This window comes from Lactuca serriola, chromosome 3 (genome assembly GCF_051521515.1).
Source record: "Lactuca serriola cultivar US96UC23 chromosome 3, Lser_US96UC23_V15, whole genome shotgun sequence".
NCBI lineage: Eukaryota > Viridiplantae > Streptophyta > Magnoliopsida > Asterales > Asteraceae > Lactuca > Lactuca serriola.
Genome location: NC_136410.1, coordinates 236,798,221 through 236,870,309, shown reverse-complemented (window position 1 = coordinate 236,870,309; position 72,089 = coordinate 236,798,221). Strand labels below are relative to the sequence as shown.

At 38.1% G+C, this 72,089-nt stretch overlaps 1 protein-coding gene and 2 long non-coding RNA genes across 5 annotated transcripts; 2 read left to right on the top strand and 1 right to left on the bottom strand.

Annotated features, from left to right (window-relative positions):
* The first annotated feature begins 28,784 nt into the window (after positions 1-28,784).
* Positions 28,785-31,778, top strand: LOC145093741 (F-box protein AUF2-like). Of its 2 annotated transcripts, none has more exons than XM_079031982.1 (2): positions 28,785-29,924; positions 31,682-31,778. In XM_079031982.1, the coding sequence occupies exon 1, from the start codon at positions 28,958-28,960 to the stop codon at positions 29,885-29,887; it is 930 nt and encodes a 309-aa protein (XP_078888108.1). In that variant the 5' UTR covers positions 28,785-28,957; the 3' UTR covers positions 29,888-29,924; positions 31,682-31,778. The 2 variants fall into 2 exon arrangements, with proteins under 2 accessions (XP_078888108.1, XP_078888107.1); XM_079031981.1 differs by lacking the exon at positions 31,682-31,778 and adding an exon at positions 30,559-30,860.
* A 14,341-nt stretch (positions 31,779-46,119) lies between these two features.
* Positions 46,120-48,399, bottom strand: LOC145094839 (uncharacterized). Of its 2 annotated transcripts, XR_013703596.1 has the most exons (4): positions 48,231-48,399; positions 47,862-47,945; positions 47,208-47,267; positions 46,120-47,141 (listed from the first exon to the last, which is right to left on the bottom strand). It is a non-coding gene; the product is annotated as an uncharacterized LOC145094839 (long non-coding RNA). The 2 variants fall into 2 exon arrangements; XR_013703595.1 differs by having other exon boundaries at positions 46,120-47,267.
* A 2,843-nt stretch (positions 48,400-51,242) lies between these two features.
* LOC145094838 (uncharacterized) lies at positions 51,243-52,187 on the top strand. Its single transcript, XR_013703594.1, has 3 exons — positions 51,243-51,389; positions 51,517-51,913; positions 52,102-52,187. It is a non-coding gene; the product is annotated as an uncharacterized LOC145094838 (long non-coding RNA).
* The last annotated feature ends 19,902 nt before the right edge of the window (positions 52,188-72,089 follow it).

The following is a 72,089-nucleotide window of genomic DNA, read 5'->3' as shown; positions in this document are numbered from 1 at the left end:
TCGCTTTTATCCTGAAGGTAAAAGGAATGGATAAACTTCGACTCATATGGCTTGTTCTACTACTTGTTGAATCATACACAAAGTCACATTTTATAACACCGAGTTACCGAGTGCGTTTTCGTGCAATCAATGTACAACCAACTCATAGTAACAACTCATATCTATAGGTTTGAAGAATATAAGATATTATCATCTCATGATCACTCGTGATAAAATCCATGAAGTAATTCCAATGAGCGCGGGTTGAATCCAATACTCAGAACTTATGAGCACTCATGAGTGTTGTAGCCCTTTGTCCAACACCTTAGACCTCTACAAGCCAACCCATGATAGTCTTAATTCGTATCTACTTCCAACATATGACCGACTGTGGATGGTTTGAATAACTTAGTCATTCCGGAAGAACGACCTAGTTATTCTGGAAGTCAAAACATGCAAAATGAAACACAAGAATAATTGAATCCAATATGGTATCAAAACCTATGAACATAAATAAAACACCTTTTATTTATCACCATATGATTACACATTATTCATTGTATACTGTTTCAACTATCAACTTTATTCTTGAATTTAAAACAATAGTTGTCCCTTGCTCCAAGCATGTACACTATGTTTTCTAAACACTAGTCATGCCATACACCAAGTATGCATACTATGTTTGTCTATGATCTTTACTTTGTGAAATATATCAATTGAACATAACTCCAACAATCCTCTTTCACAGACCCAAATCCATACTGCAAATGCAAGAATTCCAAATTCATGCCATTTACTGAAATCGGTTAGATTCTAAACTTATATGCATTGAACCTCTTGTAATGATTATGCACAAACTCAAAAGGACTTGACACAACCATTACAGAGCATTCCAAAGGAGATCAGCTCCTTGGGAACATCCTTCTTGCATTAAGTTTCCTAATCTTACACAGATTGAATAATTTCTAACTTTGAAACATTTCCAGATTCCATTTTGACTATCACTTCTAAACAAGAGTTGCCTCCTTACAGATTATGTCAATATGGTCCTTCCAGAATTATCACTATACTTCCAACTGTCCTTGAGCAACCAATCTTTGGTAAACCTTAGATTGTCCTCAACAATTGTTTAATCCTTTTAGTCATATCCAATTCTAGATCTTTTTCCTTCTTAATGCCCCAGGCATTTGGAAAATTTTAGAAAGGATGAATATAGCACATGTAATCGATCCTATATCCGAAGCATATGGGACACGATTCATGATGTCTCACATAAAGACTAAACCAGTCTTTTGCTATAACATTTCCATTTCTATTTGCCAAGTTCTCATAATTCAGATTATGAAAAGGGATGTTGTAATCATAATCGAATTTTAGAACGCAAATAATGGACCCATATACAGAATTTCCTTATGTTGAGCCATTCCAACATTCAATTCATATATATCTCCTTTATCATAATTATCATGTTCCCACTAACATGATGATTATTAACATAACACTTATGCTCCCACTAGCTTTGACATGTACTCAGAAATTAGCTGACTTTTTTACCAAAGTTCAGATTTCTGGTACTAGATTGTTTTGATAAAACTTTATCATAATCATACACCTTATCTTAGATAGCTCACAGGTGTGTCTAAACAATTTTAAGAGCTATGAAAAGGGATTTCGTAATCATATTCTTGATTGTTTAGACCTTTGCCACTTCTCACAAGTCCAAGTTAGTGTGTCGGTAAACCACACACGCTCCACTAACGACTTTTAGAATGCAAATATCACAATTGCTATCTAACTAAAATCTACTTAGTGAAAGTGTTTCCTCACCATCATTTTCATGAATCGGAGAGACACCTTATGACACTTAGATTTAATGGTGTATGTGTTCTTATCACTACTAGAAAAACAACCTTTTACGACGCGCGAACCATGACACGCGCTCTTTTATGATACGCATTAGTGTGTGCCCTATAAATAATGTCTACTCTCGGAAAATTAGAAGGATTTAGGGCATGCATTTTCGCACGTGCTAAAATAAGTGTCACATTGAAAAAAAAAACACGGAGGGCACATAACTTAAAATGCGCGTCCTCTATGTATGTCGCTTTATATTTTTTTAATGAAACGCGGGGTCAGTTCTTTTGGGGGAAATGAAATTCCGAAAAGTTTGAATGGCCCGCCATGAAGGGACGATTCTACTTCTTTTTTCAAAAATCCTATTCAACATATGTTGACTCTCACATGCACAGACTTATCGCTATCTCTATCTCTATCTCTCTCTCTCTCAAACACACATCTCTATCTCTATCTCTCTCTCTCAAACACACACACACACACACAAAATTGAAGGGACGATTCTAGGGTTTTTTTCAAGAACCATTCAAAACGCAAAGGAGTCCTCTTTACAATAGGTTGGCGACGTCGTCTCGCCTCACCTCGTCGGCGACTGTGACTCCTCGAAGATTTAGGGTTGTGCTCGGTGTTGTGCTCGGTGATTCAGCAACTAACTGAGGTCTAAGGTTACGTGGTTGTGTTTGGTACTAATGGAAATAGAGAATATATTGTTTTTACAATCAGATAACCCTTCTTCTAACAGGTATGTCCCCTCTTCTCTTTTTAATTCAATCACAGCTCCGTCGTTACCCTTCTTCTTCTTATTATTTTTTGGCTGATGTTTTTCCTTGGGGAATATACTGTGGAGGCGATATCGGGGGCAAAGAAGGAATTTCAACAGTGGAACTTATTCCATTTGATGGAGGTGATGCCTGAGGAGGTGCATTTTGAGGGGCATTTTCGGAAATATGAAGTTTTTCCAATATATCAGAACAGTTAGTCTTCCAAAAATTCATAGAGGTACTTCCATCTGGCATTCTTTTTTATGAACTATTACCATTTATCAGGGTCCTCATTGATGTATATCGCATGGGCAATCTTGGTGCTGTTTTTGATGTGCCAAGACAATGGGACTTTTGACAGCAAAAAGCATTGGAAGATCTTGTGATGTCCCTCATTTTACCTATGTATGTGTTGTTATCCCCCTCATTTGAGCCCGACTACTTTGTAGGTTGGCTATTTGTTGTCTAAGCCTGACCAATTGGCGTGCTAAAATCTTTGTTGCTGCCTGATCAAACCACATGTTACTACTCATTAATAGTTAGACGTGATCAAAAAACTTAGGAATCCTAATTTAAGTAGATCTTTATTGCACACCAATTGTTTGATGATATGCCTTAGTGACAATGTGTATGTTTTTTTTCTTCTTATATGATAATCAGCAATCTTGCTGCTATAATAGAGATGATCTGATGGCTAAAGGTAATTAAGATACATGATTAATCATAGAATGTTGAAATAGGACAAGAAGAAGAAAATGTTCTACATTCCTAATGCTTTATGTATGTTCTAGTTGATTCTCAATTTGGGATCCCATTAATGGATCTCAACTATAATTTGATAGTGGTCATTGCAAAATGTTTTTAGAATAAGAGGAATCGGAAAGCTTGATAATTATTATTCTCATGTTTGTGTGTATGTATACTTCATCAATCATGATTTATTATTTTTCCTATATTTCTTATGCATTAATTAACAAGTCTGACTTGTCAACATCTATAGAATGCAAATGATCCCACAATAGGATTCTTGTTTGATGGAATGGACCACCTTTGCTAACTAGTATGAAAATACATTGCAGGTGAAGGTTTAAAGGTTTAATTACCTTTTTGCCCGTGACAATCGTTCGGTAATTATACTAAACAATCGTTGGGGAATTATAATCATCAATCGCCATGTGGTTAAACTAGGTAAGATGAGAGCTTTATTTTCTTATTCTTTTATTGGGTTTCAAAGATTTCTTATTCTTTTATTGGGTTTCAAAGATTCAGAGCAGAAGCTCTAAACTGGATGTTACTAAAACCCAGTTCTATTTGCTGTTAGCAACCCATTTATGAATGCCCTGTTCTCTCAAATATTGAACCCAAACAGATCAAAGTTTGGTTCCAAGATCAATGGTATGATTATAAATTTAGCAATTTTTTCTTCCAAATCTCTTTTCAAATGGTTGTGTAGGTTTAACTTTGAACCTTGTGGTTGTTAATGATCTTTACAGATGCAAGGAGAAAAAGGGGAAATAGGCTTCCCATCTTTAGTTTCTGAATCCAAAGTTTTTAATGGAGGAAAATTATAGCTTTTAATGGAGGAAAATGATAGGTTGCAGAAGCAAGTGTCACACCTATATACATTATGTTTGACAATTTTATTGATATTGTGGTAAGCAACAATGAATCAAAATTACACATGATGGATTGTACAAGGTAGACTAATAGACACTTTGGGATTTTTTTAGAATAAATAGGTAATAATTTTATATAAACATTAAAATTATACTTGTTTTTCTTTTTCAGGTTGTCAAATATTGGGCAGAAAAAAGGGTTTTCGGGTTTCTATGTTTACAAGTTTCGTCTCAAGCATATGGAAGGGCAGCCTTCTTTAGTGACTGACATGGCTAATTTGTTGTTTTTAATGTTAGGATGGTATGTGAAGACATCAGTGGAGGCCTTGAGAATATTCCCATTCCAGCAACAAATTTAGTTGATGATCCACCTGTTCCCCCAACTGGCATGTTACTTACACTGCCTCAATTTTTTTTATTAAATTAAACTACATCCATGATCCATGATCCATGATCTATGATTATGATGATGTGTTATTAATTTTTTTTATTGCAATGTGAATGTGATAACACGGCAAGTTACAAGTATATCAATTCTATTAAAGTTTCAAAGAATGTTGTGGTCCCTGGTAGTGCCTCTAGATGCACCTGCATTAAAGAAAGCAGATATATGAATTGCCATGGACTCAGGCACAACAGTTGCAAAGGTATATTTGATGACTTTTTGACTAGTCAACTCTTTCTTATGTTGACTTTATGGTTATAATATAGCAAATTAATAATCATTATTATCAGAGTGCTTCAGACGTGCTTTTGACTGATGACAATTTTGCTACAATAGTTTCAGTAATGAGACTTTTTAAAGGCCCATAACATATCATATTAGTTTAGTATATTTATACCTTTGTATGGTTGGGATATAGATTTAGTTGGATCAAATATAGTCATAATAATGTTTTATAGTGCACGAAGTCTTGAAATTGAGCACTTCAGTAACATTGAATCCATTAGACTTTACAACATATCTAGAAATGTACAAATGTTGTTTGCCATTGTAATGGCCCATAACATATCATATTAGTATAGTATATTTATGCAGTTATAAAATTATCATAGGCTAATCGACACTCTTGTTTCAATCGGTTGTTGTTCTGTTCCAATCCACGTGAAAATAATGTTATGTTAAATCTGTTTATTGTGTGAAATTAATGCTACAACATATTATGAATGACTTAAATAGCTAAATTCATAGCATACTTTCTGTTGTTTTTACAGTTGATGAATGTTGTGATATGGAGTAGGATGAAAAGTTGCTGGATAATCTCACCTCTCAGCCTTCTTTGAAGTCAAGGGGTCCAAATACAGGTTACAAATCTTCTACAATTACAGACAATGGTTTGAGCGTTTTTCTAGTAGTGTGTGCGCATGAATTAACCATGCTTTGTGCTAAACCTAATCGCTTGGTGTTAAGTATTTACAAAATTTTACTGTCTCTGTGGACGAATCAGCTAAAGACATGTTATGTTGTATACTTTTATTTTCCCTATCCTATAGATCTGATTTTCACTTTCTGGAATGTTTTCGGTTCTGTGTTGGAATTATTTTCCAAAAATACCCCATGGATTGGATCCTGTCTCTAGTATGCTTAAACAGGTTTGTGATTTAGGAGTTGGATTCTATTTTTTTTAAGTAGAATGCAGTTATTTGTATTTGTTGTCATCTGCTTTTATCTTTTTGACGCAATGTAGCATGTTGCTGCTGAAGGCACAACCTTGGTCAAACAGGCAGAAGATGCTGCAAGTAATAAGAATGCAGAAAAGAGATTGTAGGTTGATCCTGCTATGTGGCCAATAATGATCTTTAGGGTCTGCTAGAAGGATTGGAGATTGCAATTAAGCTTCTATCTAAGACTTCACGCCAAGGACTTGATTAATTTAAGATATCATATTTTGGCATGGCCAGAAGCTTTGGAGGAAACGAGACTCAAGCAAAAGTAAACACACAGAGATTTGTTGGCACATAGTAAGCTAGATAATGCAATTGTATATAAATGAGTTCATTTTTTTATAACATTTACTCACTATTGGAATAATAATTTGTATTTGACATATTAGTGAAACAAATTATATTTGTTATTTTTGGTATTTTATTTTGTATTTTGAGATTTTTAATGTATTATTTAATTTGAAAATTAGTAAATCTATAAATAATATTTTTTTTAAACACTTAAAATTAAGATACACAAAAATGTGTGTCATCTTCATCTATGACATGGCCTTTCTTGAAAGGGGCTTTCTTGATACGCATGACGTGTCATTAACACGCGCGTCGTAAGGTTACGACACGCGAATGTGTGTCGTCTTCCTTTATGACAGGGTCTTCCTTGATACGCATTGCATGTCGTAAACGCGCATCGTAATTGCGCGTCGTAAATGAGCGACGTAAATGTGCGTCGTCTCTCTTTATGACAGGGCCTTCCTTGACGCGCATTTGCGCGTCGTCTAAGCCTTTTACGACGCGCAATGAGCGTCGTAAAAGGCTGTTTTTCTAGTAGTGTATCCATGTGAATTGTCAAAACCATAGTCACAAGAAAAGGTTAATGACAAATCCAAACTCATATGGACTGAACTCAATCTTAATTTCTTGCCACCTGGCAGCTCAAGGGCCTGCCATTGCTTCCAAGTTGTTATGCATCCAATTGAGAACTCTAAGAACTCATATGCAAAGCCAACTTTAACTGGAATGGGCACAGAATATGTCAACACGATAGGTTATGAACCTCAAGTCGTGTGCTAGTGAGGAACTTCAGGTTTCATTCTTGATTAGTTCTTGAGACTTTCAAGACCTTTAAGACTCCCACTGTCCTCTTGACATATAAGACTCTCTTTTCAGATATTCAAGAGATAGTGTGGATTCTAATCACGACAAACACTTCACACAATTGGCCTTAGTTGGTCTTTATTTTATCCAAAACATCACAACTTACCAATTTCAAATGTACAAGAGTAGAAAACTTTTACTCTTACATTTGACAAGTGTTTTAAACCTTCTCTAAGACATGTCACTCAAGTTACAATCTTGGAGTATGACTCTAAGACTTATATTGGAACGAAGTATGACTCATCTTCTTGATTTAACCATTTCAAAAATTCAAGATTCCTCTTCTTAGTCATAAGAATGCACTAAGATTCCCTTAGAGAAATAATTGTGCTATGTTTTCTTAATCATTAAGATGATCACAAAACTAATACTAAAGTACTCTCCCATCTTTTCAGATTTGAGAAACTTTTATCTTTTTGCCTAAGTTGATTCTTCTTATTCGCTCTGCCTTACATTGGAACCTTTTCCAATGTCTCAGAGTTACACTTAATCTTGTAAGTATAATCATATTTACTGAGCTTTAGTAAACTATGACAAATAATCTTATCGATCTTTTGTGGTGGACCTGACCATTGCACAAGAATGTGTACTCAAGGTCTAATTATTAGTATCATTATTACTAGATTTTAGTCAAATATTTATTGCGACTAATTATTAGTGTAGATTTATCATTAACTCAAGGTCTACGTCATGATCTATCAAGCAAGGATCAACCAGATAGGACAGTTGGGAGGCAAGACCGTTTCGACATATAGCTTTTTTGAAATCCACAACCAAGCCCAAGGTGACCATTCTAGACACCTCTCTCGTAAGTAGTGCAATTAGTATAACGACTATGATTCACTGATAAATCTTCTTTATAGGTTCATAATAACGATAAGCAACTTAAACGTAAGTTACACTTAAGTAGGGTAAGCATAACTCACTTACAAGGGGGTTTAGCGAGGAAACAGGCTCTGCTCAGGCAGAACTTCAGAGCCGAAAGATCTTCTTCTCGGAGCCTTGTGGCGCTCTAGGACTCGCTACTAACTCCTAAGGAGGGCTAGAAAAAAGCCTTGAGGCTTTAGGGGGATTTGGGAGAGAAGAGTTAGAAAGGTGTGAAGAAAATGAGAGATTTGCGCCTCTATTTATAGGCTGGGAAACTGACCAACACGACGTGTTTCTGAGCCTTACACGACGTGTTGAGGTTCCAAGTGTCACCATCTGGTGGAAAGGCATGGGGAAGAAGCAGTGGCTCAGATCACACCATGTGTCACTCGTATATTACTCGAAAAACTAATTATCTTCTAAAATCCGTAACTTTCACATACGAGCTCCATTTTTGACGTTTTTTGTATTTACATGTAAGTAGCGACGTGGTCTACAACTTTTGTTTAGACTCTGTTGGCTAATTTTGAATTTATTTTCAAAGTTATATTTTAACAGGCTTAGATAGTTAAAGTGCATTAAAAATTCATAACTTTGTCATCTGACTTTCGTTTCCGACTGTGTTTATATCGTTGAGCTCCTATTAATGAGATCTTCAATTCTCATTTAGGTTGTGTCGGCTAAAAATTGAGCGATCTAAAGTTCGATTTCCGGGTTGTATACTACTATGCTAAATCATAGAAAAATCATGACTTCCTCAAACGAATTGAGATTTGGACGTTCTTTTTTATGTACATTCTTAGCTTAACGTATACTATGACTTTTGTTTAGATCTCTAAGGACAAAAAGTAGTTTATCAAAAATTCATTTTTTACGATACACGACGTTGTGCTGGTTTAGTCTTAAAACTTCAACGTGTCATAACTTCTTCGTTATAAGTTGGATTTTAGTGTTTTATATGTATGGAATCCTTGTCACATATACTATAACTTTGTTTATGATTATTTACTTTAAATAATCTTCTATCAAAAAGTCATTTTTAACGCTTATTGTCTCTAAATTGACTAACTCGAATATACTGGTGTTACATTAGGGCCCTGGACTTCAAATGGTTTGGGTTTTAGTCCAATTCTAGCAACCGGTGCATATGTTTCATCATAATCAACACCTTCAAGTTGACTATACCCCTTTGCTACTAAGCGTGCTTTGTTTCGTATTACCACACAAGATTCATCTAACTTGTTTTTGTAAACCCATCTTGTATCGAAAATAGTGTGACCTTTTGGCTTCGGTAGCAATTTCCAAACTTTATTATGTTCAATCTCCGCAAGTTCCTCTTACATTGCAACGATCCAATCGGGATCCATAAGTGCTTCTTTTGTGGTTTTGGGCTCGACGGATGACATGAATGATGCATAGTGACAATGGTTATTTAAATCATTAGAAGAACGAGTTTGAATCCCTGAAGACAAGTTGTCAATGATTTGAACCAGGGGGTGATCTTTCGTCCAAATGTGTAGACGAGATTGCTGATAGTCTGTGGCTGCGATTGAGGGAATATCCTCTACATCAGAGGACCCTTCGGGTCTACTTGAAGAAGGTAGTTCCCCCTCGATGTGTGAACAACCCGTAGATGAGTCTTGGACTGTTAGGACTGGTTATGTGGTAAGTAAAGTAAGTTCCCCCTGGATTGTAGATGGGAGTTCCCCCTGAACCAATGACGTCGGTTCCCCCTAGACTTATGAGTGAATAATAATCCATGGATCTGTTCTTGTATCAATGTTTTCAACTTCTTCATCCTTAGAGTCTTCAGACACGGTTGACTGCTTGGTTGGTCTGCGGGTGGGTGTTGGAGCATATCTTCAATTACTGGAACCTAGATGGTTGTAACTTCCAAAGGAACTGAACTTTCCCCCTCAACCGATGAGGTGGAAGTATTGAATGACGTTCCTTCATAAACGATTGGTCCAGATACTTATGCATGTTATTGTTGGGCTACCAGAGACACCAAAATTTCTGAGAGATTTGCGATCTCTATGGGATTGAAGAGTTCGTCATAGTTGACTTCAACTTTGTTTAATGGACCCGATGATGGTGGGATATCACTTTCCAAGATGAACTTTGTTTGTGTTGAAGGAGCAGTGTTGCGGACATAATAGTCATCGAATTTGACGTCAAAGCTTTCGACTATTAGTCTTGTACGCCGTATGAGAACCATGTATGCAACTTTGTTGGTTAAGTAACCCAGAAAAATGCCTTCATATGAATTCGGTGCAAACTTGTTAATATGATCCTTGTTTTTTATCACAAAACATCTGCAACCAAAAATATGAAAGAATCGGACATTGGGTTTTCGATTGTAGAGACCTTCATATGGAGTCTTGTTGAGGCGTTTGCAAATGATGCTTCGATTATGAACAAAGCATGCAGTTGCCACTGCTTCTGCCCATAAGTAGAGAGGTAAATTGGCAAAATTCAACATCGATCTAGCTGCTTCGACCAATGTTGTAACACTCTGAAAATTCCAACCAATTTAAACTTTTCAAAAACAACGCAATTTCATAAAGTTATTACAAAAAGGTTTTCAATACATTTATTATCAGAGTATTTCCCAGAAACCACATCGTAAACACATAAAAACTCAAGGCGCGGTACGATCATGCATTTGCCTTGCCACGGTCTCCTGAAGTACCTGAAACATTTAAACCACAACTGTAAGCCCGAAAGCTTAGTGAGATACCCCCAAATACCAACGCCATACCAACATAACCGTATCATATAATCGACATAGAACAGCCATGCACTTCGGGTCTACTGTGTGACTGGTCCGCCGCACCGGCCTACAGTCAACCTGGTCCACCCCCGAGTCTAGCCATATACATCGAGTCTACAGTGTGATTGGTTTGCTTGCACCGGGCCTTCAATCCACCTGGTCAACTCTCTGAGTCTACAGTATGACTGGTCCGCCCGCACCGGGCCTTCAGTCCACCTGGTCCACTCTCTGAGCCTCGGCACGTCTGGTCCGCCCTCGTGGGGCCTACAGCCTCTCCGGACCGCTCGTTGGGCCTGCGGGATAACCGGTCCGCCCTGGGTATGTTGGCCTACAGCACAAAGAAGGACCCGCCTCAACCCAACTCCAGCCCAACAACCATGTGCACATAAATATACAATCATATAACAATACGCATCCAACCAAACTGATCTAGCAGATCGCATATCATAACATCATCCTAACCAGGATACCGACCTAATTGGTCACTAGCATAGCATCATCCTATATACCAAGATACCGACCTTAACCAGGTCTCTAACATATACCGTCCTAACTACCAGTATGTAAACATAGCAAAACAATAACATAACAACAACACCCAGATTACAATCCGATAAAGGGCCGGCCTTGGTGCCTTAGACCCTGTTGATATAGTGAGGATAACTCACCTCGCAACTGCTGACTGAAAAGGGTAAGATCACGCTTCTCCAACCTCCGACACGAACTCCACCACTGATCAATACCAAAAGACTGAACTCAATAAATACCCATAATTACCAAAATACCCCTGGAAGTCAACTAGTCAACTCTTGGTCAAAGTCAAAGTCCTCAATCAAAGTCAACCTACCTGACTGACTCTAGTCGCCGAGTCAACCCAATGACTCATCGAGTCCCCATGCTTTGAAACTCCCATAACACGACTCAACTCACCGAGTCGCCCCAAGACTCGCCGAGTCCCACAACTCTGAGTCTAACCGTACTCAACTCACCGAGTCATCCCTTGACTCACTGATTCACAGCTTAACCAGAAAAGGTTAGGACCTCACGACCAGACTCGCCGAGTCCAAGACTATCTTCAACCAACTCGCCGAGTTGTTCTTCCAAATGTAGTGGATTTTGAAAAAAAAAATTGCAGGCTTTTCAAAATCCCTTTTGTTTGATAACTTGGTCGGGTTTTTGAAATTTTGTTCTTGGAATAAGCTTCTCACTTTTCATGTCGGCATCTGATCTCCATTTTCAGAGCCAATTTTGCTTCTACCTTTTATGGGACAACATCAAAAACATTTAATTAAGGTTTCTTGAAATTCTTTGTTTGAGGTAAAAATTGAGGACTTGAATCATCAGAACTAGAAAGTTCATGATCCTGAGAACACTGTCCAAATTCAAAATTCACACTGGCCGGTTCATGCAAGATAGGCCGAAGAGTAGTGTTTTAACTAGGGTCTACGATAGAGAGAACTGGACTACTGCATAGTAATTCTTTGGTGATTCTTTGTTAGGACATGTCTTGGAAGGCAAGGATGGACAATCTTTAACTAATTCAGGTCCTTTCAAAACAATTTCTACGTCCACATCTGAACTAAATTAAGAGCCGGGACAAATTGTGCCAATGATGGGCAAGAGATTATCTAGGTTACCTATGGATTCAGGAAGAATTTCCTCAATGACACAATTATTGCTAAGTTAATGAAGTCTACCGAAGTGAAATGTTATGTCTTTGGGAAAAGGCTTGTCATTGACTGGATAATGAAAGGTTTGGTATGGTGGGACATAGGGAAGATCGACATCTAACCAAGGAGGAGAGTTCTCATCGATAGAGTACCCATTGGACCATCCCCAGTTGTAAGTGTTGTCTATGGTCCCATTTTTAACTAATTTATTTATTGCTTCACTTTCATTAAACAACTTTTCGATTAAACGGTTCAAACGTACAATTTGTTTTCGGGCAAGATCCCGTTGATTCAAAGCAATATATAATTGAGTTTCACTTAACATTCTAGCATCTTTTTCTAACAACAAGTCTTTGTCTAATATAGTGATCTTAAGATTTTTGTCTTCTAGTCTACCTCTCACATGGTACAACTCTTTGGTCGCTACGTTCTTTTCATCTAGGGCTTTTTTGTAGTCTGTAAGGATGACAACACATGTGTTATTAAGTCTTTCTAAGTAAGGTTCACAATTATACATGCTGTAATCATTAGACTGAATCATAATTTTTACCTACTCGATGATGTTGAGAGTTCCATCTTTTGCCATGTAGCAGTATTTCTTTTGCATGTTCATTGAGCCGTCTTCCTCACTTGTTGCCACCATGCATATTTTCCCTTTCTTCTTGTTGTTGTCAATCTCTTCATCTCCTGAAGACCACACTTGATGATCCCTTCTCAGTTGAGAAACATAAGCTCTTGCCTTTTCTTTTTCCTCCATTTCTTGAGCCATTCTGAGGTAGAATGCCTTGTGTTTTACCATGTTTGCTTTGCAGTATTTGGAAAAATGATTTTCTTTGTGACACTTATGGCAGATAATGACTCCGTCTTTGTCTTCGGTAGTGGTACCAAAGTCTGAAGGTTTGTTGGTCTGAGGTGTTTCTTTTGAAGGAGGATTCTATTGATGTGATTGATGATGAGGTTTCATGGGATATCTTGGATGGTTACTCTGCGGGTTGAAGTTGCGATTGAAGGGTGGTTTGGTGAACTGTTGGTTTTTTTTTCGAAAGGATGGTGGTGGGAGTCTATTGAACTGTTGGTTAAACAGGGCAATAACATTTTAAAACTCTTCTTTTATCATCTAGTTCCACATCAGCTTCATACGACTATAGTGAGCTGTTATATGAGTGTTGGTATGATGATTCTGTGGGATATGGGTACTGGGGAGTTTTGAATTATGGAGTTTGATCCATCAAAGCAAGTGGTCCACCAAGGTCTACACACTCCTTTAACACCATCGATTCTTGAGCTTAAAGTTGATCGCATAGCTTGAACAGTGAAAGAGTTTGGATCTTTCTATCTCCATGGACTATCATCTTAGCCATAGTCCAATGTCTACCCATACCATTCAGAAACTGCAGATTTGTTTTGTGATTGCTTCTTATAGTGCCAGCGTTTGAAAGTTTTGTGATGATGAGGTTTAATCTATTAAAGGAGTCATCAAGGCTTTCACCAGGTAAGGCTTTAAAGTTGGTGAATTCATTGAGAGCTATTGTAAGCTTCTTGTCTTGAGCCTATTCAGACCCTTAATAGAGATTTTTTAGAACATCCCAGATCTCTTTAGCAAATTCACAATCGATAATGATGTCGAAGTTGTCAGGAACAACACCACACGAGATTTCGTAAAAGGCTATAGCATTTTTCTCCATCTTCTCTAAGTCGTCATTCGTAGGTCTGTTCATGGTTGCTTGACCTCCACCAAGTCTTGCTTGAGCACCGTCTTCTAGAACAGGAGTGAGAATAGGGACATGAGGTCCTTCTTCTACAGATCTGCACACATCTCTACCAAGCCTCTTTAGATCTCTTTCCATTCTTTGGGACCAATGATGCTATTTATTTGCAACAAGTATTGGGGATCTATTAGAACCACCAACACTGTTTGAAACGTTTAGAGAATAAGTTTGTGCCATTTTCCTTGTTTTTTTTTTAAAAAAAAATTTATGAGCTTTAGTGGTATAGAAGGCCTTTTAAATCAGAGTTTTGAGAACAAAAGCTTCGATTTGTGAAAGGAATTAAAAGGCAACCCATTTGGCCCTGATACCAATTGTTGAGAGAAAAACTTGAACAAACATTAGTACAAGATAATAAGTTGCGGAATTAAAGTTAATCTCAGTGGATCTTGTTAGCTTAACAATAATAATAGTTAAATTGCGGAAATGTAAGGAAAATAAATAGCATCAAGTTTATATCAATAAGCATTAAACAAGTAGACACGAGGTTGAATCGTAACAAGGTTTGCATGCAAACATAAGTTAGTATAAGATGAACAACACAAGTGAAGAGGGACTCGATTAAGTATCAATTAAGATAACTTAAGATATATAGATGAACAATTTGATATTGATAAACATTCAGTGACCGGTGGATTGGTAAATGGTGATTTGGTAAAGATTAAATGAAGTGGGATGCTCTATTTATAGCGTCCCAAAAGTTACATCAAAAGAGTAAAATAATCTAAAATAACTGACTATGGTGACCATGAATGGTTCACCGGATAATACAAGGAATACAAGCAATATCAGTTAAAGTAACTAAAATTATCTTCATGCATAGCTCCACTTTGCGGTTCACCTTCAACTCTGCGGGTCTTCAACGTACAAAACAGTCTCCGGTAGTAACTTCTCTATGGTATCATCAATTGCAAAAGTCTTCGGTTCCTTTTAGCTGAAGAGGGTCACTTTTTGTTTCAACATATACACTTTGATTCACCATGGTTTCTATGATGTTATTTTGGATAATGGTTTTATTAATTAAAAAATTGAAATTTTTAGTCTTAATTTTTGGGACGTTACAAGGGGACAAAAAACCAGTTTTGGAAACTCACTTCCGAGACCAGGTGCTTTGGACTAGAGATGACAAAAATTGTGTGTCATTCTTCCGTTATCTTCAAGAATATCAATCGAATTATGAGAAGCATCAATTTTCGCATTAAGACATTTGTTATCAGTAACCAATATATTTCTTTCACTAATTGAAATTTCACATTTGTCATTCAAGATAATACATTCATCTTTGGCCATTACAAGTTCTCTATCTAACGATTCAATCTTAAGCTTATGGTCTTCAAAACATAATCTAAGTCTAGTCAACTCACTATCCAACTTCTCACTAACTTCTATGACAGACTCATAGGCTCTATGGATAACTGTCATATTTGATTGAATTTGAGTTGGATAAGGTTTACAAAAAGATAAATCAAAGTTATTATCAGTAATCATAGATTTTACCTGCTGAATGATGCTTCGGCCATGTGGATCGTTTGTTGCCATGTAGTAGCAGTTTGGCTCAACATCGTCGTCATGAGCTTTTGAACCGGAAGACCAGTAACCTTCATCACACTCAATAGATTGTCTATCCATAAGACATAATTTTCTTCTAGATTTTCCTTCTTCCTCATCACCAAATGAATAGTACCCGTCAACATTTCTTGAAACAGTGGTGATAAAAGCCTTTCCACTTTCAACAAGTTCTTGTGCTCTATGAGTGTAACAACCCGTTATTTTAGGTCAATGTAAGTCTAAACTACAATCGTATACAAGTAAATCCATGTCATAACATTAATACAATAAGAACTTAAATGCCTTAAGGGCATGTTTATATAAGTTATTTTATTTGCATACCTTGATAATCATACTTATATATACGTTATAAACACTTATATATATTGAAAACTATGCATATATAACTTAATATAAAAGTCAATAAAAGTCAAAAAAGTCAAAAAAGTCAAACCAAAGTCAAATGATTAAAATTATTTGATTTAATATAATGGATATAACTTTATTATATTTTGTGTTTTAGAAATTTGAAATCTAAAACAATTAGACCAAAATCATCCTTTTTGGTGATTCTATGCGAGGACCGAAATCAGCTCCACCGAAATCACCACCAAAAACCTTAGCATGCCTCACTTTCCTCGGACCGAAAACAAGTTCTCGATCAAGACCGCAAACCCTCAGACCGAAAACCCCCTTGTGAGACCCCATCCTTCGGACCGCAATCCTCTTGACCGTAAACCCTCCTCGGTGGGAATCCTTTGGACCAAAATCATTTTTTGGGTCCCTTTATGGCCGAAATCTCCAAAATATCAAGATATTTAGCTTCAAACCACCTTATTTTTACCTCTCTCTCTCTCTCTCTCTATATATATATATATATATATATATATATATTCAACCGAATTCACATTCCCCATTTTCTCATTTCACTCCACAAAATCTCGAAATTTTCCTCTCAAAGGTGTTCTTAGCATAATCAAAACATATATCCAAACTTCCTAGGAGACTATTTTGTTTTCAAATACATACAAATTTTGGTAAGTTTTATTCATAAAATTTGTGTTATACAACACTTATATTACTTGTATAATTGTAACAGCCCGGAATTTCAGGTATTGTTATAATTATGTTTTTGGGTGTTTTAAGAGGGGACTCGGCGAGTTGGAGCCTAGACTCGCCGAGTAGGATCGCTGATCTGGTCGCGGGTTCGCGACTGGACTCGACGAGTCCGGATATGGACTCGGCGAGTTTGCGCTGTTTAGCGAAAACCCTAACCGTTCAGGTTTGGGACGTATATGAGGGACTTTATGGCCGTCATTGTTCACCCTAGCCTTCTGAGAGAAACCCTAAATTGATTGTGAGGATCTGGAGCAAGGTTGAAGGCCATTGTTGATTTTGGAAGAGTTGTTGTGCAAGGAAGAGAAGGCTTGGTTAAGGGAACAACAAGAGAAGTCACGTTCTAAGGATTGGGGACACAGAGAGCACATTATTCAGGTAAGAATTCGAGTTATACTCTGCTATGTTGATGTGTATATGGATTTAGGGTTTATTGAACCCTTTTGTGGCTAGATTGAAAGTTACCTTAGTCCCCCAAACGATTGGAACCCTGTATTGGGACCTTTGGAGGTCCAGAATGTCCCATGCCTGAGCATTTCGGGAATTAATGGAGGTTTTGGATTGGAATCCTTATGCCTTAGGTCAAAATGTAAATTATGAGTCATGGGGTGTATTATGAGCACCGAAATGAGGACCTTACGTGATGGATCAGTCTAGGAAGGCCAGACCTATGAATGGTCGGAGCAGTTCTGACCTTAGAAAGCAGTTTGAGCAGTTGCATGGCATGGACTCGCCGAGTCCGATGAACAGACTCGGCGAGTAGCTTGAAGATTAACTGGGACTCGTCGAGTTGTTCTTCAGACTCGGCGAGTTGAGTCGGGGTGGCCCCGCGATTCTTCCAGGAGTAACTCGTCGAGTCAAGGAGGATACTCGACGAGTAGAAGGGGAATCTTAGAGAATTGGTGAGGACGTCTAGACTCGCCGAGTCGCCCTAGCACTCGCCGAGTCCGGTCAAGTTGACCGTTGACCAGAGTTGACCTATGCCTGACTTCTTAGGGATAGTCAAACTTAGAAGATAAAAGTGTTAATAAGAGATATATGATGTTATAGGGAGATTGTAGCTCGGCGGATCGAGCACGAGTGATTTCGGGATTTGCTAGCTTTCGATATTCACGAGGTGAGTCTTCTCACTATACGGTACCCGGAAGGGTTTGACTGTGTGACCGGAAGGTCAGATATGATATGTGATATATGTGTTATATGTGGTAAGTTATTTGTTATACGTGCTATGTATGTTATGGGCCGGAAGGCGATTATATTATGGGCCGGAAGGCATTATGTTATGGGCCGGAAGGCGATTACGTTATGGGCCGGAAGGCATTGTGTTATGGACCGGAAGGTTGGCGTGGGTAGGACCGGAAGGTTTACCCAGCAGGGACGGAAGTCCCCTGAGACACATGGACCGGAAGGTCAGGGCCTGGAAAGGCGTATGTGCGTAAGTTGTATATTGGGGAACTCACTAAGCATTTATGCTTACAGTTGTTATGTATGTGTTTCAGGTACTAGCGAGGACCGTGGGAAGGCGCCGACGTGATCTGTACACACTGAAGGATGTTTTTATGATCTTGGGATTTAGACGATTTGTATTTTGACATGACACTTAAAATGTTTATGCCTTGTATTGAATGGAAATATTATATTTTGAAATGAAAATTTTGTTTGAAAATTTGCGTTGTTAGAATTGGTATCAGAGCCTTGGTTTGAGGGATTCGGGTGCACCTTCGGGCGTAACTGAACTCAAACCGAGGATTTGAGGAAAACTTTTTAAAATAAAGGCATAAACTTTTGTAAATGATTTTGTGGTAAGCAAGAAAGAAGCAGTGTGTACGATCAGTCAGCGCCCGAACGGTAAAGATCCCCAAAATACCTTAGAATATTATATGATATGAATTGTTATGCATGCTAGAAGACTAGGTATTCATGATAGGACTAGAGTGGCCTGATTTGTGATGCCTTAGTCTAGGGAAGTTTGCCGATATGAGATGCTTTGCTAGTGTGCGGGTAGATAGTGCATAACAGAAGTAGAGTACTCACTATCCGGGGTTTGGGGAGGAAGATTTGGGATGAATGCTGATGCGGTGTGGTCGGTAGTATTGGGCCCGTACTACCGAAGACACCGGGTCAGTGGGAGACCCAAGTAAGAATCCCTGGATATCGGAGACTGAGTAGGGTTACGTTATCGAGTGCGATTATACTCGATGGAGTCTCTGATAGTTTTATGTTGTATTTCAGAGACATCATGGTTAGACCACGCCACGGAGCGAGTTCGAGCGGTGTGAGTAACGAGGAGATTCGTCAAATGATTCATGAGGAGGTAGCTGCAGCGATCCGGGCTGAGATTCCGGAGATGTTTGGGTCTATTAAGACCACCCTGATGGAGACGTTTGAGGAGCGGTACGCCGCATTGACTGAAGCTACAGCCGCTGCAGCTACCACAGCTGTGGCCGCTGCCAGGCCACAGGGGGGTGACTCGTTGCTGTTCCGGGAGTTCAGCAACACGAAGCCACCTGAGTTCGATGGGACGCAGGATCCGATTGCTGCGATGAGGTGGATCGCTGATATTGAGGGGTGCTTCTACACTTGTTCATGCCCGGAGCACCTGAGGGTACGGTTCGCTTTGAACCAGCTCCGTCTGGGAGCGAAGGATTGGTGGAAGTTCGTGACGGCGAACTTCACTTTGGCATAGATTTCAGCAGTGACATGGGAGGGGTTTACTTCTATGTTCAGAGACGAGTACGTTCCCCCGGTGGAGAGGGAACGATTGGTTCAGGAGTTCTTAACCCTCAAGCAGGGTACTAATTCGGTTGCGGTGATCACGCGGAAGTTTCATGAGAGGGCGATGTTCTGCCCCGAGCTGGTGTCCATTGAGCAGGCTCGGATGAGCCGGTACTTGGGTGTTTTGAGTAGGGATATCCGGGAGTTTGTGTCAAACTCCACCTATCATACCTTTGCTGAGCTTCAGGCGAATGCCAGGAAGCGCGAGATCGAGTTGGAGACCCAGGCCAGGGAAGAGGCCGAGTCTCAGCGGGTGGACCGGCGGCCGGCTCAGTCTCACCCGGCAGCCAAGCGGACAAAGTCCGCCGATTCGAGGACAGGAGGTCCGAAGGGCCGCACTTGGGGAAAGTGCGGAAAGGGTCATGATGGGGCATGTCGATCTGGTGCTTGCTACAAGTGTGGCAAGGAGGGGCACATTGCTAGGGAGTGCCCCAAGGGGTTTACGGTTTGCTTTCATTGCAACCAGACAGGCCATCGGAAGGCCGAGTGCCCTCAGCTTCTTCAGGGATCTGCACCTGCTGCCAGAGCTACTGCGACTCGACCGGTGAAGGCCGAGGCCCCGAGGGCTCATGGGAGAGCCTTTCAGCTGACTGCGGAGGAGGTCCGCGCTGCGCCCGATGTTGTGGCAGGTATGCTGTAATTCATGTATTTATTTTAATGTCGAAATGTTATGCTTATGTTATTATATGCGTAGGTACTTTCCTTGTGAACTCTGTGCCTGCTCTAGTGTTATTTGACTCGGGTGTGAGTAGGTCCTTTGTATCTTTAGCTTTTAGTCAACATATCAGCGTTAGTCGTGAGTCGTTGAGTCGGCCTCTGAGAGTTTCTATAGCTGACGAGAGAGTGATTTGTGCCACGAATGTTCTCCAGGGATGCGTGCTAGAGATTTTCGGGGTTGAGTTTCCGATTGACCTGATTCCTATTGCGATGGGTGATGTCTGTGTCATTGTGGGCATGGACTGGTTGAGCCGATTCGGCGCTGTCATTGACTGTGAGCGTCAGCTGGTGACTATACGAGACCATAGTGGGGGAGTTCTTTCGGTGTACGGCGAGGGTACCCGTTCGGGATCAGCTTTTTGTTCGGCCGCTAGGGCGAGGCAGTGTCTACAGCAGGGCTGTAAAGGTTTTGTGGCGTATGTAATGGATACGCGGGAGGTTTCCGAGAGACCGAGATCAGTTGAGGAGGTCCCAGTAGTGCGTGAGTTTCCAGATGTTTTCCCCGAGGAACTACTGGGAGTACCTCCTGTGAGGCAAGTATAGTTTGGTATCGATCTGGTTCCGGGGGCCGCGCCTATTGCTAAGGTGCCTTATCGTCTTGCACCTCCAGAGATGCAAGAGTTGTCCTCGCAGCTTCAGGAGTTGCTGGGGAAGGGATTCATTCGGCCGAGCAGCTCGCCGTGGGGAGCGCCTATTCTGTTCGTCAAGAAGAAGGATGGTTCACACCGGATGTGCATTGATTACCGGGAGTTGAACAAGTTGACGGTCAAGAACCGTTACCCGTTACCGAGGATCGATGATTTATTCGATCAGTTGCAGGGAGCATCCTGGTTTTCCAAGATCGATCTGAGGTCAGGGTATCATCAGGTGAGAGTGCGGGATGAGGACGTCCAGAAGACAGCGTTTAGGACGCGATATGGGCATTATGAGTTTGTGGTGATGCCTTTTGGGCTCACCAATGCCCCGGTTGTGTTCATGGATCTCATGAACAGGGTATGCAGGCCGATGTTGGATCGGTCAGTGATTGTATTTATCAACGACATTTTAGTGTATTCGAGATCTAGAGAGCAGCATGAGGAGCATTTGAGGGAGGTCCTTGAGGTATTGAGGTCGGAGAAGCTTTATGCAAAGTTCTCCAAATGTGACTTCTGGTTGCGGGAGGTCCAATTTCTAGGACATGTCGTTAATCAGGAAGGGATATTGGTCGATCCGGCCAAGGCGGTGATGAGTTGGGAGGTGCCGAAGTCACCCTCTGAGATCAGGAGCTTCCTTGGGTTGGCAGGGTATTATCGGAGATTTATTAAGGATTTCTCCAAGATCGCAGTGCCGCTCACCAGATTGACCCGGAAGGGTGTTGCATTCTCATGGGGACCCGAGCAGCAGACCTCCTTTGAGACACTTCGCCAAAGGTTGTGCGAAGCCCCGGTATTAGCTCTCCCGGAAGGGATGGAGGATTTTGTAGTATATTGCGATGCATCGATTTCGGGACTGGGTGCAGTGTTGATGCAGAGGGGTCATGTGATAGCTTATGCGTCGAGGCAGCTGAAGCCTCATGAGGCGAGATATCCCAGGCATGATTTAGAGCTGGGGGCAGTAGTGTTCGCTCTCAAGATTTGGCGTCACTACTTGTATGGGGTTCGATGTACGATATACACAGACCATAAGAGCTTGAAGTATTTGATGGATCAGCCCAACCTAAATATGCGTCAGAGGAGGTGGTTGGATGTGGTCAAGGATTATGACTGTGAGATCCTGTACCACCCAGGCAAGGCTAATGTGGTAGTCGATGCATTGAGCCGCAGGGCGGAGAGCACTCCACTGCGAGATGTATGTTTGAGATTGACTGTGATGGCTCCAGTATTGGATGCTATTCGTGGGGCACAGGCCGAGGCTATGCGACCAGAGATGCAGAAGAGAGAGCGGGTCGTTGGGTTGATTTCAGAGTTTGTTAAGGATGGACGAGGGCTTCTGACGTTTCAGGGTCGGATCTGGGTACCGTTCGTGGGCGGTACGCGTATTACTTTGATGGAAGAGGCTCATAGATCGAAATTCTCGATCCATCTCGGGGCTACGAAGATGTATTTGGATTTGAGGAAAGAGTATTGGTGGCCCTGTATGAAGAGGGACGTCGCATGGTTCGTTGAGAGGTGCTTGACCTGCCGTAGGGTTAAGGCCGAGCACCAGAGACCGCATGGCAAGTTACAGCCATTGGAGGTTCCCGAGTGGAAGTGGGAACAGATCACTATGGATTTCATCACCAAATTTCCGAGGACTGCCAGAGGAGTCGATGCAATTTGGGTGATTGTGGACAGGTTGACGAAGAGTGCACACTTCCTTGCCATCAGTGAGAGTTCTTCAGCGGAGAAGTTGGCGGAGATATATGTGAGAGAAGTGGTATCTCGGCATGGGGTGCCAATCTCGATTGTTTCAGACCGTGATGTGCGCTTCACTTCCAGATTCTGGAAGAAATTCCATGAGGAGCTGGGTACTAAATTACATTTTAGTACCGCATACCATCCCCAGACAGACGGTCAGAGCGAGCGAACGATTCAGACGCTGGAGGACATGCTTCGAGCGTGTGTGTTAGATTTCGGGGGTAGTTGGGATGCGTATTTACCCTTGGCAGAGTTTTCCTACAACAACAGCCATCATTCGAGCATTGGTATGCCACCTTTTGAGCTGTTGTATGGTAGGAGGTGTCGGACCCCCATTTGCTTGGGAGAGGTGGGACAGAGAGTGATGGGCAGTACAGAGATCGTGCTTCAGACGACAGAGCAGATTCAGCAGGTTAGACAGAGGTTATTGACCGCCCAGAGCCGACAGAAGAGTTATGCAGACAGACGCCGATCCGAGCTTGAGTTTCAAGTTGGCGACTTAGTTCTCCTGAAGGTCTCTCCTTGGAAAGGAGTGATTCGATTCAGAAAGAGGGGCAAGTTGGGACCCCGGTATATTGGGCCATTTCGGGTGATTGCAAGGATAGGCCAGGTAGCCTATCGTTTGGAGTTGCCAGCAGAGTTGGGGCAGATCCACAACACTTTTCATGTGTCGCAACTGAGGAAGTGTATAGCCGATGAGTCGGCAGTGGTTCCATTAGAGGATATTCAGGTGGATGCGAGCCTGAATTATGCTGAGAGACCAGTGGCCATCAGGGATCGGAAGATCAAGGTTCTGAGGAACAAGGAGGTACCTCTGGTGTTGGTTCAGTGGCAACACCGGAAGGGATCGGAAATGACTAGGGAGCCAGAGCGTGAGATGCGGGAGCAGCATCCAGAGCTATTTTCAGAGTGAGACTTCGAGGGCGAAGTCTAGTCCTAGTGGGGGAGAGTTGTAACAGCCCGGAATTTCAGGTATTGTTATAATTATGTTTTTGGGTGTTTTAAGAGGGGACTCGGCGAGTTGGAGCCTAGACTCGCCGAGTAGGATCGCTGATCTGGTCGCGGGTTTGCGACTGGACTCGACGAGTCCGGATATGGACTCGGCGAGTCTGCGCTGTTTAGCGAAAACCCTAACCGTTCAGGTTTGGGACGTATATGAGGGACTTTATGGCCTTCATTGTTCACCCTAGCCTTCTGAGAGAAACCCTAAATTGATTGTGAGGATCTGGAGCAAGGTTGAAGGCCATTGTTGATTTTGGAAGAGTTGTTGTGCAAGGAAGAGAAGGCTTGGTTAAGGGAACAACAAGAGAAGTCACGTTCTGAGGATTGGGGACACAGAGAGCACATTATTCAGGTAAGAATTCGAGTTATACTCTGCTATGTTGATGTGTATATGGATTTAGGGTTTATTGAACCCTTTTGTGGCTAGATTGAAAGTTACCTTAGTCCCCCAAATGATTGGAACCCTGTATTGGGACCTTTGGAGGTCCAGAATGTCCCATGCCTGAGCATTTCGGGAATTAATGGAGGTTTTGGATTGGAATCCTTATGCCTTAGGTCAAAATGTAAATTATGAGTCATGGGGTGTATTATGAGCACCGAAATGAGGACCTTACGTGATGGATCAGTCTAGGAAGGCCAGACCTATGAATGGTCGGAGCAGTTCTGACCTTAGAAAGCAGTTTGAGCAGTTGCATGGCATGGACTCGCCGAGTCCGATGAACAGACTCGGCGAGTAGCTTGAAGATTAACTGGGACTCGTCGAGTTGTTCTTCAGACTCGGCGAGTTGAGTCGGGGTGGCCCCGCGATTCTTCCAGGAGTAACTCGTCGAGTCAAGGAGGATACTCGACGAGTAGAAGGGGAATCTTAGAGAATTGGTGAGGACGTCTAGACTCGCTGAGTCGCCCTAGCACTCGCCGAGTCCGGTCAAGTTGACCGTTGACCAGAGTTGACCTATGCCTGACTTCTTAGGGATAGTCAAACTTAGAAGATAAAAGTGTTAATAAGAGATATATGATGTTATAGGGAGATTGTAGCTCGGCGGATCGAGCACGAGTGATTTCGGGATTTGCTAGCTTTCGATATTCACGAGGTGAGTCTTCTCACTATACTGTACCCGGAAGGGTTTGACTGTGTGACCGGAAGGTCAGATATGATATGTGATATATGTGCTATATGTGGTAAGTTATTTGTTATACGTGCTATGTATGTTATGGGCCGGAAGGCGATTATATTATGGGCCGGAAGGCATTATGTTATGGGCCGGAAGGCGATTACGTTATGGGCCGGAAGGCATTGTGTTATGGACCGGAAGGTCGGCGTGGGTAGGACCGGAAGGTTTACCCAGCAGGGACGGAGGTCCCCTGAGACACATGGACCGGAAGGTCAGGGCCTGGAAAGGCATATGTGCGTAAGTTGTATATTGGGGAACTCACTAAGCATTTATGCTTACAGTTGTTATGTATGTGTTTCAGGTACTAGCGAGGACCGTGGGAAGGCGCCGGCGTGATCTGTACACACTGAAGGATGTTTTTATGATCTTGGGATTTAGACAATTTGTATTTTGACATGACACTTAAAATGTTTATGTCTTGTTTTGAATGGAAATATTATATTTTGAAATGAAAATTTTTTTTGAAAATTTGCGTTGTTACAATCATCTTAATCACATATTATTATATGTTTAAAATAATTACAACGTGATTAACTTCCCGTGTTCTAGCCCCAAGTCACCGTTGCTATCATATTAACTAATTGCGATTACATACAAAGTGAGTTCATACCCCTACGTTTTCATGATTTTTTACTTTGATTACTATTATGCAATTGTTATGATATTGTACACGACGTCATCCGCCCCCGTACGTTTTCGCCGTTCCGGTTTGGGGGTGTGACAACGAGCATAGTAGGTTGAGTCTTTCACCGTTGCTTTTTGAGGAACTTCAGCCAAACAATCCTTATCATAGTGGTTTCTGAGACCATATTTGTGACATACAATCTTGGGCTTGGCTAAGTTTAGAACTTCGTGAGGTTCCGAGGAGAGATTCGGAAGGTCGATATGCTAGTCGATTTTCAGTAGGTTTAGGGTAAGGTTGTGGATTGCTTTGGTGAGGAGCTTGAAAGTTGTTTTGTGAAAGTTTTTGATTGAGATTCCAAGGCAGTTTGTACTTCATAGATAAAACTGGAAACTCTTGCTGGAAACGAAGTTCGGAATCAATAGATTTTGGATATATGTTTTCTTCGAACAGATTGTTTAGAATTAAAGAAGTAGGCGTGATAGTTGTTGTGAGTTGAATAGGTGGGATGACTCCAAATGGATCCGAAACAGATGGGTTTGGAATCAGTGGATTTACCGAGCTGACTAAACCAAGATGACCTCCTAAAAGTTCTCTCAGTGTTTGAGCAACATTGGATTCATGACCTTCCAGTTCGTCAAACAACAGATAGAGCTTCAGTTTCTTCATAGACCCATTACTATGAAGATAGGACTTAACATTTCCCCATCCCTTTCCAAGGCTATTGATGAAGTTTAGGTTGTAATCTAGTGGAGATCGGACTACTCCATGTATTGTCATGTTGTTTACCACAATCCTATACCGATTTGATGTAGAGGCTACAGATTCACCAGGATTTATAGTGAAGGTGTTGAAGTAATTTACAACGGATGTCAAAAACTTATCCTTCATGTTCTATAATCCTTCTAACAAGTTTTGAAGTGTATCCCAAATCTCTTTGGCAGATTTCTACAACTTAATGTGCACAAAGAGAGAAAGAGGAACACCAAATATCATTTCAGAGAAATCGATTTGATTAGCATGAAGTTTCTCAATATCGGTTGCAGTTAGTGGTCCTGGTCGAGACTCTTCTTGATCCATGAGAGTGGAAACATCTCTAACCACTTGTATTAAAGGAACACGAGGACCTTCTTTCACTGACCTCTATATTCGATATTGCAGTTAGTGGTGCTGGTCGAGACTTTTCTTGAACCATGAGAGCGGAAACATCTCTAACCACTTGTATTACAGGAACATGAGGACCTTCTTTCACTGACCTCCATATTTCTTCACCTTTTTCTTTACCAAACAAAAATCTCTCCATTCTAACTTTCAGGTAATCATATTGGAAAACAACTAGCAATGAGGAATGTGTTGGGTAACCCACGCTATTTGTTATTTGCATTGAATACATTTGTTGAGATTAATTAGAAAGAACCATTGAAGTTAAGATATTAGAGTTGAAGTGGTATATAGAAGACTTTTTATCCTGAACACAAAAATCATTGAGATACCATGGTAATCTACAACCAACTATAATTTTTTCTTATGGATTCAAAGGACAACCACTTAGGCTTTGATACCAATTGTGAAAGCAAAGAACTGTGTGGACAAGGTTTCAGAACTCAAACCTTGAATTAACTTAAGATCAATGTTTGCTAATAATAAAAATGCAGTTAATTCTGGTAAACCAGTCTTGCCTCGGAATTAAGATAATCAACAAAGTGCTCAAAGTATAAATAATTAATAAGTATGAACAATGTAAAGCGATTCAAGAAAAAGAAGAATATAAAAGAGAATACTGACTGAATGGTTCTTGATATAAGTGAAAAGGTGCATGTTCTACACTTTGATATAAAGGATGACTACTCCTTAAAATAGTCAAGGAGTAACTATAAGACAAAACTGACAAAGTGCGCATGGACTGAGAGACACCTGAAGATCAACAAATTGGCATATTTTTTGTTGTTGATCTTATCTCTTGTACTATACTATAAGACAATAAGAACAATACAAAATAGTACTTGTAATAACAAATGCACATTACAGACACAAAATACTTCAACACAAAGATGCATCTCAGACTGATCTTGACTTCGGAATGGACTTCACTTCGAAATACGTTCACATAAGATTGCTTAAGGATCACTTTTCATATTCTAATTGTATTTCTATGATTCAATCATTCGGTAAAGTGCTTTTCATATTTTATCTATCTATCACAACTGAAATTATGCATTTATGTTTTCTTATTTGTCGGAACTTTTTATTTATCGAAGATTACTTGCAATTTTGGGTAATAGCTTTTAACTCGTCTAATAATTACAATATACTTTTTGATAAAACATGTTTTAGTGTACAAATTATTGAGCAGCCAATTTGAACATTAAAATATTCTAGACTTTCTTAATGAATATTAGTAAGTTATTTCTTTTGTTTTGATATACAAATAATGTTTGGCCTTATGAAATAACTAATTTAATGTCTTTAATTGCAGGTATCGGTTATAAACGGATAAACAAAGATAAAATATACATATATAATCTAGAGAAAATTGTAAATTTTGTCAAATATATTAATTACTTTGTGAAAAATAGTAAAAAAATTACATTTTAGCCACCAAAATCGCAGATGGATTAAGTCCATATGCGATTTTGACAACCCATCTGCGAACGTAGAAGTTGCTAAAGCATATACATGTTTTAGCAAATTATACGTTCGCAGATGGACTAGTCCTCCTGTGACCATAGGAATTCATCTGTGAACATAGTTGTGGCTAGTATAAAACGAAAAAAAATTTGCTTTATTTTTCACTTTTTTTTTATTGGAAAACTCTTTCTAAAAAGTTTGATTATGTTTAAAACTTCAACTTTATACTTGTTTAGTTGTTATAAGGATTGAAGTTTCTAATTACTTAACATTAATCTGTAGTCTTTAATTATTCGTAGTCAAAATAAATAAATTAAAAAAACCCCAAAATCGCAGTTAAAATGGAGTGGAAATCGCAAATGGGCTTAGTTCATATGTGATTTTAAGGGGTGGAAGGATGTATTTATATAACAAAAATAAAAAGCTATCTGTGAAAATCACATAGGCTTAATCCATCTGTGATTTTGATGGCTAAAAATACTATTTAAGTTTTTTTTTTTTTTTTTTCTATTTTCTACAAAATAATTTACATGTTTGGCAAAATTTACAATTTTGTCCATTATTTAATTATTTCATATTAATGGTTTTCTGATAAAAACAAATTTTATAGTGATGGTCGGTATTTAATGGTTTAAATGTAGAGATTGGATGAAACCATTAAAATTTGAAGTAATGATGCCACGTGCTGAGCAGATCTAATATGATGCCAAGTGGATTTTTTTTTTCAAACACCTCCAAGTGTCCTCGATTATAATGCTCTAGCGTAAATGGAGTTACAAAAATGACGAACTCTTGAGACAGAATTCTCGTTTGTTTTGAAAAAAGGTCAGAGAGGGGATGATTAGGGTTTCAGACAGTATCCCGATGTAAGAAACCATTGGTTACTATTCTGAAGAATGAAGAACAGCGTGGAATCTCGCGAAGAAGATGCAAATGTTTCTTCTTCATTTAGTCGTTTACCAGATGAAATCATCCTCCAAATATTCAACAAATTAATCGATTTGAAAACCCTATGCTTTTGCTATCTCGTTTCCAAACATTTGTCCTCGATTTTACTTCAAATCGAAGCCATTTCCTTCACTGCTCCTTTATTAAACCCTCGCAATTCCGATAAGAACACCGTCAGTGACGTCTCCCCAAGTCAGCCGTTTCTATCCGCGCATACGTTTTTGAGCAAGTTTAAAGAAGTGAAGTTCTTATGGATCGAACTTCCTTCATCCAGTCATAGAGATATTGATGATCGTCTTTTGTTCAGGTGGAAAGCTAAGTTCTGTAGCAGAATGAAATCGTTCATATTTCTGTCACCACATTCAATTTTTCACAAGGATGGATTCTGTATTAATGGAAATGGGGAAGAAGAAGAAGAAGAAGACAACGAGTTACGCAATGATATGTTTAATCAGAAATTAGTCATTTCGTTTCAGTGTTTTAGGGATGCGATGGTCTGGCATTCGATATTGTTGTACTTGGTTAAGGATCTACCAAAGTTAGAAAAGGTTTCCATTACTGAGTCAGGGAGAAGAGGGAAGCTTTCTCTGAGTGGGGAAAAGCTCATTGAGGTGAAGGAATGGGTACAACATTCAGCTTCTGAAGCTGTAATGACTCATTTAGAGCTTCCTACTAAAATAAGTAATGGTTACATTCCCGTTTTGAAATTACCAGTTTCAGGTTATGTGATGAAGGGGATATTTTTTTGTGTAATGAAGATGAAAGATCTTGAGGGTGGAAATGATGGTGTTATGAACAATGAGGATGCTTCTGCAGATAAAGAAGAAGCTGCGTATACTGAAGCTGTGATGGAAATTTTGGAGAAGCATACGACATGATGCTTAAGATGGCCGATGGTGTTTTAGTATGAATCAGGTGTGTACTCAATTAGGTTTTCATATTAAGGCTTTTCTCCTTTGCAATTGAATATCTATAAAGTTAGAACTTGTTCTTTATGTCTGGTTAATTAAACACCCACACACAGGTCCTCAGTTCTGAAATTAATCAGGAAAACATAAAGCTATTAATATGACGCTTTTAATCGATGTCTCTGAATCCATCTAGATGATGTTCTCATAAACAGAAATCTGGTATCTGTTAAGCCTATAAAAAGAAATAGGGGAAAGAAAAGATAAAGTTGAAGAAAGTTTTTGTTAGAAATAAGCTGTAATGAAAAAAAATATACAAGGGTAAAAAGGTCATTTTAACAAAGCTAGTGCTAAAGAACAGTTTTTGCAAAAATGAAACCACAGGTAAGGTAGCGTTCTTGTAATGAAATTGGAAGTTGGACCAAACATGCAATTTCCAATATACCACAAGGACCATTTCTGTAATTTTGTCTAAAATGATGTGTTATATGGTAATGATTAGAACTACTTTTGCAAGAAAACCATGGTATTTATCGTAATTCATGTTATGTGTATAATCTTTATAACTTATGTTTTATGTATGTATGACTTGTATTTTTAGGTAATGATATGTTTTATGTATGTATGACTTGTATTTTTAGGTAATGAAGCTAGTTCAAGTAACAACTAACAAAGGAAGGGAAAATATTTGGTAGATTGGTAGATATTAATTGATAGAAGATAGAAGAAATGTTTAAAACAAGTATTGAGATGTGGTTATTTTTGAGGCGGATTTATCTTTAGAAACTAGAAAGGTAGCAACATGTTGGTATGGAAAACATGTTATGTAAGTGACATATAATAATACTAAAGTACTAAGTAGCATGTATATATTTTATAACATATTTTTATTGTTAATGGACCATTTAAAAATTTATAAATGGGTCTCATTTATTTTGTTTAACCTAATCTATACTTTTTTTTATATTAAATCATGAGACAAACAAAAAATTATAATTTCTTTTATCAAATAAAGAAGATTGTTTAATAAAAGTTTTAAAAGCATTTTTTTAATCTTTTTATAAAATTTAAAATAAATATGTTATAGTAATGTTCAATTTTAGTGTTATTTTGATCATATGTTTTGTGGTGTAATATGTTTTTCTTTTATTATGTATAATTAATTAATTAGATTAAAAGATAGGGATATTCAACCGTGGGATAAAACTTTTAAAAAAAATTGGCATTAATAGTTTTTAAAAAATTTGTAGAAAAAGTAAATTTCTTTAAAAAAAACAACCAAACAAGTAAATTTCTTTTTTATCATGTTTGTAACAAAATTTATGGTTTGTAGTATTCATAACAAGTTTGAGACCAAAAGTAAATATTTTTATGTAATAATTTGAGAAAATTACAAAAATGGTACCTGTGGTATGGTATAATAGGCATATATAGTCCAACTTCAATAAAATGGACAAACTTGGTCATTGTGCTCTGTTGATATTACATAGATGGTCGCTGCAATACATTGTGTTAAAAGAATGCTTAAATTTAAGTAAAAATAACTATTTTACTCTTCTTTTTTTCTTTTTTCATATATCTTTATTCTTTATGATTATTTTCTAAACTGTAGTGACTATTTATGAAACTTGATGTATTACGTTGGGCACAAGGCACAAAATCATCATTACATGCTCCTTTGCCTTTCAAAATGGTCTTTGTCGTTTACCACCATCCCCATCTTCTCCGATATTGTAACTTAATGTATTACAATTTCTTTGTCAGATCTAAGAAAAGACCACAAAAACTGTGCCGATGGTATCCCATCTTCTCCGATATTGTAACTTAATGTATTACCATTTCTCTATCAGATCCAAGAAAAGACCACGAAAACTGTGTCGATGGTATCCCATCTTCTCCGATATTGTAACTTAATGTATTACACGAATGGTCCTTATGGTTTAGGATAATTTACGTGTTTGCTCACTAACTTATTTTTTTAACTCTGATGGTTATACTGTTTGTTTTTGTTATGCGTTTGGTCCATGTCTTATCTAAAAATACTATTTTGTAATTGATTTTTTAATTTATTTAAATAAACACACCCCAACCTCATCCCCTCACCTTACCTAACCCACCATTTTTCCTATTTAAATAGTAGACTTTTTAGATAAGAAAGAGACCAAGCGCGTAACAAAAACAAACAGTAGGGACCAAGCACGTAACAAAAACAAACAATAATGACTTTTCGAGTTAAAAAAATAAGTTAGGGACCAAACGCACAAATTACCCAAAACCATAGGAATTATTCGTGTAATTTACTCAAATCAAAATGAAACTAATAAGGGTATGTTCTAACTTAATGATGTCAATGACTCATTTTAGTTTTGTGATTATCTTGGTGGATATCATTTATTAACTTAAGTTTCACGTGTCGACTTCTTTCAGTTTAGGTTTTCAGCTTGAATTCATTTAATTGTGCTTTAACGCATTGGACCCATTATGTACATCTTAAGAACTACGCTCGCATTAGAAGAAATACAAATCCAAAATGCTTAGAATCTAATTGGAGGAAATTGATCGTAATTACAGAATCATGGATATCAAAGGTCTTACCTTGGTATCTGTTACTTGAGTATGACGGAGGATGTTACGGTTGTTGCTGAAAATTCATTTTTTCAATGTATATAAGGTACTTCAGTTTTTCACTAATTACACGTTCTTACTTGGATAACATGTTAATTTCATTATTTTTTTTTAGAAAGACACTGAATGATGATCTGCATTTTTGTAATTTTTTTCCTTATATAGAACCAACTCAATTGCCCTTTCAACATTCACATTGTTCTTTGAAGACATTCACCATCCATAGTTACATACCAATAGATATGGTTAGTTGGCTTTCCCGCACAATCTCCCTTTCAAAATGCTACCTACACATCGAAAATGAATCCTTGCATGGCTCAATGTCACCAGCAAGCGATTTGCTTCTCCTTCATGAAGTCGAATGTATACGACCCCCAACATGTCATTTAGATTTCGTGCATGGATTTCAATTTTCAAGGTTTCATCTTCCAAGTAGCCACCAACTAAGATCTTTCATTGAATTTTTTTTTTGTTTTGTATATATATTCCATTGTGGTTTGGCTATATCTATTTGTATTTTGGGATGAACTATTTTTTTGTTTCGATATATGTAATTCCTTCGGCTTTACTTTGATAAAACCATCAACAAAATTTTAACGGACATCAAACACACATAAAAGGAACTTATAAAACAACTATTTAAATAAACAATATTTATAAAATTATTCATAAAATAAAGCACATATATATACAACACATTTCGTCACAAAACTACACAATTCATATAAAATAATAGCATATATAATTCATTGATCTTCTCTTTTATTGTGCTCTCTTGATTTGACATCACTGAAGATGAATTTACCGTTTTCAAGAACACATTTTTGGGTCAAAAACTCCTAAAATAAGACCAATCCAGAAAGTGTCACCTTACATGTTAAGGCATGTTATCACACAAAAATGATGTCACCTCCCATGTCATGTCACCCATGATCTTATAACACCAATTGAGAAAGTGGTCAACATGATATAACACCCATTAATTTCCATGTCATCATTTCTTATTTATTTTTTTTTACTTATTTTTGAGTAATTATAAAAAATCAAATCTTAATGTGTGCAAATTATACATATCTAGTTTTGAATTTTAACCAAACGAACTTAACTAGCTAGAATGCACTTAGGCAGTGTACCTAGTCGAATTATAGAATAGTTTAGGTAAGTTAGGTGTCGATCACAGAGAACGATATTTAATTATAAAATAACTGCTAAAAGTTAAACTAAGAATAATAAAATAACTACTAAAAGCTAAACTAAGAAAAACAATTGAAATGGGGGGTTTTATCTGATTTTACAAGTTCTAAAAAACTTAAATTAAAATAACAAACTAGTTACTAAAGTAAACAAGTAGAAAGATGATTTCAAATCAAGAATAATGGATACTTTTGTTTAGCTTCGAATCCCTCCTGTTTCCTATGGTTGATTTCAAGACAATGAATTAATTCCACTAGCTACCAAATAATAGTTACTAGTTATCATGGTCAGACTAACTACCATAAGTCAATTTAACAACTTTAACCCCAATGATCATGCAAGTTAAGGACACTAAATTGATTTTAAAGGTAATTTGGACTCTGAATGATATAATTTACAGACTATTATTCTTTGGTCAAGTCTAGTAATCAAACAAATATTATGATCAAATACTGTTCTCTAACACAGTTAAGCAACTAACTTATTACCAATACTAGGATATGGTCAATCTCTAGCTCTAGCAATTTAACGGTCATAAACAACTAGGTAAACCAAGTCCATGCAACTAATTGTAGTTTAACTACACAAAACTCGAGATAAGTCAATAAAGATAGAAACTTTAACAAGCTAGGTTTAGATTTATCAAATAATATTTAAAGCAAAAACCAACTTTATCAATCCATAAAAACAAGAAATCAACACATAGTATTCAGGAGTTCATCTAATCTAAACGACAGAAAAGGTTTTAGCCCATAATCACAATTGATGAACACATAAACAAAAGGTAAACTAAGCCAAACATCATTAAACTAAGCAAATCGAATGTGTAGATGCAAATCCTTGCTCCAATCGACCTCCTAGCTTCAAAATCGACCCCAAAGGGTTCTTAGAAGGGTTTTTATCGCAATACCTCTCCAGAAAGTCACCTCCAAGTCTACCAATTTGTCATAATGTTTACATATATACAATTGCTTAAAATCTACCCACCACATCGTGGTCCTCGTGTTTATCCCGTATTCCCCAAGCCAGCGTCAAGAATCTCGAAGATTCCATTCACCACGTCGTGGTAGATCACCACGTCATGGTGGTTGGAAATCCGACTTTTCTCAAAACACGAATGTCGTCCGAAATTGTGTCTAGTTTTCAGATCATTTTGAATTGCCTTAATCGAAGTTACGAGTCATGAGATATGTTCAAAATACTGATGAGGGGTCAATCTGTCCAACAACATCCTTCTTGTGTCTTCTTCTTGCCTAAGCTCTTCATTCCTGCTTCCAGCTTCCATCTTGCTTCCGAGAATTTCTTTTACGCTACATAACAAATGTTAAACATAATAAGTACCTTTTGTTCTATAATAAGCATACATATAGTTGATAATATTAAGATATGTTGTAAAATATATATGTAGATATGCACATATCGAAATACCCCACACTTATCTTTTGCTTGCCCTCAAGCAAAAGTAAATTTCTAAGTCTAACTTTCATCTCGAATATCACATAAGACAATCCATTTTGAAATCAACCGTTATACCAAGACCTCAATGCGCATATTTGTGTCTAAGGTTCCTAAAAACTTCCCCAATCCAAGATACTCACAATCCTTATGATCCTTCACCCTGTAGCTTATACGACACTCATTTCTGCCACCCTCCGAATCAATCCTCAGAAATCTTTCTTAACCTCAAGGTATTTTTGGTTAAGCTACCCAAGCATACATAATCTAGAAAAATTACAACTTTAGATACCACATTGGAGCTCTCGAAATTCTCCACTTCTTTGATATTTGATCTTTGATTTTTTTGAATTCACCACCTTTTTGTTTGATTTTTGGTATCTTCAACTTTTTTGAATTTCTTCAGAATTTTGATGTTTGATCTTCATACTTTGATTGCTACAAAATTCTTACAACTTTTGGTAATTTCTCTCTCTTTTTTTTTTTATATATATATAACTCACTTTTTTCACTCAAATCCTACGTGCTTAAACACGGAAGCTTAAATTTAAACTTTATTGGTTAGAGGTATTAGTCCAAGTGCAATGACTACATAAGCTCTCCTGGGTACAGGCTGCAGAACATATTATGCCATATAAACTACCAAATTACCTTTCATATCTCATGGCTTTTCACTAGGAATGGGATGCCATGTCACACCCCCGAACCAGACTGTCACACCCCGAAAACCGAAGGCGGAAACATTTCCGGGGCGGACTCCACGTTGAATATCAAATCCAATGCACATAGTAAGCGAAGTAAAACACAAAACATTACATTTCATTACATAGATTTCATTACATCAGTTGAAAAGTAAAGTAGTACAAGTTTCATAGATACATAGTTTAAACAAACGAAAGACATGACTTCCATTCGCTCCGTCTTCTGCAAAAGAACGCAGGGTACCTGTCTAAGAAGAACCTGAGAATACAAGCAGTTTGAAAATCAGCAAAAAGCTAGTGAGTTCATAAGCGGTTTGTTTTTATGAAAATGTGCAAGATTCCTTTTAAATTCTAAAAATGTTACGACCCAAGAAAATCCCATATTTTCTTAAAAGTAGTTTTTAGTTTAAGATCACATTGTAAAGTTTAACTCATAAAACTATTCACTGAAAATTCATGGGATTACTATCCCGTACCAAATATAAGACAGTTTGATATACACAAAACTATAGATAGATGTAGATTTAGAGCTATAGGACTATCACCCTATACTAATTATAGATTCAAAACCATAGGATTATTATCCCGTACCAATATAGATTTAAAACCATGGGATTATCATCCCGTACCGAATATAGATTTAAAACCATGGGATTATCATCCCGTACCAAATATAGATTTAAAACCATGGGATTATCATCCCGTACCAAATATAGATTTAAAACCATGGGATTATCATCCCGTACCAAATATAGATTTAAAACCATGAGATTATCATCCCGTACCAAATATAGATTTAAAACCATGGGATTATCATCCCGTACCAAATATAAGAATTATAGATAGAAGATAGATATAAAGTTCAATTCCGTGAATAAACTTATATTAATACGTATTGTGAGTCGGGTAACCATGCTGATACGACAACGAGACCTCCTTGATGCTTGTCAGACGTCGGACGATATCCAGAATTTGTCACCCCAGGCGTGCCTGCCTAAATGTAGCTAGCAGTTAAGGTGTGGGATTGTAAGTCCCGAATAGATCTATTCACAAATTCCTCGCTTTCCCTCCAGGAGACTCTGGTTACACTTCCAGGGAGGATTTACTGATCATCCATAAAGGGTAGTGACTAACTCATAAACTAGTACTAAACTATTCACAGTGTTCTCATACGATATCAAACATACAAAAGATTATGAAACATAATACAGTGAATATAGATACATACAATGAAACTATCTGGCAATACATTCAAATGATATGGAGATAAACTGAATCAGACATAGTTTATCTAATATCTTTATATACATATTAGTACATGATAAAACAAACACTAAAGAACCTCAAATTATTCCCATAATAATTTAATTAGTTTGGATATTTTCTTAACTAAAATCCATTTAGTTGTAGTTGATAAATCATCCCTTATGCTCATCATAATACATAAGGGGTAAAAGTATTTATAAATTTGCCAGATATTATTTGAAACACATCAATGTTATGTTTTGAAAACAGTTATAGTTTGCTTGTATTCCCCCCTGAAAACATTGAAAAACACAGAAAAAGCGTAGGGGTATGAACTCACCGGACGAGAAATGTGACGATTTCGGATGTTAAACGTTGGTTCGGGGCTTGCAAACGTACGAGATTCCTATGTAAAATGAAAAGATACATATTTGTATCTAATTAGGACTTAGATTACTTAATTGTTAGGGACAAACACTTTTAGTCGTGGAAACACCCCATTTCAAGTGTTTGGAAGGACCCGGGTGGCGTTTAAGGACGTGTAATGATGCGAGGGACTAGGAAAATGAGTTTACTCCCCAAGAGTAAACTCCCTAATGGAGTTTTCGGCCATAACACCCATTCCCCATGAGTTTACGGCCGTAAACTCATGGTGGGGTGGTTTATGGTGCAAATTGGCTTGAAACATTTAGCGGAAAATTTCTAGGGTTTGATTTAAGGCTTGGAATTGATTAAATTCATCAAATAAGACCATTTAAGGGAGTTTACGGCCTTAGCATGGAGCTTACGGCCGTAAACTCCTATGCACCCTTGAATAAGTGTTTTAATGCTTCCAAATCAATCACATGTGATTCCTAAAATTGTTCCAAGGCCTTTCATGAATTTTTAAGGGACTTTTGATGTGTTTTTGGAGTTTACGGCCCATGAGACCCCCCTCATGGCCGTGAACTCTCCTAGAGTGAGTTTGGTTGAGTTTAAAGCCCCTAAACTATTTTTGGTTGGTTCTATGATTTATTCCAAGGCTTTTGGTGGTGTTGGATGGCTTTCTAACACCTTGAAAATGAGTTTACACCCATGGTTGAGGAGTTTACGGCCCAAGCACATGCCTTGGCCGTAAACTCATATAAATCCCCCAAAATTTATGTTTAAAGTGTTCTAAGTCCATTACCAAATTTCTAAAAGTCATATCTAGGTCTAGTTTGAGTCATGGAAGGGTTTAAGGGCTTAAAAACCCTTTAAATATGTGTTTACGGCCTAGGCACCTTCCAGGGCCGTAAACTCATATACAAGGCTCTAAATCATGGTTTAAAGCATTCTAGGTTGATTCCATAAAGTCATCTAGCCATATCTAAGGTCCAATTGTGGTTTGGAAGGGTTTTGTTGCTCCAAAAACCCCATTTAGATGAACAACAACCCCACATGTGATCTCAAGCTCGCCCGTGTATCAACCAACAGCAAGGGCAAAACCATCCTTAAGGAAAATAGATGAAAAAGAAAACATTTTTTTTAATGTTTGTTTATAAATCTATCAACAGGGACCCAGGCGTACACATTGATTTGTTATTAAAAGTAGCTTTTTTGGCATTCCGATTCATATGTTGCAGCAAAATAAGAAGAGTGGTACCTCATTCAGCAGTTGAAACAAACACAGACGAGTTAAAACGTTGAGATAGGAAAACAATTCACAAAATATCGATCGTATGATACAAAAAGGACTTTTTGGCTTTCAATAGAGTAAATGCCATCTTTTTGAAAAGTCAGGAAATCCTGACTTTTCCATCTTTTACAAAAAGGACTTTTTGGCTTTCAAAAGCTAAGCCAAACACCCCTCTGAGAGGGAAAAGAGGGACACGGTGGTCGGAAATAGGTGTCTATGAGCGAGGCGCTGGTGTGAACACGGATGAGAAGAATAAGCGGTGATGATGATCTGAATCGACGTTGATGTCAAGGCGTCGTTCAGAGGTACTTGATGTGGCGTTCATTAAAATGCGTAAACTGGATTTTGGCGGAAGGAGAATAAAAGGGCTTTTGTATATAATAAGTTGCGAGACCGTATGTTATACGGGTTGGATAAAATAAAAAAAATTAAATATGAAGGTTTAAACAAAAATTTATTTAAATTTAAAATTTGAATTTAAAATGAAACATATTCAATAATATAAGTTGTAATATTTTAATTTAATTATTATTTTCAAATAAGGCAATTAATAATTGAGGTTTAAATATGATGTGTTAATTAAAAAAAGATAAACAATGAGAAAATGACACATGGAAAAAACATTTATTCAAAAATAGCAAAAAATGACATGTGTCCAAGTTAATGAGAGAATGACATATGACAAAATTATTTTCATTTATTAGGGAGGATAATGACTAGAAAACTTTGAGGTCCGTGCTAAGCACGACCCAAAAAAAAGATAATTTGTGTATATTTTTTAAGGTGTCTAAAGTATGTTATGCTAAAAACGAAAAAGGTTTAAGTACCATGCTACAATATATTGCTTGAATCATCTAGAGTCTAGACCAGCCATCTGAGCAGAAAAGATGAACTCTAGGTTTGTTAACTTTGAGCATCTTCGCATGTTAAGAATCATGAGAAAATGAATTAAATTGGAAAATATGTTTTGCTCGATTTATAGATATGCAAGCTATAATACAAAGTTTATTCATTGCAAAATTAGTATGCATTTTGTTATAGAAAAACAAACACCAACCATTCTCTTCATTGCATTAACACAAATATGTTGCGTAAAAAACATAATAGAAAACTTTGGCATCAAAGAACTTATAAAATATCTTAAAGTATATTAGAGCTAACAATATACATATACTTTTATGGTGTTTTATAAGGTATGTAATGTCGATTTTTTCTCAAATGATTGTTTAAGAGCATCATTGAGTTTGACATTAATTTTGCCTTTTTTGTAAGAAAATAAACTAGTTTTCTTTTGTGGTGAAAGGAACACGGAAACAGGAGAAGAATGTAGTGGAAGAAAACTTGCTCTTAAAGTTAAAACAAAAAAGAACAGGTAATTGTATTAAAACAAATGACGCCTACTTTTATACTCATTAATTAGATACCTTATGAACCTCTAAAACCAAAAAAAAGACTTCGACTCTTATTCTAACACTAGGAAACAAAACTAATAAAAAGAAACTTTCCTATTGCTTTTCAAATAACCGATTAACCCAACAATCACCCCCTTAATCGGTTTTGTCATACGAGCCACTCGTCGTTCAAAACAATGTTGGTTCCTCTTCGATTAGACCCGCTTCTTCCTTTTCCCATTTTGGACACTCGTTTTTATAGTGACCAAGCTCACCACATTTGTAACATCTAACATGACTTTTATCCCGGACACGTTCATTACCATCTCGACTTCTCCCGGACCCCCGACCTCTTCCCCGGCCATGTCCAAAGTCATCCCGATTTGAACGTCCATTGCCACAATGCTTACAAACATGTGACTTTTCGTCACTAGCCAACAACAACCCACCTTGAGTGTCCTCCACTTTCTCAGCTCCTCTTATACGCTCCTCGTACGCCTTCAATCTACCAACCGCTTCATCGAATAACATTGAATCCAACTCGAAACATTGCTCTATTGAAGCCACGATTTGGAGAAACGACTTAGGCATCGAATTTAGTAACCTTTTTACCAAATCACCTTCTTCAAGATCATATCCAAGACTCCTTACTTTTGATGCTAAACCGGATAATTTCGTCACAAAATCATCAACCGTTTCATCCTCTTTCATGCGTAAACTTTCAAGCTCCCTTTTTAAGGTTGCAAGTCGAGCCGTTCTTACCCGATCCACTCCCAAATACCGTGTTTTTAGCCCATCCCACACTTGCTTTGGGTCGGTGTAACTCGCCATTTGCAACACCATGTCTTCGGGTATCGCTTGAAACAAAAAAGCAAGAGCTTGTTTTGACTTCTTTTGATCTGGTTCTTTATCTGACGTCTTCGGTTCGACCGTCTCCCATATGCCATGTGCATCCATAATTGACTTGACTTTAACCGCCCACACCGGATAATTCGTTGAAGTCAAAACCGGAACTTGATATGTCAACGAACCTCCTTCTTTAACCAACGCCATCCTTTTATCCTTAACCCCGACTTCTTTAATCAAGCTTGTTCCGAGAGCACTCTTCCACCGGACAACAAGACAAGGTCACGACCACCTTTACCGTCTTCCGTCACCCGCAAAACGAACCGAATCAAAGCCACCTACTTTGACGTCTTCCCGTTCGTTTACTCCGCGCCTCCGGTTAGTCTCTCACAAGCCCGATTAAAAGAAACCGGGGTTGCTACTAATCAACCTCGAATCACACCCCCTTCAACGAAACCGCGCTCTGATACCAAGTGTAAGAAAATAAACTAGTTTTCTTTTGTGGTGCAAGGAACACGGAAACAGGAGAAGAATGTAATGGAAGAAAACTTGCTCTTAAAGTTAAAACAAAAAAGAACTGGTAATTGTATTAAAACAAATGACGCCTACTTTTATACTAATTAATTAGATACCTTATGAACCTCTAAAACCAAAAAAAAGACTTCGACTCTTATTCTAACACTAGGAAACAAAACTAATAAAAAGAAACTTTCCTATTGCTTTTCAAATAACCGATTAACCCAACATTTTTATCACAAAAAACATGCATAATATATCATTTTGCATTGAATACAGTAAGATTGAGTTTCATGGGAAATAATATTTTTCTTAAAAAACCAAAAGTACTATCAGTTGCATCAATCCAATTAACATGACCCTCTATACTAAACACGTTCTGTAGATCAGTTACATGTGAAAGAAAGAATGAAACAGTAATTATTAAGTGAATAATCAAGAAAATGGCAAACTTTAACCAAACTTAAGCAAGAAATCCCTATCTTCTACTGATATCCAGTGGCGAGTCTAGAACGTAAAATCATGTGGTTCACTATTTAAGTGAAACCAAAAAAATGGTAAAAAAAATACTAGTTGCAAGTTCGGGTCGGGTTGTATAACCAAAAAAGAAATTTCAAGTATTTATAATTGTATTAAATGAGGTCTTGTATCTTGATATTAGTTGTGGGGTCAGGGCCGACGGACGGCGATGAATTTTCGATTTGTGTAATTGTGTATCACGGTATTAACGTATACCTTGAAGCAGGAGAAGAACAACGTGTTGAGAACAAATTTTTTTTATTGTTTGTTTTTTTCTTTTTTCTTGTATTTATCTTATTATCTTTAACTTGTATTGGAATATTTTTTTTATTGGATTATACCTTAAATGATTTCGGTGCCTATTAAAACATAAAATGTGAGCTTTTGAAATTTTGATTTATATATATTTTGTTGCCAAAAACATTTAGGTGGTTCACTCCAAGTTTTTAAGATAAGTCACAATTTATAATTATTTATAATCTCTTATAAAAGATGGGAAAAAAGGTGGGTCAAGTGACCCACCTTCTATACACATAGACTCGCCAATGATATCTACAAGCTTCTTATTTTTTGTTTTTTGACATTAACATACAGATATCAGTTTTTGAAAAGTAGAAATCATATCATTTACATGAATGGGTGGTTTTTCATAATTATGGAAATATAAATACAAATAGTTTCCAAATTTGATCATTTTTTAAAAGAAAAGGGCATAAACTGTAAATAGATTGAATTTTCCCCTTGAATCTCATATAAAGAATGTTTCCCTTTTCAACCTCTACGGACAAAAAATTGTCATTCTTCAAAATAACGGTGTAAAATTTCCCATATTGGTAAAGGAGTCAAAGTGGTGGCCATTAGTCCATTATAGACAATTTGTAACCTGAAAACAAACAAATAACAACACATTTACCTGTTTATACTTATACAGATACCAACTCACATTCTTTACCAATATGGACAACTTGCAATCTGAAACCAATAAAAATAGCAACATATTTACTTGTTTTAACCAATATAGGCAACCTAACTCACTATCTAATCACAATAGCAGCCAATTTACATTTTCTTTTACTGATGTGGACAGCTTGTAACCTAGAAAGTAGAAAGATACAAAATAATGGTGTGGCATCGTCTGTGGTTCCCATATGGGAGATCCTGTGAAGGACCATAAATGTTGGGATAAGCCTGAATCATTTTAAAAAAAAAGATAGATTTTTGCCTTTATGGTCCAACATCACAACATGTCCCAATTATGTTTATTGTATCATGTTCAGAATTTTGTAAAAATCAAATACAGAAAGTTCATGAAACTAATGAGAATTAGGTCACACAGGAAAAATAAAAGGAAACAAACCAACGATAACAAACAACCTTCCTTGAAGCCTGTGAAATCAGTAAAAATGTTATTATGACATTAATGCTTAAAATTTTCAATATAAACTTGTCCACTTAGTACTTGCAAAGGAGAAAGATTTCCAGAATTGCAGTAGCATGTTTATGTTCCCTTATTTGTAGGAATCTTTTCTTGGTAGTGCAACCAAGGATGCTTGCTTGGTGTTAACGGTAGAAAGTCAGTAAGCCTAAATGAGAGTTCTCTACATTGGTATTCACAATTTGATATCCATCGGATAATTTAGGGTTTTAACATCCAATCTTGGATTAATCCTAAACAACAATAACAAAAGTCGAAATTAAAATTAAAATCAAATTAGGGTTCTGTAGATATTAATGTGTAATTATACATACCCGAATCGAACATAAGCACCATAAGGAACGACTTTGAAAGTCTTCATCGCTGTAAATTGATTCAACGATATACTCAAAGCCACTGATCGACACCACTGACGCTTGTTGTTCTCTTCCACCAGAAATTCAAATAAAATAGGCATAGATATTGGTGTTGGCGATTGAAATTGAGAAGAAGAAACTTAAGCATTTAGATCGATTTGACGAATTATGATGCTAACGATGATTAATCGGGAAATGGGTCGTGGTGATGGTATCGATGGAATAAAAAGGATTCAGACGATCGATGGGGATTAAATAGAGAAAACGTGGACCAGTCCCCGAAAAATAAACTGGTTGACCAGGCTTCACTCTCTGTAGCTCTCGATTTTCACCCTCCATGGGTTAGAATAAAGGTTTGGGATTTATTAGACGGGGATGATGGTTTTCGGCGGAGGGAAACAGTGGAATGGGGCGGTTTCAAATGGCTGAAACATCAAGGTAACGATTCTCCAAAGTGTTGAACATGTGTGTCGGATAGTTTCGAAGAGGGAGAAAGAAGAGTGTTAATCGAAATTATGGAACATTGCGTCTGTCCAAAAATAGATGACGTGGAGTCTATAGAAGGGTGCGATTTTGATTTAGAAGGCACCAGAAAATTAAGGTTTATATATATATATATATATATATATATATATATATATATATATATATATAGGATTGAGTTCTATGGAAAACAAATAACTAGGACAACATATGCTGGAACCAATGATCAAGTGACACGTGTCCATTTCTTTATTCATAAGCAATGTACTATGGAAGTTATTTATGTAGTTATTCCAAAGTGATGTGTTGTCATGCTTTCATTGGTTCCAACATGTGTTGCCCTAATTGTTTATTTTCCATATAACCCTTCCCTATATATATATATATATATATATATATATATATATATATATATATATATATATATATATATATATATATAAGGTTCTAAATGGCGTGAGGCGTGGCGTGGCGGCAAGGCCAAGCCTCAAGCTTAACGAGCCATGACGAGCGACGGCGTTTTTCAAGGCGTGATGTAAGGCGGCGATTTTGTATTAATTTAAAGTTATATTACCACATAAATATAAATTTATATTAAATATAACTACTTATTAGAAGTGTTAGATCAATAACTAATAACAAAAAGTTAACAAAAACCACAATACTTGTATCTCCGATTTGAAAAAACATAACGAAGAGAAAAAAACTGTGTCTCAAACGAAAAAACACGCGCCATAACACGCCATATCACGCCTTGCCACGCGTTACGCCTAACAGCAACGTTATGAAGCTTTTCGTAATGGCGAAGCCACGCCTCACGCCATAGCACGCCTTTTAGAACACTATATATATATATATATATATATATATATATATATATATATATATATATATACCCGCGCAAAGCAGCGGTGGATAATAGTTTCTCTCAAATAATCACTTTTTTTTTGGGAAAGACATCAATCAACCAAATCCAATTTACTGCAGTTAACTAATACAAGATAAATAAGTTGAACATTTGATGAATAAATTTTAGCCGATGGATATTTAATATTAATCATCCATATATTTTTTATTGGACCAATACATAATCTATGGATGAGCAAAGGAACCGACCCGGTTGGAACCGGCCCGGAAACCGAACTTGATTGAAAATAGGAACCGAACGGACCGCCGGTTCTACTGGTTCCCGGTTCCTACCGGATCTTGTCGTGTCTTCAAATATTGGAACCGGTCCTCGAAAAATAGCATCATACAGTTCTGGTTTTTGCCGGTTCTAACGGTTCGGTTTCAAAAATCCACAAAAATAACCTCCCGATCCCGGCCCGACCGGTTCCATCGGGTTCCGGTACCGATTCCCCGATCCATATGCTCATCCCTAACATGGTCCATTTGATTACGAACAACCAAAACACTATAAATAAACTAAAAAGAAGAAACATTTAAATTAACTTATATGCTAAGGCTCTTTCAAAAAAAAAAACTTATATGCTATGAATTTTTATTTTTCGAGGAATATAAACAAAATAAACAATAAAGCACAATAAAAATCAAATTGAACCACCATTTAATAATTCATTTTCTTTAAAAATAGTATTAAATTTACTTTCGGATTTTACACATCAATTATATATATTGATAAATATAAAGATCCAAAATTAAATTAAAATGCGTGTAAACACTAATACAATAAATGCATGAAATAATTAATCTCTCATGCATATTTATACATTAAAGTATCCCTAAATTGCACAACAGAAAAAAAATAATGGCAAATTATATATCAAAGGCATACATACATCAAGAAGTTAATCCTGTAAATTTAAAATATTGGATTAAGTTTTTATAGTCTACAGAATAATCTTTTTCGTCACTTAAAGTTGGGAGCTTTGGATTTAACTATGGAAACATTGTCGTGTAGGAGTAGCAAATAACACACCATTCGACTAAATCAGGGTTAAAGCAATGTCATTTCTCTAAATTTCATTTTCTAAAATTCAACAACATACTACCTACTTCTGATGTTTTGATGAAAGAAAATATTATTCATTATCTTAGCAGAGCATATACCTCTCTAAATGATTTCTTCTAAAACTTTTCTTAACTATTCTTGAACCTTAAAAACCTACAAAAAATCTCAAGATCAGAAACTCATTCCGACAAAAAACCATAAAAAATGTTTTACAATCTGAACTCTATTTAATAACCGAAAGAACATATGTCCACACTACACATGCTTTATTGATTTGTACAGAGTGTTTTAATAGGAAGAACCACACATCCAAAAATGCATTCTTTACTTCTATGAACATCGGTCATCACATTTTGGTTCTTAAAGTGGCACCAGCAAACTCGACCATGTGTATTACTAATTGTCGTCAAAAGCATTGATAGTTAAATTATTTTTAGACATTTGTTTTCAAATAAGTTTAATCTGTGCCCAGTAATGAATTCCATGATGCAAGAGAATAAAAAACAAACAACAAATAACTTAATACCTAATAATCCTTCCAATACAAACTTTTAGGACAAAAAGAGACTTGACAGATCATCCCTTATTCCTAGTTGTTACATTCTTAGAAAACTCAAATAGAAGAGAAATGAAAATTGAATGTAGAGTAGTGAAAACATCTGACATGGATGTAGAATGCATCCCACGTGCACCGGTCAAGTAATCAAGTTAAGTATAATACGAATCAAAAGAGGTCACGATAATGAGATGTAATCCTCATCTTACTCTTAGGGTTTTATTGGGACATGGCTTTCTCAACAACTGTGTTCCACATCATACCATAGCTCACCTATTTAAAGAATGTTTAAAGAAAGATAACATATGGAAGGTTGTGAAAAGAGCGAGATGAACATACCCACTCAGCAAAACTACCATCAAAATGTTTTCAGGCAACACCATTTATTTGCAAGAACATCTAAATCAGAAAATAAGGTAATAATTATCATTCTCTTGTTTCCATGTTTCAAAGGAAAGTTGTGATTAATTGAAAAAGAAAATAAACTACTACCATCGTCTAGCTACATGTGTTGATATGAGCAGAATAATCAAAACCCAGGAAATCAAACATAAAACTAACATTTGCTAAATGTTTAGGGCACTCAAAAAACTTCGAGCCTTCCATTTTGAATCCTTTATACTCAAACCTAGACATTGTTTCTCATACATGAAACAATCCTACCACGAAAAAAAACTCAACTACAAATTAACAAATGTTACAAGTAAGACCATTAGGGAGCGAACTATTTTATTCTTAATTTAAAATGGAAAACTAAAAACTTACAATCCCAATGTCTTGAATCTTAATCATAATATACCTCCTACAAGAATCAGTAACAATGAAATCAAAGTAAATGTAAACAGAGAGTTTCAAAGCCATCATTTAGCAATAGAAAGTGAGCAAAGAAATTATAGATTTGAATATCTCATTTTTGTAACAAATAGAGAGCATTGGAGAAAGTGAATTAGTGATAATTTCAATACCAACATGAATGAGAGACAATTTCAATACCATAGCTTTTGCAACAAAGAAAGAGTGAGTAGTCGAAGGATAATCAAAGGCTTGAAGAGAAACTCCAGGAGATACTCCATTGACCTAGAAAGAAAAAAAAATAGCAATCGATCACAAAGAAAAAAGAACTAATACTAAATTTTGTATAATTTAAAACCCTAAAACCCATCTATAGGAAACGAAACAGGGGGAAGGGCCGAGATATGCTCCGAGATTTGGAAGATCAAAAAGGAATCTTAATTTTAACGGATCAATCGCTGAATAATATCGTTTGAATAACATATGCATTTGATAGTTGTATATTGTGTTTATAAATTTATACCTCTTAAATTTCAATAAATGATCAATATGTTTTATATAAGAACCTACCATGAAGCATATTGACAATCGTAATGAGGTGGGCGACTGCGGTAAGCCGTGATGGTGGTGGCAGATGAGGTGATCGATGTTGGTAGTGGTGACAATTAGGGTTTGTAGAGAGAAGAAAAGGAGAGTGAAAGTCAGGGTGGGAGGAAGTTGAATATACCGGAGAAAGGCGTTAAGAGGTAGAGCTCAAAATCTGGAGATCATTAACAATGTGAGACCAAGTAAAAACCCCATTTAAATTATAATATTATTTTATTCACGATTAGTTGTACTTTACGCTTAGAGATTTGAACGTCTTAAAAAAATATTATTATTTTATTGGATCTATTTATAGAAATAATAGAATTTCTTTTATAAGTTAATATATATATATATATATATATATATATATATATATATATATATATATATATATGGTTAAGTTCAAATGAGAACACTATTTAATGTGAGAACGTGAGAACAGTACTTTATGTTACTATTCTACTATGAATTTTGTATATACAACGATATGACATTATTCATCAACAAATATACGAACAATCAAACATTAATATTCACATTAAAATTTTGTATGTACAACTTTATAACATTATTCATCACCGAATATATGAACAATCATATATTTAACATTCACATTAGAATTTACTAAATTACTACACATATATATCAATTTTATAGTAGAATAGCATTATAAAATTGAATATATTCATATTGTAATTACTACAATACTATACATATTAAATTCATAGTAGAATAGTAACATAAAGTAGTGTTCTCACATTCTCACATTAAATAGTGTTCTCATTTGAACTTAACCCTATATATATATATATATATATATATATATATATATATATATATATATATATATATATATATATATATATATATATATTGTTTCTACTAACTATTGTGTGTCAGAATGCACATATCTGGACCATCGGATGAATAGAATCAACAATCATGATCTGAGGGTCTATGATATTACAATAGGGTAGTATGTATCATATAATCACACAAATTTCAACAAAAGGGTATTTTGGTCAATTAACCTATTTTAAAAAAAGGAAATTTTCGGATTTTAAGGGATCATTAATTCCTTTATTTTTAAAAAAAATTGATTTTTTTAAAATTAATTTAATTAAAATTTAATATTACTTTTAATAATAACCGATTTTATTCTGTCAGAATGACAAAAAGTCAACAATAAACTAATAAATATATTTGTGGTTTTATTCTTGAATAATATTGTTTCATTCAAGATACTTTTTATATTAAACATGCTTAAAGAATTATACAACATATTATCAAGAAAAACATTTTCTAAAGAATACGGATTTTATTCTTTAAGAATCAATATTTACATTCGTTCGTAAAGAAAAAGACTATAAACAATTGTTACAATCATTCTAAACAAATTATGACTAATAATGGTTTAAGGATTACATTTTAAAAAAGAAAAAACATCAAAATCTAACAAAAACACTACTCTATTCCGAAAAAATATTATTCTGAAAAAATATTATCGTTCTCCATGTTTTCTTCATTTTCCACATTAATGACAACCTCTTCAAAACCTAAATTCACAAGGAAGAAATAATCAACTTTCAAATATTAAAAATTTTAGTGCATTAAATAGAATAAAACAATAAATTCTAATAGAATGTGATATACATTCAAATAGAATATAACTATAATTTCTACAAACCAACATTAACAATCATCCCTAAACTTGCAATGTATATTATTCTGAAAGAATGTAATGTTTCATTATTTAAGATGTTATTCCATAAGAATCGAGATCAATAACAAGAATATAAACCAATTTTATTCTAACAAAATTGGTTACGGTAATTCACTGCTTAAGTTGACAAGAAATTCAAGATTCTATTCTAACAAAATTAGAATTCGATATTGCATTCTAGCAGAATGATCGACATCAAGATGCATTAAAAAAACATAGATTTCAACTATGCATTTTATCGAACACGTGATGTGCGTCTTTAGTTTCTTAAAAAAAATTATTGAGAGTCTTACCAATTCAATTTCTTGGTGGTAGGGAACTGGAGATACAACTAAAAAAACATGTTATGATTAGTACAATCATGTAATAAATAAAATTGAACTTACCTGATGTTAGTGGAAGAATGAAATCGTACACAACCTACATAATGCACAATAAGTGAATTCAAAAAGAAGATTCATAGATTAATTTTGAGAATCCATTAAAAAACCTAAAATCACTTTCACATTCATAATCAATTTTACAAAATTACGATTGGTAATTCTTTTGGGTATTACCAACAATCAATAAAAAAACCACAGTGAATAGTAATCACGTAGTTATTTTGGGGGCTAGCAAAAAGAGAAAATTTTGAATTCATAAGCAACTTTTATAACATCGTGATTGATACCCTGTGATTGGTATACTAATAATCAAATGAAAAAGACATAATGGATGTTAGAAATCACGTACGTATTAATAGTTGAAGATTGGTAAGAGGCATCAATCGATATTTCACATTTATTTTTTGGTCCGCGATTGAATGGAGATTTATATGGCCGATGGTGTTTTGACGAAGAAGGGATACGTATGAATGTTTCAGAGGAGCCTACGGCGACAGAAATAGAATACATATGATATGATAGGCTAGGGTTAAATAGTTGGTCAAAAAAATTTTATGGTAATTTCCATGAATTAAGAGATTTTATTTTAATTATCATGCTAAAGTTACATAATTACCCTTATAAAAATTTTTATTAATTTAATTATTCCTAAATTCCTATTGGTGCATTCATGCACACAATAGTTGCTAGAAACATTTGAACCTAACTCTCTCTCTCTCTCTCTCTCTCTCTATATATATATATATATATATATATATATATATATATATATATATATATATATATATATATATATAGGAAAAAGTGAATATACCCATAAGGGTATATAAAGTTAGGTACCCTTAACCCCAAAACTACGTAGTTTCGGATTAAATTTCTCAAAAAAAAAAAAAAACAAAATACATCGGAAATGAAGTTTATCAAGCCCCAATCAATTCTTCGTCTTTAGCTCTTCTGTGTTAGCTCGTATCAACCAACAGGTGAGGTGATCGTTGGGGATTTGAGTTAACATCCGATTATTTGATCATCCAACAGGTATTTCGATCCCACACACATGTTTTCGGTTTTTTTCTTGGGTTCAAGAGGCACAATCATCCATCGTTCCAATGAGTTCTCTATCTAGCCCTCGGCAAATCAATTGACTAGATACTTACACTTGCAGGTGCAGCAGGGTGAATGTGATGATGGTGGACGGCCTAGAAGCTCGTATAGCGATGGGTATGTATATGGGTATTCATAATCTGACTACTCTTCGCTCAGCTCCCTCTTTCATGCGCACGAAGCTCCGAGCCAAACCTAGTGCTGCCCTTATTGCTTCTTCTTCTCGGACAGAAGGTCGAACAGTTGGTGGGTTGCTGTTGCAACCAAAGCATGACCTAAACGAAGTAAATGGACATGATGATACTGTTAATAATATCATCATCAAGAAGAAGAAAAGGGTGTTCTTTTTGGATGTAAACCCAATCTGTTATGATGGTAGCACCCCGAGTTTACACTCTTTTGCTCACTGGATTTTCCTTTTCTTCTCCGAAGTCAGCCTTACAGACCCTGTTATTGTCGTAAGCACCACCTCTCTCCATTATGTTTCTATGCCAAATTTTAAGCTCAACAGGCCAATTGTTTTATCTCAATGAGAGTTTGGTCGTTTTAGATAACTCAGTGATTTAATTCAAAATCTTTGGATTTTAAGGTATCTGAAAGACTTTTTGGAAGCAATCTAATCAAATATAGCTCTTTTTTCTGGCAGAGAAGTAGAAGAAGTGCACTGGAATCTTCAGTTGATTGCTAAGCTGTTGTAGTATTTTATCCATATGTTTTAGTTGATTTCAGCAATAGTGAAACGACCCAAAAATACGACCCAAAAATTTCATTTTTCAATATAACCAAAAACCATAATCTGAATGTCATATCATAAAACCATACGTGATGTATCCCAAACATAATAAAAACACTATGCGGAAAAACTGTATCATATCTATGTCATATCAAAATCAAAAACTAAATCAACTCCCAGGATAAAAGCTGAAGCTGTGGTGTGTGCGATGCCATCATCCCGAGCTCTTCCCTCTGCTTGCGGAAGTACCTGAAACCAAAACTGAAACTGTAAGCACGAAGCTTAGTGAGCTCCCCCAAACTACCACATACCATACAATAACATATCAAGCACATACTGGGGCCTTGCCCCCTCCATCGAACCAAAGTCCGAAGCTGACTGACTGGGACCTTGTCCCCTACATCGGACCGAAGTCCGAAGCTAACTGACTGGGGCCTTGCCCCCTCCATCGGACCGAAGTCCGAAGCTGACATCGGACCGAAGTCCAAAGCTGACTGGGACCTTGTCCCCTACATCGAACCGAAGTCCGAAGCTGACTGGGACCTTGTCCCCTACATCGAACCGAAGTCCGAAGCTGACATCGGACCGAAGTTCGAAGCTGACTGGGACCTTGTCCCCTACATCGGACTGAAGTCCGAAGCTGACTGAACATAGTATAAACATATCACTAGCATGAACACACATAAATCCTGTCTGAGCCACGAAGGCATCAAACATGCTAACTACTGCATCGAATCACAATCCGGATACTACTACTAGCTAAACGGGCCGGCATTGTGGCCTTAGACCCGTTCCTACTGGAAGGAAACTCACCTCGTGAACTGGCTGCTGAGTGAATGGCTCTGAGGGCTAACTGCTGCTGCTCCGGTATCTCCCCGGCTCCAAGTCCATAAACACACTCAATCAAATGCTAAACACTGCACTGGGTAAAATGACTCTTTTACCCTTGGTCAAAGTCAACTCTAGGTCAAAGTCAACTCTTGGTCAAAGTCAACTCTAGGTCAAAGTCAACCCACAGTTGACCTGACTCGCCGAGTTGGGCCGCCAACTCGCCGATTCTCTAATCTCACTTCTCAATCCTACTCGTGGCTACTCGTCGAGTATGACATCGACTCGACGAGTACCCTCTCGATCCAAGAACTCAGACAATCTTCATCCGACTCGCCGAGTCATATGAACAACTCGACGAGTTGTTCTCGAGCTTAAGAAGATTGCCTTGGACTCGCCGAGTTGTATGAACAACTCGCCGAGTCCCTCCATTACTGAGTCTACCCTCAAACTCGTTGAGTCCACTCCACTACTCACTGGTCCCACTCGACACCGCTCAAAAGGAAGAAATCGGGGACTCGCGACTCGACTCGCCGAGTCGTTCTTCCGACTCGCTGAGTCACCGCCATGCAACTATTCTACACTCGATTCTGCTCGAATCCAATACATACACAAGATAGATCTGAGTCCAATAAGCTGATTTACCACGTAAAGTTTCCAACTTTACGTGTACAAACACATGAACAAGGGAATAAAGGCTCGAAAGGCACTTAAAAGGGTAGATCTAGGGTTATGATGCAAAATAGCTCCATAAAGGCAATAGATCTGGGCTCTACAACTCCTAAATGAACAGATCTAAGGATATCTCAGCATAATAGGGCTTCCATATCAACATAAGGCTTGAGAAAAGCATCAACTAGATCTAGAGGGGGTTTTAAAGCATAAAAGGGAAGGAAATCCGAAGAATACCTCAAAGAGCTCTTGTTTTCCCTTGAATCTCTGCTCTACAATTCTTCTCCTTGCTCCTTTCTTCTTCTCCTTCTTCAAGCTTCACAAATGCACACAAGATCACTTAAAATCACTCAAGAACAAATTAGGGTTTTCTCACAGCTTCTGAGGGTGAAGGAGGCGAGAATGGAGGCCATAAGGTGGCTTAAATAGTGGGCAACCCGGGGATTTAGGGTTTCTCCCAGATGGATAGACTCGCCGAGTCCAGAATATGGACTCGCCGAGTCGCCAGCTAACACGTGCTCGAAATCCCGTCCCTACTCGGCGAGTCAGGCTATGAACTCGCCGAGTCCCTCTTGCAAAACTTCAAAATAAATACCAAGGAATCATCATACCGGAGACGGGTCGTTACAAATAGTTTATGCACCCTTATGAATATTGAGCTCATTTCATTATTAATGGAATCTCGCTAGGCTGTTGTAGTATTATATCCATTCAACAATCTCGCTAGGCTGCTGTAGTACTATATCCATTCAACAAGTGTGATCCACTCTCTAATTTAAGACTTAGTAAGTATACACTTTCTCTTGATGATGTGACTCATGAAAAGATTGAGTTGTTGTTCATGAAACTATTTTAAAGAGGGTATTTCTTACAAAAATATCTTGTTTATAGGATGCATTTTGGGTGATGAAGCAGATGGTGTTCCTGGAATTCAACATCTGGTGCCTGGTTTTGGCATGAAAACTGCCTTAAAACTTATAAAGAAAATTCACCTGCTTCTGCAATACCTGTGGTTTTTAATGCTTTGAAATTATTTGTATTGCAGGGATGTTAACGTTAGGATACAGGAAGAGTGGTTGCATAAGAGACACAAACAGAACGATTCAGAAATTATATCAAGCTTCCTTGATTTATTGGGGGAAACTCGTTGTTCCAAAGCTCTCTGGATCAGTGTTCTAAAAGGCGCGCCATGGCGTGAGGCGTGGCTTTGCCGTTACGAAAAGCTTCATAACGTTGCTGTTAGACGTAACGCGTGACAAGGCGTGATATGGCGCGCCATGGCGCGTTATGGCGTGTTATGGCGCGTGTTTTTTCGTTTGAGACACAGTTTTTTTCTCTTCGTTATGTCTTTTCAAATCGGAGATACAAGTATTGTGGTTTTTGTTAACTTTTTGTTATTAGTTATTGATCTAACACTTCTAATAAGTAGTTATATTTAATATAAATTTATATTTATGTGGTAATGTAATTTTAAATTAATACAAAATCGCCGCCTTACATCACGCCTTGAAAAATGCCGTGGCTCGCCATGGCTCGTTAAGCTTGAGGCTTGGCCTTGCCGCCACGCCACGCCTCACGCCATTTAGAACCTTGCTCTGGATTCATATCTAGCCCTTGTGAAACTTTCTATGTGTAGGTATGAACACTTCAAGTTCTCTTTTTTCCTCTGTTTTTATCATCTTATTGAAGCTTCCTTATTTTGGAATGGAATCCTTCCAGTATTAAGTTCAAACCCTTTTCAACCTTCTTCATTTTCCATCCATTAATTTTCAAGAATTTGTTTTTCAGGCTCTTGGAGTCCCTGTTCACCATGATGTACATCAGATTAGAGCATCCCATATACCACCTAGAAAGCTGGTTTATTGACCCATCAAAGCACAAGGAATTAAAGCCAAGATAGCCATTAAATGGGGAAAGCCTCATTTCCTTTACTTTCTGTATTAAGTTCATTTGTTTTTTCTTTTTTTGTTTTTTCTGTTGAAGTCAAAAAGAAACTCATGTGTATAGCTAACTGGATTGACCGAAGGGTAAATTGGTCATTTATTCATATTTTAGATAGTTCATTAGTTCAATAAGGAAATACCCCTGTATAGTTTATAGTTTACTTGATTAAATGACCATTTAATCAAAGGTTAAAACGGTTATTACTTGTATTCAGTCTCAACCGAAAGATTTTATGCATAAAACACTTTATCTTAAAGAAGAAAAAGAAACGGGCCCTATGTTTTGACTTCAAGCTCTATAATGCTGAATATGAATAAAATGAAAGATTACTTGTAATAGCTCAATTGAACCTTGTTTTTTTTTTTTTTTGCTAAAACTATGAAAATATTGTGTTGAATTTGTAGAATATTCGTATTTGATTCTGAATATGGAGAAAGAGTTGGGTGATTTTAAAGTCAAAATCTTTAATTTTACCACCTTTCAGTTAAGATAATTCACTCTGAGGTCTTGAGGATTACCATATTTGGGACAAGGGCAAAATCGTCCAACGATGTTAAAAAACATCAAACTTATGTGTAGATAACACAACACTAACCAAAATGATAGCATACTTTCTTTCTTACCCTGTAATTGCAGATAAGTTTCGTTTTTTCACAAAATACCCTCATAATTTCATTTTTTCACAAAATACCCTCATAATTTTGTTTTTTTTTTTTTTATAAAATATCATCGTACTTCTGTTTTCTTTTTCACAAAATACCCTCATAATTTCGTGTTTTCACAAAATAACCTTATAATTTTTTTTTTCACAAAATACCATCATACTTCTGTTTTTTTTTTCACAAAATACCCTCATAATTTTGTTTTTTCATAAAATACCCTCATAATTTTGTTTTTTTTTTTCACAAAATACCATCGTTCTTCTATTTTTTCACAAAATACCCTCATAATTTTTTTATTTTTTTTTCATAAAATACCATCATACTTCTGGTTTTTTCACAAAATACCCACATGATTTCGTTTTCTCACAGAATACCCTCATAATTTTGTTTTTTTTCATAAAATACTATCGTACTTCTGTTTTCTCACAAAATACCCTCATAATTTCGTTTTTTTTCACAAAATACCTTCATAATTTTGTTTTTTTTTCATAAAATACCATGATAAACAATCAACAAATTTCATTCTAAAATATTAGAATTGTTAAAAAGCATCAAAAACTTCTAAATTATCCATACACCGTTTATGTCTAAAACATGAAAAAGGTGAAGTTAACCCAAAAAATGTCATGAAGCATCTAGTTTTTCTTTTGCTCACAGAAACAACACATCTCATCATTATGTTTCTTGCAACGATTCATCCGCCTCATACATGAAAAACATAAAAAATTGTTAATGTGATTATTAGAGTTCTCAATCATGAATATTAAATTATTATTATAATTACCTTTCTTTTTAAACAACTAGTAGCATAATGACCTAATCCTTGACAGTAAGAGCATGTTCGTTTTTTGAGGGCTTCTAAAGAAGACTTGATTCTACTTGCAAGTTTAGGACGCCCTTTTGTAGTAGTTGTGTCACAACTGGAAATTTTGTGTCTTATAAACTTTACATTCAAGCTAATGTGAATCAAGAACTTAAGAACGTGTGTAACACCTATGATTATGACATCAAAAACTTCAATCAAATACATCATACAAGTACTACAAATAGTCATCAAACAATTAAAAACCCTAGAAGTTCTTACTTAGGTCCATTTTGGACTAGAACTTCCTTATTGGACCTAATGGACCAATAAACTTCCAATTTGACTATCTTGGGTTTAGAACTCTTAAATGGGCTCTAATTGGACCCACATCTATTTGTTTCAACATTTTGGGCTATGTTGGACCTAGAATGAAAAGAATTAAAAGCCTTGATACATGAATAACCTAAACTAGTCCAATAAAAATATGAAAATCCTACCACATTTCTTTAGACTTAAAACATACTCAAGATTAACACTAATGTTGGGCTTAGGGGCAAAGGCCCAAATTTTTTTCCTTTTCTTTCCAAATTCTCGGCCCAAATGCACAAGCCCAAGAGGATGGAAGAGTTGACTTGTTGTGCCACATCATTGTTATCCAAAGGACTTCCATGCACTACCTGTACGGTACAAAGTGCACCATCTTCACAGACCACAAGAGCCTCCAGCACATCTTGAATCAGAAGGAGCTGAACATGAGACAGCGAAGATGGGTGGAATTGCTAAACGACTACGAATGCGAGATCAAGTACCATCCAGGTAAGGCCAACGTGGTAGCTGATGCATTAAGTCGGAAGGAGTACACTAATCGCCGTACGAAAACGCACTTGATAACCATTCAATCTCATCTGGCCACTCAAATTGCATCAGTCCAGCCGGAGGCTATGAAAGCGGAAAATAGAATTAGCGAGGCATTGCGTGGGATGGAAAAGAACCTAGAGGCAAGAGAGAATGGGGTATACTACTTCATGAACCGTATTTGGGTCCCAAAAATCGGAGGATTTAGGGAGACCGTTATGAAGGAAGCCCACAAGACACGATACTCCATTCATCCTGGATCGGACAAGATGTATTTGGACATTAAACAACACTATTGGTGGCCTAACATGAAGGCGGAAATCGCGACCTATGTTGGTAAGTGCCTTACGTGCGCCAAAGTAAAGGTGGAGTACCAGAAACCTTCAGGATTGTTACAGCAACCGGCAATCCCTGAGTGGAAATGGGAGGGAATTTCTATGGACTTCGTGACCAAGCTGCCCAAGACGTCGGATGGACTGGACACCATATGGGTAATAATCGACAGACTGACGAAATCCGCCCATTTCCTACCAATCAAAGAGTCCTACAAGATGGAGAGACTGACGCGTTTGTACCTACGAGAAATCGTAAGGCTCCATGGAGTGCCAAAATCTATCATCTTGGATAGGGATAGTAGATTCACGTCGCGCTTTTGGCAGTCACTCCACAAGGCAATGGGTACTCATCTCGATATGAGCACCGCATATCACCCACAAACGGACGGTCAAAGTGAACGAACCATTCAAACGCTTGAAGACATGCTTCGTGCATGTGTGATAGACTTTGGAAAGTCTTGGGATACCCACCTACCGTTGATCGAGTTTTCATATAACAATAGTTACCATTCGAGCATCAAGGTGGCTCCTTTCGAAGCACTGTACGGGCGTAAATGTAGATCACCGTTATGTTGGGCGGAAGTAGGTGACACCCAGCTAGCAAAAACGCATACGTCAAACAGGGCGCTAACGGGACCGGAAATCATTCGCGAAACCACAGAAAAGATTGTCCAGATCAAAGCTCGATTACAAGCATCGCGCGACCGACAAAAGAGCTACGCTGACAAACGGCGAAAGCCCTTAGAATTCCAGGTCGGTGATCGAGTATTGTTGAAGGTCTCACCCTGGAAAGGGGTTATACGTCTCGGAAAACGGGGAAAGCTGAACCCGCGATACGTTGGACCTTTCGAAATCTTCGCCCGAATAGGTCCGGTAGCCTACAGACTACAACTACCCGCGGAGCTAAACGGTGTACACCCCGTGTTCCATGTCTCAAACCTAAAGAAGTGCCTATCAGACGAAACCCTTGTCATTCCGCTTGACGAAATCGAAATCAGTGAGAATCTCCTGTTCGTCGAAGAACCAGTCGAAATCATGGACAGGGAGGTGAAGCGTACTAAACAGAGCCGCATCCCAATCGTGAAGGTACGGTGGAACGTGAAGCGTGCGCCAGAATTCACTTGGGAACGCGAAGACCAAATGAAGCAAAAGTACCCTCACCTATTCTAGCAGTCTCAAATCTAGCTTTCAAACAGAATTTCGGGACGAAATTCCCTCTAACGGGGGGATGATGTCACAACTGGAAATTTTGTGTCTTGTAAACTTTACATTCAAGCTAATGTGAATCAAGAACTTAAGAACGTGTGTAACACCTATGATTATGACATCAAAAACTTCAATCAAATACATCATACAAGTACTACAAATAGTCATCAAACAATTAGAAACCCTAGAAGTTCTTACTTAGGTCCATTTTGGACTAGAACTTCCTTATTGGACCTAATGGACCAATAAACTTCCAATTTGACTATCTTGGGTTTAGAACTCTTAAATGGGCTCTAATTGGACCCACATCTATTTGTTTCAACATTTTGGGCTATGTTGGACCTAGAATGAAAAGAATTAAAAGCCTTGATACATGAATAACCTAAACTAGTCCAATAAAAATATGAAAATCCTACCACATTTCTTTAGACTTAAAACATACTCAAGATTAACACTAATGTTGGGCTTAGGGGCAAAGGCCCAAATTTTTTTCCTTTTCTTTCCAAATTCTCGGCCCAAATGCACAAGCCCAAGAGGATGGAAGAGTTGACTTGTTGTGCCACATCATTGTTATCCAAAGGACTTCCATGCAAAATATCTCACATACCTCCATGCACATCACTTCAAAATCACTTCTCTTCTCTCCTCCCTCTCACTCTCGGCCGAAACACACACACACACACACACTCACAAATCTCTCACAAATTCTCTCTAGATCACTCAAGAACACTCCTTCCTCCCCACTCCAAAAATCTCGAAAATTAGGAGCTTTCAAGAGGATCTTGCAAGTTAATCATCATCTTAGGTAAGTTTTTACTTATATATATGATCTAGCTATTTCATTCCATCAAAAACCTCTTCTAAATCTATTCCAAATTGTGATCATACACCTTAGAAGTCACCAAACTCGAGATCTACCAAGGAAGGGTGCTAAGGCCGAAAATCACTTCATTTTCCTTCCATTTTCTTTGCAAAACCGAGCCCCCACACCCAAGGTGAGCTTCATACCCCTATTTTCTGTTTTCATGAGTTTTGTGGGGGGGGGAATACAAGTGAAAGTGTAGATCTATATGTGTTTTGTATGCCTTGTATGATTTCCATGCTTACATGTATGCTTTTGTGTGCTATAATGTTGGATCTAGCCATAAAACCCCTCAAAAACCGAGATATATCTTATGTTAAATGATTTTAGCATCAAATGTATTTCTACATACCAAGTGTTTCAAGAAAAATAGCTAAGTGGTTTAGTAACAATTTTCTTTGGGCTAAAAACACAAATTTTGGGCCTAAAATGTGAAAAATACAAAATTAAGGGCCCAAATTGACATATCACGAATTCTGAGGGATGAAGTGTGTCAAAACAGTTTCAATAAAACAATTTCTGGAAATATACTCATTTAGAGGATTAAAAATATAAATTTCAAGCTTAATGGGCTAAAAATGACAATTTCGGCCCAATGAGGCCCATTATGCGAATTTTTCTGTTTTGGAGGGCCAAAACTGTGATTTTCTGTAAAACAGTGGACCATAAGTGATCCAAGTCCTTTTCAAAGGTTTAAAATGCTTTTTAAATTAAAAAGGACCAAAGTTGCAAAAATTTTACAATTTGGGCCAAAATTGTCAAACTTGCGAAAAAGAAGGGTTATAACCGAGAAAACTGAAATTTCAGGGACTTAAGCTGTTTTCTATGAAAAATATGCTGGAAAATATTTATTTCAAAAATTTTTGGTGTTAAAATGTCAAGAAAATTGATTTAAGGACCAAACCGGAAAGTATTTGAATAAAGGGTTGAAAAAGTAAATTTTACAAACAAGGAGGGGCTGAAAACAGAAAATTTTCAAGACTAATTCAATACATGCAATTTGACCAAATAATGGTACCACGACTATCGACAAAATACAATACATTACAACACCAAAAGTCGTTGTTAAACGAATTGGTTCGGTCTCGAACCAATAAAAATCCGAAACTACTAACACGACGACACTACGATACTACAACACTACGATTCATACAACTAACGATTTGGAATTCATTATACATGCGAATGTGCACAGACGTCTACGCACTATCTTTGGGCCCCACAAGTGTAAAATCTTGTTCGTTGAGCCTAGCTAGCCCGACGACCTGATCTTAAGGCCCAAAGACTTCAATCTTACGAAGTGTTGGGTTTTACCGATCCGACACGACGTAACCGGACTTTCAATGGCTTGTAGACTACTGGTCCCCAAGGGTCCTTTAGTGTCGCTAGTAGAGTCTGCCTTTTATGCGAGGCGGGTCTGGGACCCCTCGTACCTTTTTATCCCCAACCGGCTAATGGAGTCATCGAGGCCTTCGTGTCCTCTTTCTCTTCGGATGTGGGACTACACGTAGTCAGGGCGGTTGGATAACGTGATTAGTACGGACGACGCCTACGGGATCGTTAGTATTGCTATAGACGAGTCGTTTGTGTAACGCGTGTTTGTAGCAGATAATCATAATCCAATGTCGTCTGGTAATGATAACTTCATGCGTTGCAATGGTTTCAATGTAAATTCATGGAATTCAAAGAATTAGGAAAACATCGGGTTTTCCTAGGGTTTTTCAATACATACAGATTCGAAATACATACAACTTCAATGCACAATTTTTACAAGTATAGAAACAAACAAGCATACTTATGGATCTTCACAAACGTTTTCAAAAGCTTCTCTTTTCAGAAAATATCGGATTTTCTGGTGGTTTTCAAACGATACGAAACATTGTTTTTCAAATACAACTTATGAACTCACCAACATTTCATATGTTGACGTTTTTCAAAATACTTGTATTCTCAGGGAACCAGTGAATCAAAGGAAATCATATTCAGTGATGGCTTGCAGTTTATTTATGTACGAATCGAACAATCTATTTTGGGAATGTAATGTTTAAACAATGTACTTCATGTAAACTCTACTGGTTGTACTATATTAATGCATGGTGACGAATGTTGTTACGTTTCATATATATTCAATGTTATGGTATTCAATTGAGTCACGACAGCCCCCAAACGTTTCCGCCGCCTGGTTTGGGGGTGTGACAGGTTGGTATCAGAGCTTTGTTTATAGTGAACTAGCATGTCGAGCCACACATTGATATGCAACTATAAACCAAAAAGAGGGACTAACAGAACTCTGAACAAAACAAGTAAATAAAACACGCTTGCTTGCATTAGGGATGAGAACCTAACGCCGAATCAAACACAATAATGCTGGTATCTCGGTTAATTCGGGACTGTTCTTAGTGATACCAAGGAGTGAATGTAGCCTGATCAACTACATTCTCTCCAAAGTAAAACTAACACACGTCTTGATGAGATCGGGATAGCTAGGGAACCTAAAACTAAACCCTTTATCACCAAAAAGAGAACGTTTGCTTGGTCTGTACAATAGTCATAGCATCCTAGGAATAATGTTAGCATATTTACACACTCGCGCAGACAGCATGGCTGGTTTTCATCACCCTGGAGACCCCTATTTCCCTAATCAGGGAAACAACGGGTGGCTAGAGGAGGAGGAGGAGCCTGAGGAAGACCCCGAAGAAGAATCTGACGGAGAACCGGAGGCAGAAGTCGAGGGCGAGCCTGCCGAACCCGAAGAAGACGAAGAGCATTTCGAAGAGGAGCTCGATGATAGCGAAGGGGGTGATTCGGACGCAGAGTCCGAGGTCATCGACCCCCCTTACCCGATCAGGGTGCCTGCTTATCGTGTGGGTCCCACTGGACCTACCCCTCTTTGGGGCATCGATCTTTGGAGATGGAGCAGACATCAGGGACAGCGACCCCCGTTTGGCATGTCACGGGAGTTCTTTGATCTGAGGGACGGAGGACCGGCCGACCGAGCCCTACCGGTCATGGTGAGACGATTACGGGACACTGGCGACCTTGCTCAGGGCACTGCTGATCAAGTGCGCCAGTTGTGGACTAGGGTCGAGCGGACGGAGCAGGAGACGCGTGATGTCCTCCGGGAGTTTCACATGAGGCAGGTAAGGTGGGAGTCTCGACTTCAGGACGCAGAACGCCTAGTGGCTCGTCTTCAGGGAGCATCCACATCTTCGGCACCACCTCCAGACGCAGCACATCGTGATTAAGGATGGACTTATCATGGTAGGACATTAGGAACTATATTATGTACTTCGGCTCTATGTTTAAGTGACTACACTACTCATGGAGCCGTTATGCTGTCGGATTAGTGTCACTTATGTATGCTCTTACGAGCAAATTTTCTTGTATTAAATGTGAATAATATTAATGAACTTTTGTGTGTCTTGCTATGATACTACCAGTTGTTATGTGTTGAGACGTTATGATTGTATGCCCGATGGTAGTAATGTTTAGGTTCGTACCATACATCTAGTTAGTAGGATCACGACCTCACAGAGACCACGTACACTCAACATCTTTCCGTTTTGTGACAGAAAGATGCCTCTTCGACCTACTCGCGGAAACCCAGGACCAACTCCACCCGAAGTTGACTCCACAACATTCCAGGCAGCCATGTCTGCTGCGGTCACCGCAGCTATGGCACAACTCCATCAGGGGAATAATGGAGGAGGCAACGGGCAAGGGGCAGGAAGTTTGAACAACGGGATGAATCAAGGACCTACCAAAACATGTACCTACAAGGACTTCACAAACGCCAAACCACGAACTTTCAACGGCACTGGAGGAGTGATCACTCTGAAGCGATGGATCGAGAAGGTAGAGTCGGTATTCGAGATATGCGATTGCCCCGAGCAGATGAAAGTGAAGTTCGCGGCCTGCACTTTCGTGGACCAAGCACTCACTTGGTGGAACGGACACGTGGAAGCTATGACGCTCCCTGTCGCCAACTCTATCCCCTGGGCAAAAATGAAAGAAATGTTAATGGTTGAGTACTGCCCTCGAGGCGAAATACAAAGGATGGAGCAGGAACTATGGAACCTCACGGTGCAGAATGCGAACATCGACGCCTACATCTCGAGATTCAGCGAATTATCTTTATTGTGCCCGGGTATGATCACGTCGGAAGGAAACAAGGTTGAACGATTCATCTGGAGACTGACATCCCCCATTCAAGGAAATGTGATAGCTGCGAACCCTGAAACGTTTGACAGTGCGAAGAGATTGGCCAAGAGGTTGTACGATCATAACAACAAAAGGGGTGAGAAGCCAGTAGAGACTGAGAAGAAAAAGGAGGGTGATGGCAGGAGAGGGAAGAACCCCAAGAGGAAGGGGCGTCAGGGCCCGGAGACCTCTAAAAGGCAGCAAACAATGGCAGTTAACGCTGTCACCGCACCGGTTCCAGCCACACCACATGCTCCAGCCTCAGCTGCTTCAAATGCTTCAAGACCCTACTCCGGTAATCTTCCCAGTTGCAATAAGTGCCGCCTCCACCATCACGGAGAATGCAGGGAACTCCATTGCACCAGTTGCAACCGAAGGGGACACACTGCAAGGTTCTGCAGGACGTACCCTCCTAGGAACCAGAGTCAGGGAAACAACCAGAACAACAACAACAACAACAACAACAACAACAACTACCGCAATAACAACAACACCAATGCCGGCGGCAATAATGCAGGGCCTAGCCACACCTGCTTCGGGTGTGGAAGGACGGGGCATTTCCGCCGAGATTGCCCTAACAACAACTCAGGAAACAGGGGAGCAGGAAGAATGCTGACTATGGGTCAGAGTGATGCAGTTCAGGACCCCGCAGTTGTGACCGGTACGTTTCCCCTAAACCACACTTATGCATGCATCTTATTTGATACCGGAGCGGAGCGAAGTTTCGTAAGCGAGAAGTTTAAACATTTATTAAAACAACAACCCCAGCAGCTAAATGAAACATATACGGTGGAAATGGCCAATGGGAAAACCGAATCCACTGAGGAGATCTGCACCGGATGTATCCTAACCCTTAACCAGCACGTTTTTCGAATAGACCTAATGCCAGTATCAATTAGGAGTTTCGATGTAATTATCGGCATGGATTGGTTAAGCCCCCACCATGCTGAGATTTTGTGCCGCGAGAAGGCCGTTCGCCTTCGTCTTCCGAATCACGAAACCCTAGTGATTTACGGAGACAAACCCAGTACGAATCTTCGCCTCATCTCGTGCATCAAAGCACAAAAACATCTGCGAAAGAACAATTTGGCATTCTTGGCTCACATAGTGGACAGGACCAAAGAAGAAACTAACATCTAAGATATTCCGGTAGCGTGTGAATTCCCGGACGTGTTTCCTGAAGATCTTCCAGGAGTACCCCCAGAGAGACAGGTTGAGTTCCTAATCGACCTTGTTCCAGGAGCGACTCCTCTCGCTAAATCACCATATTGGTTGGCTCCTGCTGAAATGCAGGAATTGTCCAGCCAACTCAGTGAGCTTCTGGACAAGGGATTTATCCGACCTAGCTACTCGCCGTGGGGAGCCCCGATGCTCTTTGTCAAAAAGAAGGATGGATCTTTCAGAATGTGCATCGATTACAGAGAGTTGAATAAACTCACTGTTAAAAACCGCTACCCACTCCCAGGAATCGATGATCTATTCGACCAGCTCCAAGGAGCTAGTTATTTCTCCAAAATAGATCTACGGTCTGGATACCACCAACTCAAGGTCCGAGAAGAGGATATTCCCAAAACCGCTTTCCGAACCCGCTATGGACATTATGAATTCATCGTAATGCCTTTCGGTCTAACAAATGCACTTGCCGCATTTATAGACCTAATGAATCGAATCTGTCGACCGTTCCTTGACAACTTCGTCATTGTATTTATCGATGACATCCTCGTCTATTCTCGAAGCAAAGAGGAGCATGGCCAACATCTACGGCAAATTCTAGACACTCTGCGATCGGAAAAGCTTTACGCCAAACTCTCCAAGTGTGAGTTCTGGCTTCGGAGTGTGAATTTCCTAGGCCACGTGGTTAGCCAAGACGGAATTCATGTGGACCCCTCTAAGGTCAAAGCTGTGGAAGGATGGGCAACTCCGACTACGCCCACAGAAATTCGTCAGTTCTTAGGCCTAGCAGGCTACTATAGGAGATTCATCCAAAACTTCTCTAAGATCGCCAAGCCGCTTACCTTGCTTACACAAAAGGGCGTGCCATTCAAGTGGACAGACCGACAAGAGATTGCGTTTCGAACCTTGAAGCAAGCTCTTTGTAGCGCTCCTGTACTATCACTACCTGAAGGAACGGAAGATTTTGTAGTCTATTGTGACGCGTCGAATCAGGGCTTAGGTTGCGTTCTCATGCAACGTGGAAGAGTGATAGCATATGCGTCCCGCCAACTAAAGACGCACGAGGTAAATTACACGACCCATGACCTAGAACTGGGAGCCGTGGTCTTTGCTCTAAAAATTTGGAGGCACTACCTGTACGGTACAAAGTGCACCATCTTCACAGACCACAAGAGCCTCCAGCACATCTTGAATCAGAAGGAGCTGAACATGAGACAGCGAAGATGGGTGGAATTGCTAAACGACTACGAATGCGAGATCAAGTACCATCCAGGTAAGGCCAACGTGGTAGCTGATGCATTAAGTCGGAAGGAGTACACTAATCGCCGTACGAAAACGCACTTGATAACCATTCAATCTCATCTGGCCACTCAAATTGCATCAGTCCAGCCGGAGGCTATGAAAGCGGAAAATAGAATTAGCGAGGCATTGCGTGGGATGGAAAAGAACCTAGAGGCAAGAGAGAATGGGGTATACTACTTCATGAACCGTATTTGGGTCCCAAAAATCAGAGGATTTAGGGAGACCGTTATGAAGGAAGCCCACAAGACACGATACTCCATTCATCCTGGATCGGACAAGATGTATTTGGACATTAAACAACACTATTGGTGGCCTAACATGAAGGCGGAAATCGCGACCTATGTTGGTAAGTGCCTTACGTGCGCCAAAGTAAAGGTGGAGTACCAGAAACCTTCAGGATTGTTACAGCAACCGGCAATCCCTGAGTGGAAATGGGAGGGAATTTCTATGGACTTCGTGACCAAGCTGCCCAAGACGTCGGATGGACTGGACACCATATGGGTAATAATCGACAGACTGACGAAATCCGCCCATTTCCTACCAATCAAAGAGTCCTACAAGATGGAGAGACTGACGCGTTTGTACCTACGAGAAATCGTAAGGCTCCATGGAGTGCCAAAATCTATCATCTTGGATAGGGATAGTAGATTCACGTCGCGCTTTTGGCAGTCACTCCACAAGGCAATGGGTACTCATCTCGATATGAGCACCGCATATCACCCACAAACGGACGGTCAAAGTGAACGAACCATTCAAACGCTTGAAGACATGCTTCGTGCATGTGTGATAGACTTTGGAAAGTCTTGGGATACCCACCTACCGTTGATCGAGTTTTCATATAACAATAGTTACCATTCGAGCATCAAGGTGGCTCCTTTCGAAGCACTGTACGGGCGTAAATGTAGATCACCGTTATGTTGGGCGGAAGTAGGTGACACCCAGCTAGCAAAAACGCATACGTCAAACAGGGCGCTAACGGGACCGGAAATCATTCGCGAAACCACAGAAAAGATTGTCCAGATCAAAGCTCGATTACAAGCATCGCGCGACCGACAAAAGAGCTACGCTGACAAACGGCGAAAGCCCTTAGAATTCCAGGTCGGTGATCGAGTATTGTTGAAGGTCTCACCCTGGAAAGGGGTTATACGTCTCGGAAAACGGGGAAAGCTGAACCCGCGATACGTTGGACCTTTCGAAATCTTCGCCCGAATAGGTCCGGTAGCCTACAGACTACAACTACCCGCGGAGCTAAACGGTGTACACCCCGTGTTCCATGTCTCAAACCTAAAGAAGTGCCTATCAGACGAAACCCTTGTCATTCCGCTTGACGAAATCGAAATCAATGAGAATCTCCTGTTCGTCGAAGAACCAGTCGAAATCATGGACAGGGAGGTGAAGCGTACTAAACAGAGCCGCATCCCAATCGTGAAGGTACGGTGGAACGTGAAGCGTGCGCCAGAATTCACTTGGGAACGCGAAGACCAAATGAAGCAAAAGTACCCTCACCTATTCTAGCAGTCTCAAATCTAGCTTTCAAACAGAATTTCGGGACGAAATTCCCTCTAACGGGGGGATGATGTCACAACTGGAAATTTTGTGTCTTGTAAACTTTACATTCAAGCTAATGTGAATCAAGAACTTAAGAACGTGTGTAACACCTATGATTATGACATCAAAAACTTCAATCAAATACATCATACAAGTACTACAAATAGTCATCAAACAATTAGAAACCCTAGAACTTCTTACTTAGGTCCATTTTGGACTAGAACTTCCTTATTGGACCTAATGGACCAATAAACTTCCAATTTGACTATCTTGGGTTTAGAACTCTTAAATGGGCTCTAATTGGACCCACATCTATTTGTTTCAACATTTTGGGCTATGTTGGACCTAGAATGAAAAGAATTAAAAGCCTTGATACATGAATAACCTAAACTAGTCCAATAAAAATATGAAAATCCTACCACATTTCTTTAGACTTAAAACATACTCAAGATTAACACTAATGTTGGGCTTAGGGGCAAAGGCCCAAATTTTTTTCCTTTTCTTTCCAAATTCTCGGCCCAAATGCACAAGCCCAAGAGGATGGAAGAGTTGACTTGTTGTGCCACATCATTGTTATCCAAAGGACTTCCATGCAAAATATCTCACATACCTCCATGCACATCACTTCAAAATCACTTCTCTTCTCTCCTCCCTCTCACTCTCGGCCGAAACACACACACACACACACTCACAAATCTCTCACAAATTCTCTCTAGATCACTCAAGAACACTCCTTCCTCCCCACTCCAAAAATCTCGAAAATTAGGAGCTTTCAAGAGGATCTTGCAAGTTAATCATCATCTTAGGTAAGTTTTTACTTATATATATGATCTAGCTATTTCATTCCATCAAAAACCTCTTCTAAATCTATTCCAAATTGTGATCATACACCTTAGAAGTCACCAAACTCGAGATCTACCAAGGAAGGGTGCTAAGGCCGAAAATCACTTCATTTTCCTTCCATTTTCTTTGCAAAACCGAGCCCCCACACCCAAGGTGAGCTTCATACCCCTATTTTCTGTTTTCATGAGTTTTGTGGGGGGGGGGGGGGGGAATACAAGTGAAAGTGTAGATCTATATGTGTTTTGTATGCCTTGTATGATTTCCATGCTTACATGTATGCTTTTGTGTGCTATAATGTTGGATCTAGCCATAAAACCCCTCAAAAACCGAGATATATCTTATGTTAAATGATTTTAGCATCAAATGTATTTCTACATACCAAGTGTTTCAAGAAAAATAGCTAAGTGGTTTAGTAACAATTTTCTTTGGGCTAAAAACACAAATTTTGGGCCTAAAATGTGAAAAATACAAAATTAAGGGCCCAAATTGACATATCACGAATTCTGAGGGATGAAGTGTGTCAAAACAGTTTCAATAAAACAATTTCTGGAAATATACTCATTTAGAGGATTAAAAATATAAATTTCAAGCTTAATGGGCTAAAAATGACAATTTCGGCCCAATGAGGCCCATTATGCGAATTTTTCTGTTTTGGAGGGCCAAAACTGTGATTTTCTGTAAAACAGTGGACCATAAGTGATCCAAGTCCTTTTCAAAGGTTTAAAATGCTTTTTAAATTAAAAAGGACCAAAGTTGCAAAAATTTTACAATTTGGGCCAAAATTGTCAAACTTGCGAAAAAGAAGGGTTATAACCGAGAAAACTGAAATTTCAGGGACTTAAGCTGTTTTCTATGAAAAATATGCTGGAAAATATTTATTTCAAAAATTTTTGGTGTTAAAATGTCAAGAAAATTGATTTAAGGACCAAACCGGAAAGTATTTGAATAAAGGGTTGAAAAAGTAAATTTTACAAACAAGGAGGGGCTGAAAACAGAAAATTTTCAAGACTAATTCAATACATGCAATTTGACCAAATAATGGTACCACGACTATCGACAAAATACAATACATTACAACACCAAAAGTCGTTGTTAAACGAATTGGTTCGGTCTCGAACCAATAAAAATCCGAAACTACTAACACGACGACACTACGATACTACAACACTACGATTCATACAACTAACGATTTGGAATTCATTATACATGCGAATGTGCACAGACGTCTACGCACTATCTTTGGGCCCCACAAGTGTAAAATCTTGTTCGTTGAGCCTAGCTAGCCCGACGACCTGATCTTAAGGCCCAAAGACTTCAATCTTACGAAGTGTTGGGTTTTACCGATCCGACACGACGTAACCGGACTTTCAATGGCTTGTAGACTACTGGTCCCCAAGGGTCCTTTAGTGTCGCTAGTAGAGTCTGCCTTTTATGCGAGGCGGGTCTGGGACCCCTCGTACCTTTTTATCCCCAACCGGCTAATGGAGTCATCGAGGCCTTCGTGTCCTCTTTCTCTTCGGATGTGGGACTACACGTAGTCAGGGCGGTTGGATAACGTGATTAGTACGGACGACGCCTACGGGATCGTTAGTATTGCTATAGACGAGTCGTTTGTGTAACGCGTGTTTGTAGCAGATAATCATAATCCAATGTCGTCTGGTAATGATAACTTCATGCGTTGCAATGGTTTCAATGTAAATTCATGGAATTCAAAGAATTAGGAAAACATCGGGTTTTCCTAGGGTTTTTCAATACATACAGATTCGAAATACATACAACTTCAATGCACAATTTTTACAAGTATAGAAACAAACAAGCATACTTATGGATCTTCACAAACGTTTTCAAAAGCTTCTCTTTTCAGAAAATATCGGATTTTCTGGTGGTTTTCAAACGATACGAAACATTGTTTTTCAAATACAACTTATGAACTCACCAACATTTCATATGTTGACGTTTTTCAAAATACTTGTATTCTCAGGGAACCAGTGAATCAAAGGAAATCATATTCAGTGATGGCTTGCAGTTTATTTATGTACGAATCGAACAATCTATTTTGGGAATGTAATGTTTAAACAATGTACTTCATGTAAACTCTACTGGTTGTACTATATTAATGCATGGTGACGAATGTTGTTACGTTTCATATATATTCAATGTTATGGTATTCAATTGAGTCACGACAGCCCCCAAACGTTTCCGCCGCCTGGTTTGGGGGTGTGACAGGTTGGTATCAGAGCTTTGTTTATAGTGAACTAGCATGTCGAGCCACACATTGATATGCAACTATAAACCAAAAAGAGGGACTAACAGAACTCTGAACAAAACAAGTAAATAAAACACGCTTGCTTGCATTAGGGATGAGAACCTAACGCCGAATCAAACACAATAATGCTGGTATCTCGGTTAATTCGGGACTGTTCTTAGTGATACCAAGGAGTGAATGTAGCCTGATCAACTACATTCTCTCCAAAGTAAAACTAACACACGTCTTGATGAGATCGGGATAGCTAGGGAACCTAAAACTAAACCCTTTATCACCAAAAAGAGAACGTTTGCTTGGTCTGTACAATAGTCATAGCATCCTAGGAATAATGTTAGCATATTTACACACTCGCGCAGACAGCATGGCTGGTTTTCATCACCCTGGAGACCCCTATTTCCCT

What these genes read in the sequence shown, in the direction of transcription:
- LOC145093741 (XM_079031982.1), top strand. Translation starts at nt 28,958, where the DNA reads ATGAAGAACAGCGTGGAATCTCGCGAAGAAGATGCAAATGTTTCTTCT.